General features: G+C 48.4%; 2 protein-coding genes across 3 annotated transcripts; one reads left to right on the top strand and one right to left on the bottom strand.

The window, feature by feature from the left end:
* Positions 1-20,528: 20,528 nt before the first annotated feature.
* LOC119953374 (WAP, Kazal, immunoglobulin, Kunitz and NTR domain-containing protein 1-like) lies at positions 20,529-34,927 on the top strand. The gene is made up of 2 exons (XM_038777569.1): positions 20,529-20,768; positions 32,393-34,927. The coding sequence occupies exons 1-2, from the start codon at positions 20,553-20,555 to the stop codon at positions 33,881-33,883; spliced, it is 1,707 nt and encodes a 568-aa protein (XP_038633497.1). The 5' UTR covers positions 20,529-20,552; the 3' UTR covers positions 33,884-34,927.
* A 17,785-nt stretch (positions 34,928-52,712) lies between these two features.
* LOC119953375 (sphingosine 1-phosphate receptor 3-like) lies at positions 52,713-62,826 on the bottom strand. 2 transcript variants are annotated; one of them, XM_038777570.1, is made up of 2 exons: positions 62,608-62,826; positions 52,713-55,616 (listed from the first exon to the last, which is right to left on the bottom strand). In XM_038777570.1, exon 2 carries the CDS (start codon positions 55,428-55,430, stop codon positions 54,309-54,311), a length of 1,122 nt encoding a protein of 373 aa, XP_038633498.1. In that variant the 5' UTR covers positions 55,431-55,616; positions 62,608-62,826; the 3' UTR covers positions 52,713-54,308. The 2 variants fall into 2 exon arrangements, with proteins under 2 accessions (XP_038633498.1, XP_038633499.1); XM_038777571.1 differs by having other exon boundaries at positions 62,595-62,809.
* Positions 62,827-71,907: the final 9,081 nt, after the last annotated feature.

The raw sequence follows: 71,907 nt of genomic DNA, 5'->3' as shown, positions 1-71,907 counted from the left end.
GGTTTTGCGCTGCATGGATTTCAGAGAAAAGATCAGACTTCCTCAGGAATCAAATTTGATTTGATGTCGTCGACCTTCAGAAAGTTTCCGGGTGAGTAGAATTACACAATTAGAGTGCTCAATCTCTCCTTGTAGACTGAAATTAGATCTGAGGATCTCAATGTACATTCCCCAGTTAGCAAGGAAACTCTGTGGGCAGATGAGCCACGATAACAGCTTTTTAACAAGGCCCCGTAAGCACAGTGGCACTGGAGTAACAGTGTGCATCATGAGTTAAAGCCCTCTCCCAGCTGCTGTGAGATTAAATTCAATAAATCTAGTCATTTATGGACTGGCACCAGAGGGTGGGCAATAATCATGAAAGCTTCCAGATTGTCATTAGAAACCCAGCAGAATTATTGTAATGGCCTACAAGGAAATTAACCTGCCATTCTTTTGTTTTCTAAACTTAGAGTACCCAATTCATTTTTTCCCATTAAGGGGCAATTTAGCGTGGCCTATCCATCCATCCATCCAGGGGCTGGTTTAGCTCACAGGGGCTGGTTTAGCTCACCAGGCTAAATCGCTGGCTTTTAAAGCAGATCAAGCAGGCCAGCAGCACGGTTCGATTCCCGTACCAGCCTCCCCGGACAGGCGCCGGAATGTGGCGACTAGGGGCTTTTCACAGTAACTTAATTGAAGCCTACTCGTGACAACAAGCGATTTTCATTTTTCATCTACCCTGCATATCTTTGGGCTGTGGGGGCAAAACCCACGCAAACACGGGGAGAATGTGCAGACTCCACACGGACAGTGACCCAGAGCCGGGATCGAACTTGGGGCCCCAGTGCCGTGAGGCAACAATGTTAACCATTGTGCCACAGTGCTGCCCCTAACCTCCCATTCTTACCCAATCTGGACCAAACATGACTCTAGTCCCACACAATGTGATTGACCATTCACTATGTGAATGTACTTCTTCCATCGGGCAGGAGATATAAAATTCTGAGAACACGCACTAACAGGTCCAAAAGCAGCTTCTTCCCCGCTGTTACCAGACTCTTGAATGACCCTCATGGATTGAACTGATCTCTCCACACATCTTCTCTACTGAGTAGTGCTCCATTCCTATGCTTCACCCGTTGCCTGTGGCTATGAATCTACATTGTGTATTTATGTATGTCCTATGTTTTTTCATGGATGGAATGATCTGTCTGGACTGCACGCCAAACAATACTTTTCACTCTGCCTCGGTACATGTGACAATAAAATAAAACATCCAAACAAGCAAATCTCTTCATGGCCTCCAAAATAAACTACTCGAAAACCGTAGAACAATTCCACTGGGAAAGCTACTCGAATCCTCTTAATGGTCTTTGTCTCTGTTTTTTTTCTCACTTCTGACCCATAATCATATCACCATTAAGACCTCTATTTCCACCTCTGACTTCACCCCTACCTCAGCTCCTGTGCTGCTGAAACCCCCACCCACACCTTTATGACCTCTCTGCTTGTCCATTCCAATGCACTCCTGCCTGATCTCCCACATTCTACCCTCCAGAAATTTGAGGCGCGATTTAAATAAATGGGAACAAAGTCGTTCAGTGAGGATGTGGAGGCTTTAGAGAGGGTGCAGAAGAGATTTACCAGGATGTTGCCTGGTGTGGAGGACATTAGCTATGAAAACAAAACTTGGTTTGTTCTCACTGGAACGACAGAGGTTGAGAGGTGACCTGATAGAGGTCTAGAAAATTATGAGGGGCATAGACAGTGGGTAGTCAGAGGCTTTTCCTCAGGGTAGAGGGGTCAATTACTAGGGGGCATAGGTTTAAGGTGCGAGGGGCAAGGTTTAGAGGAGATGTACGAGGTACACAGAGGGTAGTGGGTGCCTGGAACCCGCTGCCGGAGGAGGTGGTGGAAGCAGGGACGATAGTGACGTTTAAGGGGCATCTTGACAAATACATGAATAGGATGGGAATAGAGGGATACGGACCCAGGAAGTGTAGAAGATTTTAGTTTCGACGGGCAGCATGGTCGGCGCAGGCTTGGAGGGCCGAAGGGCCTGTTCCTGTGCTGTACTTTTCTTTGTTCTTCTTCTTTGTTCTTTGAGCACATTTAGCCGAGTGTTTCTCAGCACTACAGCCCTCAGCAGGGATTGGGTGGTCACGGCTGCACATAGCCCCGTTTTCTACACTGAGGAGAGCTTTGCTGGCCGGAACCCCCCAGTATAGCAAGAGATTGGGACATCATTTTTAAATGACGCCTGAATCTCCGGAGCCCTCGACCCTACCCCCCCCCCCCCGCCCCGCACCATCCCAACACCCGCACAGAGCACCCTCAGCCCAATCGCCAGCACACAGACTATTCCAGCTTTGCACCTTGGCAGTGCCAACCTGGCAGTGTCCCTGCCAGCTGACAGTGTCACCTAGGCACCTTGGCAGTGACAGCTGGTACACAGGGGGCACTGTCAGGGTGTCAGACTGGCACAGTGCCCAGCTGGCATCAACAGTGCCAGGATACCACCCTGTCCAAAAGGCAAGCACCTGGGGTCTTCCGATCTCCTGGGGGACCCCCATGAGTGCTGTTCCATCTGGTGCCCGTTTGTGGAGGCCAGCACTGAATGGCGCTCGCCCGAGGTCTCCAAGGTGAAGGAAATTGATTCCACGCCTTGGGTAACTCGGGAATCTGCACATTAATGTGAGACCAGCTCTCTCGCTTTAATATGCAGAATTGCCTAAAAGTGCAGATCTTGGGAACGGAGTCTGCCACCTTCGATCGCCCACGCTGCGCCATGGTGAGCTGCTTTTTGGGCACAGCGTGATGGTTGGATCGTGCCCCATGTATCATCAAAAAACTCTGTTGACAGTACCTTGATCAGCAACAAATCCCGTCCCTCCATCGAGCCTGTGCTTTACGACCGACGTGCACTCCCAGTTAAACAACATCTGAATTTTAGAATTCTCAACCTTCTTTCCAAATCCCTCCAGGACCTCACCCCTTCCCATTTCTGTAATTTCCCTCAGCCCCACAATATTCTGCACTCCTCTAATTCTGGTCTCGTGAGAATCCCTGATTTCAATCCTTTCACCATTGGTGGCTGTACATTCACCTGCCTGGGTCCTGGAAATCCCACCCTAAAACTCTCCACCTGGCCTGCTTTCTTTCCATCTTTGAGACTCCTGAAAACCTACCTCTTTGGCCCAGCTTTTGGTCACTTACTCTATTTGTGTGGCTTGGTGTCATATTTTCTCTGAAAGCACTCCTGTGAAGTGTTTCGGGACACTTTGGCCGGATCTTTCCAGCCTCCTCTCTCCCCCGCAGGTTCCCCCACGGTTGGGCCGACGAGCCATTGAAATCTCCACTGATATCGGACAAGAAGGGCTGCAAACATTCAGTCTTTGTAACATTTAAGTTGCTACGTCAATACAAGTCATTGTTGTTGCATTTCTAGCTCCTGTCCCTTAGACTTCAAAAGGGTCCCAGAGGAACTACACAAGAGGCGTAACCTGACAAAAATTGACACTGAGTCAAAGCAGGAAGCATCAGGACATCTGGCAACACTTTAGTCAAAACTGAAGGTTTTAAGGAGTGTACCAAAGGACGAGAGAGACAGAAGTGGCAAGACAGAGCGGTTTAAGGAGGGGATTGTACAGCTTAGGTCCCAAAAGCTTGGCCACTAATAGTGGAGGATGCTCCAAAAGCCAGAGTTGGTGATCAAGCACAGATCCTGCAGGGTTACAGAGCTAAAGGAGGTCACAGAGCTGGGAAGAAGTGAAGCCATGAAGGGGTTATAAACAAGGACATGCAAAATTCAGAACAGAGGGATTTTCAGACCGAGAGTCAATGTAAATCAGTAATCACAGGGGTGAAGAAGCAATACAGGTAGCAGAGATCAGTTGAGATTAAGTTTGGAAAGGGTAAAATATTGGAGCTGGTCAGGAGTACAGCGATATATGGTTATAAATAATTTGTGTCCATTTGTAATGACGCTACAGTGTCCATTATATCTTTCCTGTACAGTAATTTAATCACATTGCAAATTCGGGAAGGTTTTTGAAAATGAATTTAGTACCCAATTATTTTTTCCCCCATTTAAGGGGCAATTTAGTCTAACAATCCATCTAACCTGCACATCTTTGGGTTGTGGGGGTGAAACCCACACAGACACGGGGAGAATGTGCAAGCTCCACACAGACAGTGACCCAGGGCTGGGTTCGGACCCAGGTCCTCAGCGCCGTAGGCATCAGTGCTAACCACTGCGCCACCGTGCCACCCGCAGATTAGGGAGGGTTGCTGCAATTTTCAATGGCACCAAAAGCAAGGCTTAACAAAATCCTGTTTCGATTTTTACTCCAAAATGCCTGCGTTCGCCCTGTTCCTTGGGCACGTGTTGAGAGGGCTATGCTGAGCCGAAAGCAGTTCATAGGAAGGTCAAACACTACATCAGGAAAGATCAAAGGATGGGAAGTACAGCTTCATGTTTGCGTCCTCAAGCAGTTCCCTGAAGCTTTAGAAGGAAGGAATCACGGCAAATGAGCACCGATTGCTTTTTGATGTTGCCTGCGCTGACAGAAGGTATTTGCTGGCCTCATGTGATATGTACATGAATCTCTGCCACCTCGCATCCAATTTATTCCCATTGATTTGGAAAGAAGATTCTTTAAAACGCTTTTGGTTTTTGAACATTAATCCAAAAGCATTCGCATTCCGGGTTCACGAAATTTGAATTACACGTGCTGCGAGATCTTGCACAAAGTAAGAAAAATCAGGTCAAGTAATTTCTTTACTGTTTAAACAGCTCTCCCTGTGAGCTCTGGGAACCATTTTCAAAACGGCCAACATCAAGTAGCTCAGCTGAGGGACCACTGTGGCTAATTGGGGGATCTGAGTGCCTCTCTGAGTGACAATGACAAATGAGCATTAGCAGCCTCTCACCAAAGGTTTTATGGTGCATAATGAATATAAACGAGATTATGCACACACACACACAAAAACACAACCAGAATTTAAAATCTCGAATTGCAAAGAATGCAAAATGTTAAGATATTTGCAGTTAGTCAATGGGATGTTTTTTGTACCTTGAGTTACAGTTTGGTTTTCTGTTCCTGTGATGAGGATAAATGCGCATACGAACATATGAATAGGAGCAGGAGTGAGGGTGACACGGTGGTGCAGTGTTGCCTCACGGCGCTGAGGACCCGGGTTCGATCCCGGATCCAGGTCACTGTCCATTTGGAGTTTGCACATTCTCCCCGTGTCTGCTGTGCATTCATATCTTTCCTTAAATAAGGAGACGAATACTCTACACGATACTCCAGATGTGGACTCACCAATTCCCAGTACAACTGAAGCAAAACTTCCCTACTTTAATAATCAGTTCTCCTCACAATAAACAATACAATTCTATTAGCTTTCCTAATTACTTGCTGAACCTGTATACTCGCCTTTTGTGATTCATGCACTAGGACACCCAGATCCCTCTGCACCTCATTTATTAACAGGTAACAAACTTATTTTTTTATCCTTCCTGACAAAAAGGACAATTGCACATTTTCCCACATTATACTCCATTTGGGGCAGCACGGTGGCGCAGTGGGTTAGCCCTGCTGCCTCACGGCACTGAGGTCCCAGGTTCAATCCCAGCTCTGGGTCACTGTCCGTGTGGAGTTTGTACATTCTCCCCGTGTTTGCGTGGGTTTCACCCCCACAACCCAAAGATATGCAGGCTAGGTGGATTGGCCAGGCTAAATTGCCCCTTAATTGGAAAAAATGAATTGGATACTCTAAATTTATTTTTAAAAAAGAAAAATTATACTCCATTTGCCAGACCTTTGGTTGAGAGATGTTGGTGAGGTGGAGTTGGAAACATCTGGCTTTATATCGTTTTCCTGAAGGATGTATGTTGGGTTCATGTGTTCACGTGCATAATGCAGATAAACCATTTTTTTCTGGACTTGGGTGAAAGAAAATATTGTCCAGTGTTGCAGAAGAACTCCGTGTTCCCCTTCATATAATGTCGTGAGATCGTCAACATTCACATGTGCAGCTAGACACAGCCTTGTTCCAACGTCCCATACACACTGCAGCACTCTCTCAAGACTGCACTGAACCTTTGTTCAGTTTCTGCAGTGGGGCCTTGAACTCATCAACACTTCCACTCAGAGGTAGGAATCTTGCCACTCAGAAAAATAATCGTCATCCCATGCAACTCTCTGAAAGTTTAAATTCTCCAGTGAGACAATCATCGGCAGAGAGCTAAAGTCCCAACAAAGTGCTGTTACCTTCGACCCTCCAAATATCACTTCCCCCATCGCACCACTGTGAATTTTTCCACACCAGTTATCCCTTATTGCCTTTGAGGGAATCTAATAGTTTGGTACTGAATTGTGGATAGTTTTTTTTTAAACTGCAGTCTCACTTCAATCCAGCTCTTGGGCTGCTTAAACTCATTTTGCTACAGACTCTCTCTCAGCCACCCAGAGGACACTTTCATCTTATCAGTCTGCAAAAGATTTGAACCCAAGTCCCAGAGGTGAAAGTGCAATGTTCTAAGCCACTGCCTCCTCTCTGTAAAATCAATCTCACCATTAATTTGCACTAGATTGATAGCAGTGTATCATGAGGTCCAGTGAACTCCTTTGAAGTTTGAGGGGATGTCTCCTGGATCCTAGTGCCATCAAGGTTAGCACTTTGCTCCAAGCTATCTCCGAGCATTGTCGTTTCAAGTGTGACTCTGAGGGTGGGAGGTGGGGGGTTTTTCCAATCTCTCGCGCCAGTGGAATTTTCTGGTCTCGCCAAAGGTGAATCCCCGCCACTTGATTCCTGGTGGTAGGGTTGGGGGGGGTGAGGTGTGGATTCAATGGGCAATCCCATTGGCAGCGATGGGACCAGACAGTCCCGTGGATCGCATCCTGCCATCGAGAAACAGCTGTGGGGAGGAAGGGCGGTAAATCCCCCCACTTATGGATTATGGAGTTGTCTGTAATGTTTCGTAAAGAAAGATCATCAGATGCCCCTATGATCTTATTTTTTATAAATATAAATTTAGTGTACACAATTAATTTTTTCCAATTAAGGGGCAATTTAGCGTGGCCAATCCACCTACCCTGTACATCTTTGGGTTGTGCGGGCAAAACCCACACAAACATGGGGAGAATGTGCAAACTCCAGACAGATAGTGACCCAGAGCTAGGATCGAACCTGGGACCTCGGCGCCATGAGGCAGCAATGATAACCACTGCACCACCGTGCTGCTCGCCCCTAAGATCTTGTTGGATTTGGAAAGCACCTGGGCTAACACTGAGCCATACTCAGCCTCCACCCTTGATGGGCTGGCTGGAGCTTCACTCGCCTGGCTCATTATGTATCCAGTATACCCAGAGAATCATCCTTCTCTTCCTGTTGGCACACAGTTACTTCTAGAGTCGGCAGGGATCTAACCATGGCCTCCTCCTGGTTCTCATCTGTATGCTACCCCTTGGAGATATCATCCACAAACATGTTAGTTTTAACATATACTCTGATGACACTGAGTTCTACCTCACTGCCACCATTCTCTCAGCTCCTGTACTATCTCTAGATTGACAGGCTTCTTGTCCAATGTCCAGTATTCGATGAGCAGAAATCTTCTCCAACTAAATATTGGGAAGACCAAACCCATTGGGTGGAATTTAATGCCCCTCCACCAAGAATGGGCTGGGAGGCAGGGGGAACCACATAATGGAGTGGAAAGACTCAGGCTGAAGAACCCATCACCTTCCTGACTTCCCCTAATTCAGTCTTGGACAAAAGGGGGCGGCACAGTGGCGCAGTGGTTAGCACTGCTGCCTCACGGTGCTGAGGACCCGGGTTTGATCCTGGCCCTGGGTCACTGCCCGTGTGGAGTTTGCACATTCTCCCCTTGTTTGCATGGGTTTCGCCCCCATAACCCAAAAACGATGTGCAGGGTAGGTGGGTTGACCATGCTAAATTGCCCCTTAATTGAAAAAATTAATTGGGTACACAAAATTTATGAAAAAAAAAGAATAGTTAGAATTAAACATGATTATAAGACCATAAGATATAGGAGCAGTAAGGACAGCATGGTGGCGCAGTGGGTTAGCACTACAGCCTCATGGTGCCAAGGTTCCAGGTTCGATACCAGCTCTGGGTCACTGTCCGTGTGGAGTTTGCTTAATTGGGAAAAAAAATGAATTGGATATTCTAAGTTTATATATTTTTTTTTAAGTTATAGGAGCAGAAGTAGGCCAATCGGCCCATCTAGTCTGTTCTGCCATTCAATCATGGCTCATATGTTTCTCATCCCCATTCTCCTGCCTTCTTCCCATAACCCCTGATCCCCCTATTAATCAAGAACCTATTATGCACTGTTTCCGAGCAAACTCATTGGAACTGTAAAGCCATCAATAATAGTATAATTGTTCTTGTCACAAGTAGGCTTACATTAACACTGCAATGAAGTTACTGTGAAAATCCCCGAGTCACCATATTGCGACGCCTGTTCGGGTACATGGAGAGAGAATTCAGAATGTCCAAATTACCTAACAGCACGTCTTTCGGGACTTGTGGAAGGAAACCGGAGCACCCGGAGGAAACCCACACAGGCACGGGGAGAACGTGCAGACTCCACACAGACAGTGACCCAAGCTGGGAATCGAACCTGGGACCTTGGCACTGTGAAGCATCAGTGCTAACCACTGTGCTACCGTCAAAAAATTGTCACGCTGTCAAGGAACTTTCCAGCTGTCCAGGGAGTGTCAAAACTATCCAGGAAATATCCAAGGATGCTCAGTGAATTGGCATGGAGAGGGCAAGGAAAAAGGGTTGTGTATGGAGGGCATGGGTTTGCATGAGTTGGCATAGAGGATATGATAGGCCATGGAAGTTGGGGAGAGGGGCATGGGTTGATATAGTGGCATGGGGCGCCATTGGGTGGTGGGTGGGATACATGGATTGGCACAGATTGGCATGGATGGAGTATAGGGAGTGTGAGGGGAGGTGATGGGTGAGTGCTGGAAGGATGTTTTGTTTATTCAAGCACAGTGCCAGAATATAGCAGCAGGCCTTGCACCCAGCCCACCTCTGCACCCGACAGCCTCTGCACTCGTTCTGGGGTTAGTCACACCGATCCCTATTTAATCCCCTCCTCAGGACTGAAAATCCGTGCTGAGGTTTATGAAATCTCCCCACTCGATGCACCCAAGCTAAGGATGAAAATCTGAGTCAGGGTAATCCAAACTCTGCTGCCTGTATCCTAACTCACGTCAAGACCTGGCCATGTGCTCACTGATCTACATTGACTGCCAGCCAAGCAACGCCTTGATGTTAAAATTCTCATCCTTGTCTTGAAATCTCTTATCTCGTGCTCTCAGTAATCTCCTCCAGATCCTCCAATTCTAGCCTCTTGCACATCCTCAAATTTAATCAGTCCACCAGTGCTAGCTGTGTGCCTTCAGCTGCTAAGGCCCAAGATGCTCAACTTCTCTCCCTAAACCTCTCAGACTCTCCTTCCTGCTTTAGCCTTAAAATGTACCTCTTTAACTAACTCTTTGGGCATCTGCTGAAATATCTCTGTATGTGGCAGGGTGTCTAACTTTGTGTGATAACGTACCGTGTGAAGTGCCTGGGGATGCTTCAGTACATTAAAGGTGCGATATAAATCTGAGTTGTACAATCTCTAAGAGAGGCCTCGTACAGTAGTGGGCAACCTGTAGCCTGGGGACCACATGCGGCCCATCAGGGTTCTGAATGTGGCCCACAAGACATTTTGTTGACCCTTACCACATTCCGCTGGTTTCCATCCGCGTGGCTTTTCCGGTTTGACTGAATTGATACACATGTAAAGCAAGGACACGTGAAATGGTAAGGTGTGGTAAAGTTGCAGTAGTCCCAGATGACCCTAGGCTGCTTTCCCCTTTGAGGGGGAGAGCTGACTGGTGGTGGTTTAACCTGAGGGTCACCACACCTCAGTCGAGAGGCATTTTGAGAAGGCATTGACTGTGAGAGCTGTGTGCTCCCACTGCATCCAATCAAAGTGTAAATACGTATTTTGTTTTACCATTTGAAGCTGATGACACTTCTATGAATATAAGAAGGATTAAGCATTGTCTCTCACTTGCTATCAAATATTCGGCGTGTATTAAACATGTTCAGTCTTATTTGAAGATCATGGTTAGTCAACAAGCCTGATTTCAACCATATGGCCCATGGACCATGAATACTGTGTCAGTACTGTATTGGGTGAGAAGGGAATTGGACATTGTGGTGAGGCTACAGGTTAAAGCCTGCTGGCACTCGCTGTCCAGGACGTGGATTCTCTTTTCAAGTAAGAAGTCTTACAACACCAGGTTAAAGTCTCACAGGTTTGTTTCAAATACTAGCTTTCGGAGCACGGCTCCTTCCTCAGGTGAATGAAGAGGTATGAAGGGGTATGACATACCTCCAACGGCATCTCCACATCATCTCTTTTCAAGGGGGGAGGATCACTGGCCAAGCAGGCTTGTGCCTACTGCCCGATCCAGCTAAACATAACCTTGTGTGAACTATCATAGAATTTACAGTGCAGAAGGAGGCCATTCTGTCCATCGAGCCTGCACCGGCTCTTGGAAAGAGCACCCTGCCCAAGCCTACACCCCCACCGTATCCCCATAACCCAGTAACCCCACCCAACACAGGGCAATTTTGGACACTAAGGGCAATTTAGCATGGCCAATCCACCTAACCTGCACATCTTCGGACTGTGGGAGGAAACTGGAGCACCCGGAGGAAACCTACGCACACATGGGGAGAACGTGCAGACTCCGCACAGACAGTGACCCAAGCTGGGAATCGAATCTGGGACCCTGGAGCTGTGAAGCAATTGTGCTAACCATTGTGCTACCGTGCTGCCCATAAAGCTTAAAAGCGCTGAATTGCTGTTCTGACATGTTCTATGAATAAGTCATGCAAGCTATAATAGAAAGGTCAGACTCTGCTTTGATCTAGTACAGCACCTAAATGCTCTTTTCAAGGGATCTTTTTTTTGTGATTACAAACACATTTTCGGACTCCTCGCTGCCTTGGAATTGGAAAGATTGGAATTGGAAACAAGGGGCTGTTTAGCACAGGGCTAAATCGCTGGCTTTGAAAGCAGGCCAGCAGCACGGTTCGGTTCCCGTAACAGCCTCCCCGAACAGGCGCCGGAATGTGGCGACTAGGGGCTTTTCACAGTAACTTCATTTGAAGCCTACTCGTGCCAATAAGCGATTTCCATTTTTCATTTCATTTCAAGATCCAATACAGATCAGGAAAATGGCAGGTTTAATCCACAGCCTGTTTTAAGCCAGTCAGTCACAATGGGGCAGGAATAGGAAGGCTATCACTGGCCTCAGTACCTTTGAAGATGAGAATTAGCCGAGGATCCTGCGCCTCACGCCTGATTGGAAGAGCATACACACGGGTATCAGGTAAAGATAGGATCAGCATCGGATGTAAACTCCTTCTCAATCAGCTTCATGCGTTCATTGACAAGGCAGGCACACAAATAATGGTAATTTGGATAAGGTTAAAGAAAGCATGATCCCGGCTGCATCCTTTAAGTGCCCCAATGAGGAAGTCAGCACCTACGGGGAGAGGGGAGGAAATTGGAGGAGGGGAGACTTTACAACACATTACAACACATCATCAGGATTCTTTACATTGTGGGTGGCTCAGTCAGAATTAACAAAAGAAAGAGCCTGGGATGACCTTTTTTACTAGATACTGAGGCAATAAAATTTTATGCCCAGCGCTGGCCTGTGAAAAAGCATTGGCATTAATTAACAATTGCAGGATTAAAAAGCTCCCTGTTTGCCTGGAATACTCTGAATCAAGAAGTGTCGTATAGCTTTGATGACTGAGCTATGACGCACGTCATCGGAATCCTGCAACAGTTTACTCTTGGGCCAAGTAGGAGATGGATTTTGGAAGCTGTGAAAGGGCGGCAACAGTAGCAGAAGGAGCCGGGTTCAATTCCAGACCCGGGTTCAATTCCGGACTCGGGTTCAATTCCGGACTCGGGTTCAATTCCGGACTCGGGTTCAATTCCGGACTCGGGTACTGTCTGTGTGGAGTTTGCATATTCTCCCCATGTCTGCGTGGGTTTTCTTCATTACCTGATTACCTCCAAAGATATGCAGGTTAGGTGGATTGGCTATGCTAAATTGCCCTCAGTGTCCATAGATGTGCAGGTTAGGTGGGATTAGGGGGATAGCGTGGGGAGTGGGTTTAGGTAGGGTGCTCCTTCAGAGCGTCGGTGCAGACCCAATGGGCTGAATGGCCTCTTTCTGTAGGTTTCTATGTGCCAGCTCGAAGAATTCAATCACCTCGAAGCAGGTACCACAGCAATGTGTGGTAGCCCACGTATAGCTGCCAGTTAAAGTTTACCAGGGCAAAGGAGCCTTTCCGAGGAAATATTGTTAGCAAGACTGAGGTCACACGGGTTATCTGTGGCTGGGCAGAAATGTGATTGTGTGCTAATTTTAATGGACTTCTCTCTGTAATTAACTTGTCTTCCCCAACATTCACAATCTAGACTCACATATGAAGAGTGTACCACAGTCCTGGGAGAGAAACGTTATCATAGAATTTACAATGCAGAAGGAGGCTATTAGGCCCATCGAGTCTGCACTGGCCCTTGGAAAGATCACCCCATTTCAGCCTACGGCCCCACCCCATCCCCATAACTCAGTAACCCCACCCAACCTTTTGGACATTAAGGGGCAACTTAGCATGGCCAATCCACCTAACCTTTTTTCTTTCTAAATTTAGAGTACCCAATTCATTTTTTCCAATTAAGGGGCAATTCAGCGTGGCCAATCCACCTAACCTGCACATCGTTGGGTTGTGGGGGCAAGACCCACGGAAATACGGGGAGAATGTGCAAACTCCACACGGACAGTGACTGAAAGCCGGGATCGAACCTGGGGCGCTGGCACCGTAAGGCAACAGGGCTAACCCACTGCGCCACCGTGCTGCCCCCAATCCACCTTACCTGCACATCTTTGGACTGTGGGAGGAAACCGGAGCACCCGGAGGAAACCCACGCAGGCACGGGGAGAAAGTGCAGACTCCTCACAGTCACCCGAGGCCGGAATTGAACCCAGGTCCCTGGAGCTGTGAGGCAGCAGTGCTAACCACTGTGTCACCATGCCGTTATTGAGACAGGACTGGCAAAAAAAAAAGTTTTGGAAAAAAAAATGAGTGTTCCAACAGGAATACTGTCCAGTACTTTAGCCACTCCAAATGTGGTCAATCGTCAATCCAGAAGTGGCTGATTCAATTTCTAATTAGTAACTAGCTGCTACATTGGAGAGGTCATTGGATATCTGAGCCCAGAGTTTCCCATCTCCAGATCCTCGGAGACCAGACGTACAAGCCAAGATGTGTGTCAGGACCAAATGAATGTCCTGACGTGCTGACTCTGTGGGAATTGCCTGGGAGGTTTGATTTTCCAACAGGCAAATCCCCTGTTCCCTGGGACCCTCTGAAAATGTTTCCAACTCTGAGTTAAAGTTGGAGACTTCAGACAGATCTGGCTTACTTACCCAAATAGTTAACCAGGAAATATTAGACCAAAAACTCTGAGTCTAATGCCTGAGTAACTATACAACTGACCCCCCCCGATCACCCACACTGAACCCCTGAGACTCCCCCGTTGAACATCCAACTAACCTCCCTGACCTCCTTTACTACACCCCCTGACCCGCCCAATATTCCCTGACTCCCCCGACTCAACATCCCCCCCCAACCCACCTACTCATCCACTTGCCCCAACCTACCTGCCAACCTTCCCTCTCAGCCACATGCCACCTTACCCGCTTGCCCACATACTCACCCACCTAGCCACCATTCGCCCACTCACACAGCCACTAACTGGACATTTAATCTTACTTTCCAACAGCTGGTGCCGTAAAAAGGGAGCATGTCCTCTGCACTGATTCTCTTTGCTGCCCTCTCCATGGATTTCTGCACCGAGGGAGTTCTTTGGTGTTGTGGATCAAAAGTCTGTTTAATTACATGAGTTGCTATCATTTCACAGGATTTGATGAAATACTGTTGGACCTCCCAAAGCCTTGGAGTGTAGCAGGTTGAATGTAGCCAGTGACATGGGCAACAGACAAAAGCATAAAAACTGGATCCAAATGTAAAGTCTAAAAGACTTGGTCATGGTGACAATCTGAGGTAAGCTTTTCCTGGTTGTTGTGTGTTTTATAATGATATAAAGCCATTAATCACTCACAAGGGATTGTGCAACCTGCTGTGGGCTCATTTATTAAAAACAGGCACATGTGAACATATATTCATGGACAGAAAGCTTGAAAGTATTAGCAGCAGGGCCGTGCGTTTGGTGTTCTGCATCAGGCCAAAGTGAAACAGAGACTGGATCAGACAACATAGTTCCCTTCTGTTGATGTCATACTGCTATCCCTTAAAGACATATTGTTTTAAAAATTAATTTAGAGTACCCAATTGTCTTTTCCAATTAAGGGGCAATTTAGCGTGGCCATTCCACCTAACCTGCACATCTTTGGGTTGTGGGGGTGAAACCCACGCAAACATGGGGAGAATGTGCAAACTCCACACGGACAGTTGCCCAGGGCTGGGATTCGAACCCAGGTCCTCAGCGGCGTAGGCAGCAGTGCTAACCACTGCGCCACCGTGCCGCCCTATTAAAGACATATTATAACACCGGTCAGATACTAAATTTATAAATGGTCATTGTTCACAGACCTGTGCCGAGAAAGACGTTTTTGATAGGAAAGTGCCTTTTTGAGCAAATGCTGACATTCAACGTTCTCAGACGATGGCACACTGTGTGGGGACAGGGTGCCAGACAGTTTCGATAATCCTGGAAGGTCTTTTTCATAGAGATTCTGGAATCCAAGAAATATATGTTATATTTTAAAAGATTTTTGAAAAATCAAGGAGGTCACAAAACCTGTAATTCGGGAATAGAAACTGGAAAAGGTTGATAATTCGCAACTGAGCCATCAAAGTCTGAAGAGTAGCGATAGTTACTTTTTAAAAAAATTTAGAGTACCCAATTAATTTTTTCCAATTAAGGGGCAATTTACCCCGCACATCTTTGGGTGTGGGGGTGAAATCCACGCAGACACGGGAAGAATGTGCAAACTCCACACAGACAGTGACCCAGAGCCAGGATCGAACCTGGGACCTTGGCGCCGTGAGGCCGCAGTGTTAACCCACTGTGCCCAGACAGCACTGCCCTCTGTGCTGCCCTAACATGAGCAGAGTAACTTTCAGAGCCAGATCGCAATAAATTTTAAATAACTCCATTCTGGGCAGCATGGTGGCTGGGAAAAGCATAATTTAACTCTATAACTTTATTAGTTTTAGGTTTTAATTCCTTATTACTTATCTTCTTTTTCTTAAATAAATTTAGAGTACCCAATTCATACCCTGCACATCTTTGGGTTGTGGGGGTGAAACCCACACAAACACTTGGAGAATGTGCAAACTCCACACGGACAGTGACCCAGAGCTGGGATCGAACCTGGGACCTCGGCGCCGTGAGGCAGCGGTGCTAACCACTACGCTTTCCTTATTAGATAGATAGATAGATAGAACAGTACAGCACAGAACAGGCCCTTCGGCCCTCAATGTTGTGCCGAGCCATGATTACCCTACTCAAACCCACGTATCCACCCTATACCCGTAACCCAACAACCCCCCCTTAACCTTACTTTTTCTAGGACACTACGGGCAATTTAGCATGGCCAATCCATCTAACCTGCACATCTTTGGACTGTGGGAGGAAACCGGAGCACCCGGAGGAAACCACGCACACAGGGGGAGGACGTGCAGACTCCACACAGACAGTGACCCAGCCGGGAATCGAACCTGGGACCCTGGAGCTGTGAAGCATTTATGCTAACCACCATGCTACCCTGCTGCCCTATTACTTATGACCCTGAAAAGGACAGACTGTTTTTGTTTGGCATGGGACAAAGCAAGGTTTCCTCACGGACTTATTTAGGAAAGGCACTGAAAGTAAGCAACTTAAACAATAAGGCGTGAATATTTCCCAATTTACTTTTTTTTGTAAAGGTACATTTTAGTCGATCAACAAGAAACCGAAAGCTACCGGCCAGAATCAGTCGTGATCAAAAAGCAGGCGTGAAGGAGTTAAAGAGCAGAATCCACTTGAACTTTGATTTCTTTTTAAATACGGCCCGAGAGAAGGGTATCTGGCCTTCAGCATCTATCAAGCAGAATAATCTATTTAAAATCTTTCACACCTGATAGCTTTGGAGAGCCCTCCTGCTGCAGAAACCTGGCCCACTAGAGATAAGACATTAATGTGGTCCAGGAGTTTAACCCAGGCATCACAATCTGTCACAATCAGCAGCCCCTGTTCACAGCACAGCTTCGAGTCAACCAGATGTGAAATACTTTGGCCTGATTGCTACAGCTGATCAATACTGCAAACTACGCCTTGATACATCCATGTTACAAAGCATTCATTCAAGAAGGTAAGAACTTGAATTTGCACCCTGCCTTATCAAATCCCTTGGAAACATTCCAAATCGTCAGACATGCAGCGAATTGCTTATTTTCTTGCATTGCAATCAGTGTTGTTCAGCAAGGCAGGCAGCTTTTGCACAGCAATGTTCCCTAAACAGCTAGGAGATGATTGATTAATCATCAGTTTTGATGGTGGTGGGGATTTGAGAGGATGGTTGACAGGACACTAAAACGACTTCCCTCTCCCGCGCACCCCACCAACCCCCCTCCCCACCCCCCACAACTGTTCTCTGAATAGTACCATGTGCGCCATCTAGTCGATGTGATGTGCCTGCTGTGTGGGTGAGGAGAGTTTGCATGCTTTCTGTTTTGTTCTGCTGGTTTGCTTCACATTTCTAGCTTACAACGTTGATCGGCAGGAGTGCGAATAAGGGAGCCAAATTTGGAAGTCTCTCCCATGTCAGCACCCAGCCTCTCCATTGGCTAGTCCTCAGCTGTGCCTCCCTGTGGCGACGCATGGAAACTGTGGCCCTCGCTGCCCCAGGCTTAAGCTTCAGGACAACTCGGAGGAGGTTTGGACCCCCAGACATGCAGTGTGCAGTCCCATTGGGATGTGGACTCACCCTGGTGCTCAATAACCAAACTCTCAGCTGAGGGTGAATAGCTACACTGCCTTGGGGATATCTCAGGAGAGTTGAAGACTAAGGGACTAAGCGCTGGCTTAAAATATGGAGTGGAGCCCAAATTGATCTGAATATGTCATATTTCCAGTAACTCCTGAAATTAAATTGGTGTCAAACGTAGTTTTTAACATTCTTTTGGACTCAATCAGGAAGGTCAAGAGGGTCCCTGATTTTTGCGCAGCCCAGTGTCAGCATAAATTTTGTTCAGGGTTGGGTCCTTGAGAGGACATGCCAGGTTTGAAGCAGAGCACTCACATAAGATGGTAGAAAGGTTACAAGTGATAAGCCTAACTCAACAGGTGCAGAGAACAGGGCAGTATGGGCTGTCTCCAATGATGGGAGGGACCATCAGGCAGCAATAGTAAGCCACCACTATCTCAAATCAGGAAGCTCCCCATAGCCTATCTGCTTCAAACTGCTGGGAGCCGCTTTAGCTCACTCGGTTAGACAGCTGGTTCGTGTCGCAGAGCAAGGCCAGCAGCCTAGGTTCAATTCCCATGCTTGCTGAGGTTACTCGTGAAGACTCTCAACCTTGCCCCTGTGCCTGAGTTGTGGTGACCCTCAGGTTAAACCACCACCAGTCAGTTCTCCCCCTCAAAGGGGAAAGCAGCCTCTGGTCACCTGGGACTATGGCAACTTTATGTTTACCTTACCTGCTTCAATGGGTGCTTGGAGTTCAGAGTGTCTGCTCAACAAGAGCATCGATTCCATCGCATCAGGTAAACAAACAAAAAGAAGGTGCCAATTTTTCAATTGACAATCTGGAACGTAAGGACTACGTGTGGCCGTATATACGGGACTGACATATAACCTCCAGCTGGTCAATCATGTGGCTGAGTGACCAATATAGAATTTGATGGCCCCATCATTGACAGATAAGAGACCAGGAAGTGTAAAAGATTGCTTTTTCATCTTGCAGGGGAAGAGTTCAGAGGAAACGGTGCAAGGAACTCACTGCTCTCAATGGTAGAACCCCACTCAAGCCCCACAAATGGTTCAGAACATCCTTCTACCTCTCAACTCAAACAGGGTCAGTTAACCTCATGAATATATATGTGCCAACGCTGTGCTCCATTACAGAGGTGAAACACCAGTTCTATGAAGAGCATAGTCCCTACTATGATGGTCCCTCCCATCACCAGTTGGCTTAGGCTTATCAGTTGTTAAAAAATTTTTTTTTAGAGTACCCAGTTAATTTTTTCCAATCCCTAAATCAGAACATTTTACATACTGGGAGACTTGACTGTAAGACTAGGTGAGGACCATGAGGCATGGTCTGAGAAGACAAATGAAAATGGACAAAGACTACCTGAGCTTTGCTGCTATCAAGAGCTTTGTGTAGCTGCCACTTCCTTTCAAACAAATGATGCCACAGGATGTCCTGGGGACATCCAATGTCAGGGCATTGGCACCAGCTGGATCTGATCATCGCCAGCTGTGGCTCTCTGAACACACTCAGCTACCACTGCGCTCTCTGTGATACAGCTCACTCCCTGATGTGCACTACAGTGAGTTTTTTTCATTTAAAGCAGAAATGTCGCCCTCATAGCAATGTCAGCCACACTCGCTACACAGATAAAAACTAACATTTTCTTCTTTTAAAAATAAATTTAGTGTACCCAATTCATTTTTTCCAATTAAGGGCCAATTTAGTGTGGCCAATCCAGCTACCCTGCACATCTTTGGGTTGTGGGGGCGAAACCCCATGCAGACATGGGTGGGCGGGATTCACCCCCCCCCCCCCCCCCCACGCCGGGTGGGAGAATCGCCGGGGCGCCGTGCGAATCGCGCCATGCTGCCCCGGCCCCCGCACGCAATTCTCCCAACTCCCCCCCTCCCCCGAGCCCCCCCCCCCCCCCCCCCCCCCCCCTTGCTGGGCCTACCTCCTCCCGCAGCCGGCCCCAGAACACCGGCCATGACAAATTGCCCTTAGTGTCCAAAATAAAGTTTAGAAGAAGATAATGTAGGAGGTGGAAATAGGCCATTTTAATGATGGAGGTTAGAACCCAAGTTGCAGCTTAATGTCAAACAGGAGCAGCAGGCTGCAACTTTCGTCGTGGGTCAGTGCAACTTGGTAACTCTAGGGTGGAAAATTCAACACATTTCTCAGCAACTTTAATGCAACAAAGAGAGCAATAGGCCTTCGGCTGCCTGAAGGCTTAATATGGACAGCTATCCGTTCCTGAGGAGTGATGGAGTTGTGAGAAAATTCTGGGATGGGCTAACGAATGTGTTAAAAGAGGTAAAAGAGGGCAAGAAAGTGAAAAGGGGGGTCCAAGAGAAAGGATTGCAAGCAAGGATAAAGGGAAGGGCAGTATTCTCAGGGCAAATGGAGGGGGGGGGGGGGGGGAGAATCATATCTGATAGACAAATGCAGCATGGTCGGTATCCAACTTGTCCTAAATGCACAACCCACCCACTAAGAGGTGACATTTCATCTGAACAATTCAGCCATAACTGCACAATTGGAGAGTGCTTAATACCGTAACATACATTAAGTGTGACCAGCCCCGCAACAATTTGATCAAAGGCAAGATCATTGTGAATATTTGGGCAGGAGGCCTTATTAACCCTTCCACAAGTCTCCCTTCAAATCTCCTTGCGGGGACCCTGGAACTAACAGTCCCAAAACCCTCAAAACATTTGCAGAAATTTGTCCAGTCCTAGGCTCATCAGCAGGAGTGACTGTTTATGGGGGGGGGGGGGGGGGGGGGGGGTTGGGGTCTGCTTAATCACTTGCACGTTTGTGTCACTCTCTCACCGGGAGAGACAGAAAAGAAGAGGAAAATATTTTCTTCTCCCACACTCTCAACTTCAGACAGTGTTGTGTCTGCGAGGAAAATCCTTTCCTCAGTCTGATCCCCTGAAAAGGCCTCCGTTGGAACACCTCTTGTCAAGGAGCGCATTCTTTTAAAGCTTTGCTGCAGAATTAAAACAGCCACACCTTTGCATTTAAGTTCCAGACTGGCTGTTATGTGCACACACAGACCCCCCCTCTCTCCTGGTCTGTCTGGCTACAAGGCTGGGGCTCCCCAGTTTTGTTTTCCCAGTTGCATTGGCAGATGGGACTGTTGTCTGGGTGGGGGGGGGGGGGGGGGGGAGAGAGAGAAAGTTTTTTGAAGTTGAAACAGCCTCCCGCTTGTATACAAGTGAATGGAGCCTGCTCAGATTACACACCGTCTGTACAGCCCACCAATGAAATGAATGACCCTTAAAAAAAAACCCTGCCTCATAGTTGACTTTCAATTCTCTTCGAAAATCATATTTTTTTAAAAAAAGAATGTGGTTATTAAGTTTTCTGGGAAGTGGGGGGGGGGGGGGGGGAGGATATTTTTTTTTTCTTAAACTGGATTTAAAAGCAAATTGGCGAGGCCAAAAACAACAGACATGTTCCTGCACGGCAGAGGTGGGCGGGTGACTGAGAGGACGCTGCGAATTCAGCCCAGGACACTGGTCATCTTGCTGGGGCTGCTGAGGGTGACCGCCGGCGCCAGCCTCCACCGGGGGAAGCTCCCTTACCCCGGCGCCTGCCCCAACCAGCTCAACCCCAACCTGTGGGTGGATGCACAGAGCACCTGCGAGAGAGAGTGCAGCGTGGACGAGGTTAGAGAGAATGAATGATCAGAATAACAATGAGCGCAGGCGATTTCGCCCTGACCACTGTATCTGCTCTCATCAAAGTGGCGATTAATGATCGGAAGGGGAGGACTGGGGGGGGGGGGGGGGGGGAATGAATGTAAATTTCTTGTTCATTGTCGAGCTGAGAATCACTGCAAATTCTATTGGGGAAATCACTTTTGACTATCTCCATGTTGCCCTGTGAAAGTGACAAGGGTGCAGTTTCCAGCCGCACCGTCACTGAGCACATGGGTTCCTCCTTTGTTAAGTGTCCTCCTCTTATCTCCCAACGGGAATCTAATATAACTCATCTCCCATTTGCTGGGGCTTGCTTTTTTAGGGTCTCCAAAGTCACTTTTTTTCATTCAAAACAAAAAGAAAGTTAAGGAGACCACACGTGGATTTCCGACCTTTTGCTTTTTGGTGAATCCGAACATAACTTTTCTCCCACCGCCTAACTTCTCATTTTTCTTTTTAATGGGGGCGGGGGGGGGGGGGGGGCGAATGTTAGTTGCTCCCTGCAAATAAACCAAACTGGGAAGTGGAAATCCCAGTCGGATATAGACATCTGCGGAGTTTAAACTCCGCACTGATGTCCCTTTGATGTTCCAGAGCCACCCTGCTGCTGTAGACAATGAAATTCCACCCCCCCCCACATAGAATTTTATAGAATTTACAGTGCAGAAGGAGGCCATTCGGCCCATCGAGTCTACACCTGCTCTTGGAAAGAGCACCCTACCCAAGCCCACACCTCCACCCTTTCCCCGAAACCCCACACCACCTTTATGGACACTAATGGGCAATTTATCATGGCCAATCCACCTAACCTGCACATCTTTGGACTGTGGGAGGAAACCAGAGCACCCGGAGGAAACCCACGCACACACGGGGAGAACGTGCAGACTCCGCACATACAGTGACCCAAGCTGGGAATTGAACCTAGGATCCTGTAAGCTGTGAAGCAACTGTGCTAACCACTGTGCTATCGTGTTGCCCTGGTGGAGGGATTTGCCCCACCCCTCCTCCTTGCCCGAAGTTGCTCTTTACTTATAATAATCTTTATTAGTGTCACAAGTAGGCTTGCATTAACACTGCAATGAAGTTACTGTGAAAATCCCCTCGTCGCCACATTCCGGCGCCTGTTCGGGTACACGGAGAGAGGATTAAGAACGTTCGATTCATCTAACAGCACATCTTTTGGGATTTATGGGAGGAAACCGGAGCATCCGGACGAAACCCACGCCGACACGGGGAGAATGTGCAGACTCCGCACAGACAGTGACCCGAACCGGGTATCGAACCTGGGTCCCTAGCGCTGTGAAGCAGCCGTGCTAACCACTGTGCTACCGTGTCGCTTTGTGTCAGGTTATGGATGATGCTCCACAACAACAACTTAGATTTATATAACACCTTTAAGGCCACTAAACGTCCCAGGGCCCTTCATTGGAGCTTTATCAAACTAGGCGTGACACCCAACTACATGAGACAGTAGGTCAGGTGGCCAAAAGGGGCAGCATCCTGGCGCAGTGCTTAGCACTGCTGCCTCACAGCGCCGAGGTCTCAGGTTCGATCCCAGCTCTGAGTCACTGTCCGTGTAGAGTTTGCACATTCTCCCCGTGTTAGTGTGGGTTTCACCCCCACAACCCAAAGATGTGCAGGGTAGGTGGATTGGCCACACTAAGTTGCCCCTTAAATTGCCCCTTAAATTGGAAAAAATGAATTGGGCACTCTAAATTTAAGAAATAAAAAAGATTCTGAGGAGTGTCTTAATGAGGAAAGTGAGTTAGGAGTGAGAAGGAGGTGTAGGGAGGATGTTCCAGAGTTTCAGGTCCCGGGCAACTGAAGGGACATTCACCAAAGACAATTCAAATACACAAAAGGCCAGCATTAGAGGTAGCAAATATCTGGGAAGGAGATTACAGAGATAGGGAGGGTGAGGCCATGGAGGGATTTGAAAACAAGGATGAGTGTTTTTTAAGTCAAGAGGTTGCCTTGGCTGGGAGCCAATGTAGAACAGCAGAGGGTGATGGAGGAACGGCCTTGCTGCTTATTAAGACGTGGGCAGCAGAGTTTTAGATCACTTCTTGTTTACTGAGTGTAGAATGTGGGGGAGGGACCAGAATTGTCAAGTCGATCGTTTACAAAGACATGAGGGTTTCAGTGGCAGGTGAACCGAGGCATTGAACAACGTGGGGCAATGTTAGAGAGGTGGGAAAGACAGTTGCAGTGATGGTACGAACATGAAGTCGGAAGCTCATCTCAAGGTTATGTGTGACACTGAGGTTTCTGACAGACTGGTTTAAATCCAGTCTGTTACCAGGGCAAGGGACAAAGTCACTAGTTAAGGTACAGATGGATGTTTGGAGTAGGGACCGAAAACAATGGCTGCAGTTTTATGAATATTTATAGGTTTCATCGTATCCCAAAAGTGCAGAAGGTGGCCATTCAGCCCATCAAGTCTTCTCCAACGCTCCGGAAAGAGTACTCTATCTTGGTCCATTCTTCCACCCTATCCCCTCAATGCCACCTAATCTGCACTAAGGGGCAATTTAACAGGGTGAATCCACCGAAGCTGCACAACTTTGGACGATGGGAGGAAACGAGAGCACCCGGAGGAAACCCACACAGACAAGGGGAGAACTTGCAAACTCCACACAGTCGTCCAAAGCTGGTATCAAGCCTGGGTCCCTGGTGATATGAGGCAGCATTGCTAACCACTGTGCCACCCCTGAAGACATTGCTTCTCATCCAATGTTGGATGTTGGATAATCAGTTTAGAAGTTTAGCAGTTGGCTGAATTGAGAAAGGTAGTGGAGGAAAGGGCCTTGAGGTTTTGGGGGCAGCTCTCTTGACACCAGCGTTGCAAACATGAGAGAATGGTAAATCTCTTAGTGCCCACACATTCCAACTCAAGGCCTGGCAGTAAGTTTGGCTGAATCTTTCTCCTTCCTTTCTAAACTCTGTTATGACTGGTTGAGGACATGTGCCAGGACTCACTCAGTCTTTCCGACTCCTCGATTGATTGTAACAGGGTTTTCTGAAGTCTAGAAAGATTAAGGTATTAATTCAATGTCTGTACTTAACCATTTATGTGCTGATTGCAAATAACACAATCCAACAGTTTATCTTGAGTTTAAGCACAAAGGGGTTAATTTCTTATTGAGATTTAAAAACCCACCCAGGAGAGAAGTAAAATAATGTTTTAAAAGGTAAACACACGGCCCGATTATCACAACACATAGACTCACACACATGCAAAATTATAAGTTATACAGCAGAAGAGGTTAACTTTCTGGCAATTAACATTCAATGATAAAATACGAAAAAGTAGAGAGTTCACAGCTTGACTCCTTATGGGCAGCACGGTGGCATAGTGATTAGCACAGTTGCTTCACAGCTCTAGGGTCCCAGGTTCGATTCCTGGCTTGGGTCACTGTCTGTGTGGAGTCTGCATGTTCCCAACGTGTGTGCGTGGGTTTCCTCCCGTTGCTCAGGTTTCCTCCCACAATCCAAGATTAGGTGGTTTGGCCATGATAAACTGCCCTTAGTGTCCTAAAAGGTTAGGTGGGATAAAGGGGATAGGGTGAAGGCGTAGGGCTTAAGTAGGGTGCTCTTTCCCAGGGCCGGTGTAGACTCGATGGGCTGAATGGCCTCCTTCTGCACTATAAATTCTGTGATCTAAGATCTATTGTTCGTGTTTGAGGCGTTTTTTTCAGTTTTTTTCCCCTGGAAATGCTTTGTAATTTTGAAGTCTCCTTCAGAACTTCTCTGTCTGTTGTCCCCAGTATGACATAAGCAGGCAGAGTTCTTTTCAATTGAAATTCTCTATTTCTATAATACATTCCCAAATATAACAGAGCTAGGACGCCAAACTTTAAAAAAAATTTAGAGTACCCAATTCATTTTTTCCAGGGGCAATTTAGCATGGCCAATCCACCTTACCCGGCACATCTTTGGGTTGTGGGGGCAAAACCCACGCAAACACAGGGAGAAAGTGCAAACTCCACACGGACAATGACCCAGAGCCAGGATTGAACCTGGGACCTCGGCGCCGTGAGGCAGCAGGGCTAACCCACTGTGCCACTGTACTGCCTCAGTACTCCGAACTTGAGAACAGCAGGTAGAGCAAAGATGTTACTGGTCCATTTGTCAACTTTTCTCTTCTGTTACTGCTTCAAAAGCCAACAAACAAGTTTAGTCACAACTTTCCACAAGGGTTATTTCGGGTCATATGAAACTGTTACTAAAGGAGGGTGATTGATGTCAACAGAAGAGCTTTGCTCTCTCATTGTCACAGCTACCAGTGCTATCAAAACAGATATGGCTCCTTAGCGTGTTTCGTTAGCCCTTCAGTGTTCTGGATAGGTTCTGTAGTCGGAAACTCTAGTGGCCCGTTGTCCTTCAATCTTGTAGAGAGTTTAGTCAATAGCAGGTTCAAGGTCCATTGGGGGAACTGTCTATAGCGATGTCCACGGGCAAATCCACTCCAAAGTTTTCAGGTATGCTCAACTTATGGGTCAGATGGCTTCAGTGTCTTTGCGTGGCAAATGTTCTTTCAAAGAAGTTCAATATGTATGTGACCAGCCAATTAAATTAAAGATTAATATTCCATTTGCACCTGTCAAATCACCATGACAACTCCAATGGGCATAAGCCCAACCTGTTCAACCTTTCTTCATGATATAACCCCCCCCCCCCCCCCCCCCCCCCAATCCCAGGAATCAGTCAAGTGCACTTTCTCTGAACGGCTACCAATGCTATTTTCCCACTTTGTACGCCATCTCTCAGGTTTTGCCCACTCACTTCACCTGTGCATCTCTTTGATGATTATGTCCTTTTCTTTTCAATTTAGAATACCCAATTCATTTTTTTCCAATTAAGGGCCAATTTAGCTTGGCCAATCCACCTACCCTGCACATCTTTGGATTATGGGGACGAAATCCACGCAAAAACGGGGAGACCGTGCAAACTCCATACAGATAGTAACCCAGAGCCGGGATCGAACCTGAGCACAAAGGGGCTTGGGAGTCTTGATCACAATTCTCTTAAGGTTAACGTACAGGTTCAGTCGGCACTTAGGAAGGCAAATGCAATGTTAGCATTCATGTCAAGAGGGCTAGAATACAAGACCAGGGATGTACTTCTGAGGCTGTATAAGGCTCTGGTCAGATCCCATTTGGAGTATTATGAGCAGTTTTGGGCCCCATATCTAAGGAAGGATGTGCTGGCCTTGGAAAGGGTTCAGAGGAGGTTCACAAGAATTATCCCTGGAATTAAGAACTTGTATGAGGAACGGTTGAGGACTCTGGGTCTGTACTCGTTGGAGTTTAGAAGGATAAGAGGGAATCTTATTGAAACTTACAGGATACTGCGAGGCCTGGATAGAGTGGATGTGGACAGGATGTTTCCACTTGTGGGAAAAACTAGAACCAGAGGACACCATTTCAGACTAAAGGGACGATCCTTTAAAACAGAGATGAGGAGGAATTTCTTCAGTCAGAGGGTGGTGAATCCGTGGAACTCTTTGCCGCAGAAGGCTGTGGAGGCCAAATCACTGAATGTCTTTAAGACAGAGATAGATAGGTTCTTGATTAATAAGGGGATCAGGGGTTATGGGGAGAAGGCAGGAGAATGGGGATGAGAAAATATAAGCCATGATTGAATGGCAGAGCAGACTTGATGGGCCGAGTGGCCTAATTCTGCTCCTATGTCTTATGGTCTTATAGACCTCGGCGCTGTGAGGTAGCAGTGCTAACCACTGCACCACCATGCTGCCCTCGATTATGTCCTCTTGCCATCCTACTTTTTTTTCGTCATCTGCAAATTTAGCTGCCCTTCATCCAAGTCATTGATAAAGACTAAATAGTTGAGGCCCCAGCACTGACCCCTGTGACATTCCACCAGTCACATGCAGCCAACCCCAAAATTACCCATTTAACCCTACTCTTTACTTTCTGTTAGCTAATCAATTCTCTATCCATTACTGCCCACACTATAAACTTTTATTTTCTGTAGTAACCTTTGCTTTTAAAAAACAAAATAGGTGCAGCACAGTGGTGCAGTGGTTAGCTCTGCTGCCTCACGGCGCTGAGGTCCCAGGTTCGATCCCGGCTCGGGTCACTGTCTGAGTGGAGTTTGTACATTCTCCCCGTGTTTGCGAGGGTTTCACTCCCACAACCTAAAGATGTGCAGGGTAGGTGGATTGGCCATGTTAAATTGCCCCTTAATTGGAAAAAATGAACTGGGTACTCTTTAAAAAGAAAATTGAAGAGTACCCAATTTTTAAAGGGCAATTTAGCGTGGCCAATTCACGTACCTTGCACATCTTTGGGTTGCGGGGGTGAGACCCATGCTGACATGGGGAGAATGTTCAAACTCCACGCAGACAGTGACCCAGGGCTGGGATCGAACCCGGGTCCTCAGTGCCGTGAGGCAGCAGTGCCAACCACTGCGCTACCGTGCTGGTAGTAACCATATCATGACACCATATCTAATGCCTTAAGTACACCATATCTACATGTTCCCATTTATCCACATTGCTTGTTACTTCCTCAAATGACTCTCTGGTAAGTTAATCAAACACTGTTTCCCTTTCACAAAACCGTGTTGCTTCTGTCTGATTGTATTATGATTTTCAGAATGTCCTGCTACAACTTCCTTAATAATAGATTCTAGCATTTAACATAGAACATACAGTGCAGAAGCCCTACTTCCACACTATCCCCGTAACCCAATATCGCCTCCTAACCTTTTTGGTCACTGAGGTCAATTTATCATGGCCAATCCACCTAACCTGCACGTCTTTCGACTGGGAGGAAACTAGAGCACCCGGAGGAAACCCACGCAGACACGGGAAGAACGTGCAGACTCCGCACAGAAAGTGACCCAAGCCGGGAATCGAACCTGGGACTCTGGCTCCGTGAAGTCACAGTGCTATCCACTTGTGCTACGGTGCTGCCCTAAATTTCCGTTATGATTGATGTTGTGCAAACTGGTCCATTGTTCCTGCTTTCTGTCTCCCGCCTTTCTTGAATAGAGGTGTTACATTGGCTATTTTCCAATCTCTATGGCCGTTCCAAAATCTAGAGAATTTTGGAAGTCAAAATTCTTCTGCTCTTTAACCCACCTGGGTCAAAAGTGATTTGTAGCACCTCACTTGCTGCCCTGCCCCATGTCAGCTACCTCAAGTCTGCCTGAAGCCTTCAAGTTAGGAATGGTTTGGATGAATTGCATTAACGCACCAAGGTTTGGCCAAGTATGAGGGGGTATTTCTCAGCCCATGCTGTTTTGCTACAATTGGTTTGACACACTCATAATGAATCGCTGCCTGCAATATTTATTAATTTAAAAAAAAATTTAGAGTACCCAATTCATTCTTTTTCCAATGAAGGGGCAATTTAGCGTGGCCAATCCACCTAGCCTGCACTGTGTACTAGGTAGCATTGTGGATAGCACAATAGCTTCACAGCTCCAGGGTCCCAGGTTCGATTCCGGCTTGGGTTACTGTCTGTGCGGAGTCTGCACATCCTCCCCGTGTGTGCGTGGGTTTCCTCCGGGTGCTCCGGTTTCCTCCCACAATCCAAAGATGTGCTGGTTAGGTGGATTGGCCATGATAAATTGCCCTTAGTGTCCAAAATTGCCCTTGGTGTTGGGTGGGGTTATTGGGATAGGGGGAGGTGTTGACCTTGGGTAGGGTGCTCTTTCCAAGAGCTGGTGCAGACTCGATGGGCCGAATGGCCTCCTTCTGTACTGTACATTCTATGAAATTCTATGATCTTTTGGGTTGTGGGGATGAAACCCATGCAAACACGGGGAAAATGTGCAAACTCCACACGGACAGTGACCCAGAGCCAGGATCGAACCTGGGACCTCGGCGGCGTGAGGCAGCAGGGCTAACCCACTGCACCACTGTGCTGTCCTTGCCTGTAATATCTAATGCCCCATAACTACATCCATTCTTGCCGCATTTGCCCAATGTCTAGTTTCACCTAGTTTCCTGCCAACTAGTGTACAACAGAAGGTTAAAATGACTGTATAATGCCTGTTTTGATTATTCATATGCAAAGTAGCTGGATTTCTTTCAGGGAATAGCATTTTGGGATACGTTATATGAGTTAATTTGAGGCAATGTCACGTGGTAAATGTGGCATGGTTGGGAAGAACGGGTGACTTTCGCTGGTGAGCAGTCAGAGTTTTGCTATCCTATGCCTGACCTTTGTTGTACACACTAATTGCTATAATTGTTGTAAAGACTAATTGCTATGATTTGTTAACAGCTTCATTATCATTGCATGATGTGATTATCAGGATGGTGGAAGGCACACTGGATAGATTCCGGTGCTTAGGCAATCAGGATTGAGGAATGTTCTGAACACAAACATTCCTAATCCGTTTCCAAGTAGGAAAATTCAAGTTTCAAGCTACCTAGCCGTTATTATTCATATTAGACTGAGCTCGTCAATTTTTAATGTGTTTTATATTGGTGCTATAAAAAGGCAGTCAACAAATAGAAAATACACAGTGTAGTAGTTCTCAGTGAGGTTACGCATATGAACATATATATTTCAAAATCACTCAAAAATAACAATAAAACGAGGGCAGCTCGGTGGCACAGTGGCATTGCTGTCCACTGCGCTGAGGACCCAGGTTTGAATCCCGGCCCTGGGTCACTGTCCGTGTGGAGTTTGCACATTCTCCCCGTGTTTCGTCCCCACAACCCAAAAGATGTGCAGAGTAGGTGGATTGGCCACACTAAGCTCCCCCTTAATTGGAAAAAAAAAATAATTGGGTACTCTAAGTTTATAAAAAAATAAATAAAACAACAGAAAAAGTCAGTGAAAGTGGCAGGATAGGTTTAAAAAGCAGTTAATAAAACATGGACCCTTCCGTCAATGGGTGCAGTTTCTCCCTGTTGACTCTGTCCGGATAAATTTCCTAAATCTTCCCTGTCCTGGGCATAACAGCCCAAGTTTCTCCAATCTGTTCGTGCAAAATAAGTCCCTCATCCCTGAGACCATTCTTGTAAATTTTAATGTAACCTTTCTGATGCCTTTACGTCCTTCCTCAAATGGGGTGCTTCAAATTGGACACAATACTCCATGTGAGGCTGAACCAGTGCTTGGGGTTTTACAGCCCCAATGCCACGTGGGTGCGGCCAGAAAACGCGACGAGCCGTTCAAAAATCATTGATATCGGCGGGACGGAAAAGTCCTGCCGGTGGTACGTGCCGTAAAATTCCGTCCAGTGTTTCATAAGCATTCATTGTAACATCCTGGCTTCGATACTCCAATACATCCGAGGATCACGCATGTTTTATCAGCTGCTTCCTCAAACTGCCCTACCACCATAAGTGATTATCGCATGTATACCCCAGGTTCCCCTGTGCCTGCACCCCCTTTAGAATTGTACCTGATATTTTCTATCACTTCTCCATGTCCTTCCTCCCAAAATGTATCACTTCACACTTCCCCGCATTGAACTTCACCTGCCTCGGGTCTGCCCATTCCACTTGCTTGTCTGTGCCATCTTGAAGTTTGGCATTATCCACTCAACAGTTCACAATACTTCCAATATTTTTGCGGTGCACAGATTTTGGAATTGTGGCTGTGCATGTAAGTCTAGGTCATTGCTGTAGATCAGGAAAAGCAGTGGTCCTAATACTGACCACCGTCCCTTTTATTCCAGGGGCTCTAACTTTGCTGACAGGTGTTAAGGTACCTGGGACCAGATCCCGATTTATGTCAGGAAACCGGACAAGATCTCTTACAATTTTGTGAACTTTGAGGAAAAGATACTTGGCTCCATTGACAACTAGGGATCTTTTATGTTAAAATAAATGTTATTAATAACGCAGGATTAACCCCATTCACATCCAAGAAAAAAAAAGCTTTTCATTTAACAGTTAATTAGTTTCTAAAAAATCAGTTTAAAAAAAAAAGAAAGTTCTTGAGCCGACTTTCTCATCTACCTCTTATTTTCAGTGAAGCAAACTCAATACTCACAGCTCAAATGCAACTTGTTAATAAAGTTAACACTCATCTAACTCATTTTCAGTGAAGCAAACTCAATATTCACAGCTCAAATGCAACTTGTTAATAAAGTTAACACTCAGTGGCTTACAGATTTATGCACAGAGTCCTTGGGAGAGAAGCTTTCAGAAGTCAGTCTGAGAAACACAGCTCCTTTCCTCAGAAACCATAACAGAACCTCGAAAAATGAAACTAAAAAAACAACAGACACAGGGCAGGGCTGAAAACGAAACTCAGAACCAGACCCAGACCCTCCCATGAGTGGCAACACAGCCTGCCGATCTGTTAACCCCTTAATCATAGCTTAAGAAGACATTTAATCTAGATACCTTAACTCATTTAAAATACAGACACGTAATACAATATATATAAAAGTTCCTGCATTCGTCACACACGTCTATTTTGTGGCATTTTATTAAATGCATTTTGGAAGTCCAGGTACATCACATCAACTGCAGTAACATCAACCCACTTTGTTACTCCATCATAAGATAAGATAAGCATGATTTTTCCTCAGTATATCCTTGCTGACATTCCTTAATTAATCCACAATTGTCCAAGGGATTGTTAATTATATCCTGGATTATTGTCTCCAAAATGTTTTCCCAGTACCGGATTCACGGATTGCAATTGCTGAGCTTATCCCTCTGCCTTTTTCAGCCCAAGGGCTGCAATATTTGCAATTCTCCCATTCTCCGGCAGCACACGTGTATCTAAGGGAATTGGAAGATTATAGTCAGACCCTCTGCAATTTTCACACTTGCTTACCTTCCTATCTCAGGGATGCATTTGATCTCGTTTGAGTGACTTACACACTTTTAAGTACAGCCAACCTTTCAAATATGTCCCCTTTATCAAATTTGAGCCCATCCAGTGTCTCAATGATTTTGGCAGCATCTTCTTCCTTGGTAAAGGAAGATGCAAAGGGTACTTATTTGGTATCTCAGCTTATCCCGTGCCTCCATGCATAAAATTCAGTTTTGGTCCATAAAATAACACACGTAATACACATGTAACAATTGTGCACTCAAGTTGACTCATTCCTTTACTCTGAATATTATACCCCATCGCACTGGGTACAGATTCACTGGAAAGTTCACTTCATATGGCATGGTAGCACAGTGGTTAGCACTGTTGCATCACAGTGCCAGGGTCCCAAGTTCGATCCCCGGCTTGGATCATTGTCTGTGTGGAGTCTGCAGGTTCTCCCCGTGTCTGCGTGGGTTTCCTCCGTGTGCTCCCGTTTCCTTCCATAAGTCCCGGGAAATGTGCTTGTCAGGTGAATTGGACATTCTGAATTCTCCCTCAGTGTACCCGAACAGGCGCCGGAGTGAGGCGACTAGGGGATTTTCACAGTAACTTCATTGCAGTGAACAATGTAAGCCTACTTGTGACACTAAAAAAAATTATTAAATGGCATTTGCAGAATTGATTAAACAATTGTAGCAGCATGTGGTGCCATTGTGTTGTTCTGCTGGATGGTCTCAGTGCATTATGAAAAATGAACATTAAGGTTCTATCCAGGGTGAGTATTCGGTCCGTTGCTGTTGAAGTAACTGTTGTGTCCATTGCTGATTTCAGAATTGTCAGAATTTTGAGAAGTGTTGCACAAACGTGTGCGGCCTGAAGAGCTGTGTGGCAGCAAGGTTTGCAGACGGCAGCTTAGCGGCCTTGGACATTCCCAAAGAGGCGACGTGTGAGAGGATCGTGTGCACTCAGCAAGGTTCAGAGTGTGATATCTGGGATGGGCAGCCTATCTGTAAGTGCAAGGACAGGTGTGAGAAGGAACCCAATTTCACCTGCGCCTCGGATGGTTTGACCTACTACAATAAATGTTACATGGACGCGGAGGCGTGCATCCGGGGCATCAGCCTGACCGTGGTGACCTGCAGGTACCACATCACCTGGCCCAACACCAGCCCCCAGCCCTTAGAAACCACAGTGAACCCAACATCAACAACCTCCTTGGAAGATTCCATCCCTCCAGCTCTTTACACCAACCCATTCCACCAGTCTGTCTACATTGGAGGCACCGTGAGCTTTCACTGTGATGTCAGCGGGCGTCCCAGGCCGGACATCACCTGGGAGAAGCAGAGCGACTACAGGGAAAATATCATCATGAGACCTGACCAAATGTACGCCAATGTGGTGGTCACCAATATCGGCCAGCTAGTTATTTACAACACCCAGCAGGAGGATGCCGGGATCTATACGTGCACTGCAAGGAATGCTGCTGGCCTCCTGAGAGCAGACTTCCCGTTATCAGTCATCAGACGAGAGCATTCAGGAGAGAGCGCTCCCAGGAAAATCCAGCCTTTCCCATCTGGAGAGTGCTTTAAAGATCCAGACAAGAGGGAATGTGGCCGCCAACACGTTAGATGGTTCTATGACCACAAGAAGGGCAGGTGCTCAACTTTCATGTTTGGAGGGTGTGACGGGAGCAGGAACCAGTTTGAAACATATGAAGAGTGCAGATTGGCTTGTATCAATGAGTCGGTCAATATCTGCACCTTTCCTGCTGTGCAGGGTCCCTGCAAGATGTGGGAGGCTCGCTGGGCCTACAACTCGCTGATGAAGCAGTGTCATGCTTTTGTTTACGGTGGCTGTGAGGGCAACAAGAACAATTTTGAGAGCAAGGAGGTTTGTGAGGAAACCTGCCCCTTTCCCAAGAGCCAACAGTGCAAAGTGTGCAAGCCCCGTCACAAGATAGTCCCCAGCTTCTGCAGAAGTGACTATGCCATCGTGGGGAGGGTGACGGAGGTTGTTGAGGAACAAGACTCTGGAGTTGCCAGGTTTACACTGGACGAGGTGCTGAAGGACGAGAAAATGGGACTCACCTTCTTTGACTTCAAACACCTGGAGGTGATAATGATCAACATGGACTGGAACTGCCCCTGTCCAAATATCAACCTGACAGATGGACCCCTCCTGATAATGGGTGATGTCCATGATGGAATGGCAGTACTGGATGCTGAGAGCTATGTGCGGACTGTAAGTGACAAACGCATTAAAAAAATGTACGAAATAATTGAAAAAAAGACTTGTGACCTGTTACATCGCTTTCAGGATTAACCCACAGATATAGTGCAATGTCCGAGTTACCGATTACTGTATCTTGTCATATCTAGATTCAAATGTAAGACTTTGGGTAAATGTTTTAGTATTTTTATTTATTCTTCATGCTGTTCGTGGTTATTTTATTTCTGTTTCTGATTCAGTCGCACATGCGATGATTGGAGAATTTACTGGCTCAGACTTAAGGATAACAGCTGGTTCTCAAAGGCTTTACACATGGGAGGTTGGAAAAGACCAATCTATCCTTTGATGCCAGGCTGCGTGCTGGCGACCCCTCGCCCTGTTGCACTTGCTCTCTCTGTGGCAGTACATCAGCGTTGCTTGCCAGAAGCCCAGATGGCACGGTTAAGGCCTGCCATGTTGAGACATGGCACGTTTTTCACAAATCACGATGCCAAGTGCGATGTTGATGGGAATTATGCCAATTTGGAAATTTGACTTGATTTTGCTGTGCACGCCTGTTTGACAGGTTCAAATCTGGGCAGGTTGTCACCATCTACTGGCCCACTTCGCTACAGCCCAGCCAAGGAACAGGCAACGGGGCCATTCCTAAAATTGTTTCTGCTCATAACTCTCGGTTGCACCTGGATCTGACCTGTTGCTTTTTGCCACCGTTTCTGGTGACGTTATCACTGGAGTTCGATGTGGCCTAACGTCAGCAGATGTCAACATTTGGCAATCAGGATGAACGTGCAGTGGCTTTGATTTCCTCTTCCAGGAGGAGTGCATCCAAAGCTGAGAGCCTCAGTCGCTGCCTTGGCTGGAAGCAGCTAATTTAACACACAACGTTGACCAAACGTCACATCTTCGAGCTTCCAGGCAGCAACATGACAACAGGTTACCATCGCTTCTTGTGTTTCCAAGGACTCAGAAATTGTTGCCTTTTCTTGGGTCAACCACCGTCTTTATACACAGTTGCAAATTTAATCAGAATTAATTTTTTACAACAGACATTAAGCGTTTTGTTTTCTATATCTGAGGAGGCAAATCAATATTAACCCCTGACATCCTGTAGTGGAGCTTGTGTTGAAGAAAAGAAAAGAACTTAAAACTTAAGTTCTGTGTCTCTGCCTTATGTTGAATTAGATGTAAATTTATGTTTAGTCGATGGAAGCATTCTTGCCTTCCAATTACAAGGTTGTGGGTTCAAGTCCCACTCTAGAAACTTGGTGGCGAAATTGAAGCTCGCACTCTAGTGCGTCACTGAGGGAGGACTGCACTGTTCGAGGTGTTGTCTTTCTGCAGCAACCCTCTGAAAGGGTATCCTACCTGGCCCGCTCCCCCTGCCCTAACCCCATAACCCCACGAAACCTGCACATCTTTGGACAGACACTAAGGGGAAATTTAGCATGACCAATCCACCTAACATCTTTGGACTGTGGGAGGAAACCGGAGCACCCGGAGGAATCACACGCAGACACGGGGAGAAAGTGTGAACTCCACACAGAAAGATGTTAAACTGATGCCTACTTCCCCTTTCAAGGGGACATCAATGATCTTGTGGCAATATTGTGTCGTCCAAAGATGTGCAGGTTAGGTGGATTGGCCATGCTAAATTGCCCTTCGTGTCCAAAATTGCCCTTAGTTTTGGGTGGGGTTACTGGGTTATGGGGATATGGTGGAGGTGTGGGCTTGGGTAGGGTGCTCTTTCCAAGAGCCGGTGCAGACGCGATGGGCCAAATGGCCTCCTTCTGCACTGTAGATTCTATGAAAACCAGCAGCATTTCCTCTGGCATCCTGACCAACACTCATCTCTCAAACAACATCACTAAAACCAATCTTTTAGTCACGATCTTTGCCTTTTGTGGGAGTTTGCTGCATGCAAATTGGCTTTCCTACGTTATAAAAGTGATGACACGACAAAAGTATGCAAATGGCTGTAAAGTGCTTTAGGACGTCCCAAAGTTGTTTTTTTTTCTTTCTTTATTCTTTCATGGGATGTGGACTGGGTCAGCATTTGCTGCCCATCCCTGATTGCCCTTCAACTGAGTAGCTAGCTGGGCCATTTCAGAGCCAGTCACAATGCTGTGGGTTTGGGGTCATATGGGGGCAGCTCTGGGACACAGTGGTTAGCACTGCTGCCTCACAGCGCCAAAAGGGGCCCGGGTTCAATTACGGTCTTGGGTGGTTGTCTGTGTGGAGTTTGCACTTTCTCCCCGTGTCTGCGTGGCTTTCCTCTGGGTGCTCCAGGTTTCCCCCCACGGTCCAACAAGGTTGCAGGTTAGGTGGATTGACCATGCTAAATTGGCACTGTTCAAAGATGTGCAAGTTAGGTGGGGTTATGTGGTGGGGGAGTGGGCCCAGGTAGGGTGCTCTTTCAGGGGGTTGGTACAGACTCAATGCCCTCCCCCCTCCCCCGGGGAGGTACATTTATGCAAGTTCTTTCTTCTTTAATCAGAGTACAAAGCACCTCTGGGCATAAATGGTCCATTTGGACATTGGGACGATGCACAAAGTGTACTGGGAGCTTCTTGATGGATATTATGCCTAATTGCAACAGTTGGAGAGAAGTGCCACATGTGGACTTAAAGTCGTGAGGAGACTCACTGAGTTGCTTTTCTCACTGTAGGAAAAAAACATGAGAGAGGATATGGTAAAGGGATTTAAAACATTGACAGGAATATATAACATAGATCCAAACCAACAGTTTTACTGAACAAGCTGGAAAGAGTTGAGGATGAAATTGGAAAGCTTGAGGCAAAACTAAGGGTGAGAAAAATGTCTTTCTCCCACAGAGCAGTAGATTTGTGGATTCAACTCCCAGCCAAAGTAATTACTGCTACCTTCTGAAGAAAGTGATGCTTGAGATCAACTGTAATGGGGATAATTATACACATAGATGATTAAATACCTCATGGAACACTGCAGCTATACTCCTGTTAGAGCATGAAGCTTCTGCGCAATGTGATTGGTCACGGTTGAGCACTGCCGATTGTGATGTGGAAATGAATTTATATTGGCATAGTTTAAATTCAAAAAATACTGAGACCAAAAAACAACATCCCAGAACTGGCACCCAGTGTTGGCATGGTTACATTGGGCTCCATTCCTGAGGGAGTTACCATCTTTCAGATGGGGCCCTATCTTCCCTCGCAGGTGGACGTAAGAGATTCCACAAATTTCAGAAACCAGGATCTTGGGGCTAATATTTATCCTTTTGCCCACATCGCTGAAAACAACTGATTATCTGGCCACTATCGCATTGCTGCTTATGGGAGCTTGCTGTGCACAAATAGGCCCCCACATTTCCTGCACTGCAACAGAGACTAGACTTCCAAACTCTTTCATTGGCTTTAAAGCATTTTGGGATGTCCGGAGGTTGTGAAAAGCGACATGTACAAATGCTCCTGGCATCAAGCTCGCTGACTCCTGGAAGTTTGGGAAGCTGAAGCCTCTGCCTGAAGCCTATGCAATGTAAACAACGGGGGGGGGGGGGGGGGGGGGGGGGGGGGTTGGTTAATGGATACTGCCCTTCCCTGCCCAATCTGAATTGAAACCAATATATGCAGCTGGTCTGATTGTCAGACGGGTACTGCCAACTAATGAAGATCTGTTCCAGGAGTGAAGCCTTCTTGGCCACGAATTATTCAGCACTTTTGAGAGGTTCTTTTAGAGCTCTTTTAGACAATCACCGGGGGTTCACCTCAGCTTTCACCTCAGAAAGAAATATCACTGGCATTAACTCCCCCACCCTCCCCCACAATGTCTGGTCTCCACCCCCCCCCCCCCCCCCCCCCCCCCCGTGCCTACAAGGTCCCCCTCACTGCCCACTGCAACCCCACCACACATAACTGGAATGCAACCCCCCCTCTCCCCCCACCACCACCACCTCGGGCTCCCACGAGGGCCCATCCTTGACATTGCTCCCCGGCCCCCTTTTGTGGGCGTGAACTTCGTGACGTCCCCGGCGGGGAAGGTGTCCAGCTCTGGATGCTGCACTTTAGGAAAGGCATTGAAGAGAGTGCAGAAAAGATTCACAAGAACGGTTCCTGGGATGAGCAACTTCAGCTATAGAATCATAGAACCACTACAGTGCAGAAGGAGGCTCGTATTTCCTGGCTCTCTCCGGATGCATTTTCCACCAGCGTCGTTCTCTCTGACAGTGAACGCGGGCTGGAAATCCCCCTCCCCCCAACCCCCTACCCAATGCCTCAATCACAGTCTGGAGCACCATTTCCCTCCCCAGATAGTGTACGATGCCTGCGGATCCTCTACCGAGCCTGGCCTGGCATTCAGTGAAGCTGCAGCACTTTGACCTCGCCTTGTTTCTGTGTCCCGGGAAGGTTTTGACCAATAACCTATCAACAATGACTTATATTTAGGTAGTGCTTTTAATATAATTTTTAAAAGTCCTGGGCAGCAGGGTGGCGCAGTGATTAGCACTACTGCTTCATGGCGCTGAGGTCCCAGGTTCGATCCCGGCTCCAGTCACTGTCCGTGTGAAACCGACACAGACACGGGGAGAATGTGCAAACACCACATGGACAGTGACCCGGGGCTGGGATTCGAATCCGGGTCCTCAGTTTTCCTTTTTGTTTTATCCCAATTTTGTCTGTTTCGACACACACATTACTCATATAATCTTTAAAGTGTTCAGGTCTTCACTTCTAAATGATGTCCCAGTGCTAACCACTGTGCCGCCATGCTGGCCTCTAGAGCACCCTACATAAGCCCACCCTATCTCCGTAACCCTGTCACCCCAGCTAACTTTTGTTTTTGACACTAAGGGCAATTTATCATGGTCAATCCACTAACCTGCTCATTTTTGGACTAATTGAATTAAATTACTAACTGAATTAGCACAGTAAGGCGGACTCGATAATCTAAACCCTGAGTCAAGACAGGCCCACAGGACTCCTGGGAGGGGCTAGACCTGCGATTGGGAGCTCCCCTTCTTCCTGCTGACCATCAGAAAACCCCAGGCTAATGTTGATTTGGAAATTCTCATGAATAGTGACACACTAGTCAGACACCCAGTTAATCAAAAGATAAAGACCTACAATGTTGTTTCTGATTGGACCTCCCACCTCTCTTTGAGATTGAAGTCATCTGGTGTAATTAAAGCACAGGAACTGAGACAACACTGTCCAAATGCCATCAAACAAATACCCCTTTTCAGAGGGGCACATCTATTGAGGAGCTATCAACGATAAAACAATGCTGATTGAACTTAAATACAAATAGTTGCTTGGTGGTACAGCACCTGGATATTGCTGAACAAAGAGACATGTTGTTGAAATGTTTCACCTTGAGCCCATCAGGTCAAATGCAATAATGCCAAATTTCAAACAAGTTATCTACATTTCTCTATGGCTGTGCCTGAGCCAATCAGCTGTCAACATTCCAACCTACCAGCACCCTTTCCTTTATAGTATAAATTGGGATGGCTTGAAATTTGGCATTTTTGTGTTGGGCCTGATGCGTGTAAGGTGAAAAGCTTCAGCAATATAGCTCTGATCCTTTCGGCAATATTAAATACTAACGTAATTCCGGGTGTCCGCTATGCCTTCCAGTCGGAGCGCCTCAAACATGCTGGCAGGCTCTGCGGGGTTACTTAGGTGTGAACAAGACTTCATTGAAACAGATGGCCGCAGATCAGAGACGTGGCGCTGGAGTGGAGCCAGAAGCTGAGGAAAATGCATCAATCATGGAAGCCTCGGACAATAAACAGCAAAATGAAAAACGGTTTTGTGTTTTCCTTTTGCAAAAACCTCCAATATATTGTGCTAGCCGAGCATTACGTTGCTGTCCTCAGGTATGTCTTCCGAGCTCACGTCCTCAGTACCTACCTCAATCAGCCAGCTGATTCTATGGGAACACCGCCACATATATCTCTCTCCTAGCCCCCCCCCCCCCCCCCCCCCCCAAGCCTCAGGCCGCCCTGACTCGCAGATGGATCACTGTTTCCTTCACTGTCACTGGGTCAAAAACCTAGAACTCCCTCCACATGGACTGCACTGGTTCAAAGGGGCAGCTCCCCACCACTTTCTCAAGGGCAATTGAAGGTCCTATCTGCCTGTGCAGATGGATGTAAATATCCTATGGAACTATTTTGAAGACAAAGAGGAGAGTGGGTCCTGACCAATCTGTATCCCTCCACCAACATCACAAAAAGAGATTGTCTGACCATTATCACACTGCTGTTTGGGAGTTTCCTGTAAGCTGTCATGTCTCCTGCATTACAGCAATGACTACATTTGAAAAGTACTTCACTAGCTGTAAAACACTTTGAGGCAGTCAGAGGTCATGAAAAGCAAGTATTGGGCGGCATGGTGGCACAGTGGTTAGCACTGCTGCCTACGGTGCTGAGGACCCGGGTTCGATCCCGGCCCCGGGTCACTGTCTGTGTGGAGTTTGCACATTCTCTCCGTGTCTGCGTGGGTTTCACCCCCGCAACCCAAAGATGAGCAGGTTGGGTGGATCGGCCATGCTAAATTGCCCCTTATTTGGAAACAAATAATTATGTACTCTAAAGTTTAAAAAAAATTAAAAGCAAGTATTTATTTTATTCATCATATAAATGTGAGTATTTATTTTCCGGGATCGTTCAATGCCATCCCCGCCAGAATACAAGGCCGTGACTTCCTCTGTAAGACAGCACCGCACACCCTCAATACTGCACTGATGGGTCAGTCTGGATTACAGGCTTGTGTCTCGGGAGTGGGCCTATGAACCCAAAATCTCCTGATATATTGATGAGAGCTACATTGAATTATGGCTGTCACACCAACAATAAGTACTTACATGATTAACTTTAACTGAGAATGATGTCCAAATAGAGGAGGAAGATACTTGCCAGGCCAAAGAAGCAGCAATTACAAGGGTTGACCAAAAGGTGTGGCAATGTTTGAGAAAGGCCAGGAAAACAAGCAGTTTCAGGAGAAAAATGAAGAGATTAGGATTGAGATGACTGAAAGCACAACTTTCATTAACAACAACAACTTTTATTTATATTGCAGCTTTAATTTAATAAAATGTCCCAAAGCGCTTCACAGGAAGTGCTATAAAGCAAAATTAGATGGCAAGTCACTGTTATGATCTTAGTTGATTTTATAACTGGATGGGAAGATCCCAGAACGGAACACAGGCTTAAATAATGGCCGGACAGAGTCACAGAACTACTATTTAGTTTTAACAAGAAAAACATTTATTAAAAATAAAAGATTGGATTACGTTACAGTGTTCCTTTACTCCCCGCTTGACTTAACAAATACATGATAACAAATACAGGTTTTAAGATTAAGATGGATTACAAACTATAGCTTAAACTACAATGGTCTCAGTAATACAACGTCCCTTTAAACACGGAAGACGGCTGTGGCCAAATACACTCTCCATCCTGAACGTCAAGAGAATGTCTGTAGTTTGCTCCTCAGAATCGCCCCAGCTGATTGTCACATGCGCGTTTCCAAGCTCCCCTCCTAAGAAATACTCTTTAACATCTTCTTTCACAATAATGCTTTCCATTAGTGGTTTGTGTTCCGAAATCCAGTCCAGGCAATTCTATAGACTCTTTTAACCAAAACTTCCGCTCCACTTTTAACGACAAATCCAGTATCCAGGTTTTACTATTCCCCCTTTAGGATTTCTTTGTCTTGATTGTTGTAGAAACTGTTCACAATTGCTTTAACTATCAATTCCCATCTATTAAGATGGCATCAAACTTTTGGTTTACCGCTGCAGTCTGATTTCCCACTTTAAATCTGGTTCCTGCAAATGTTTCTCTAACTCAGAACACTGTTTATTTTTTCCCTTGAATTACAATACCTTGGTCTCTGTTCTCTTAACCTCAGTCTTCTTCAGACATTTTCTATGTCCCAATTCTCTGGTTATCTGGACTGTATCTGGTTCTTTGGGAATCCTGCCTCTTTCCAGCTCCTTTGCCCTCTCCAGTCTTTCTTCCGCAGATTTGAGAGATGTTCACTCTCCAGTGTCCTGACTCCAACTGCCAACAAATTCAAAGAACAAAGAACAATACAGCAGAGGAACAGGCCCTTCGGCCCTCCAAAAAATTCAGCTAAACTAAAAACAGAAAATCTTCCAACATTAAAAGGTCCCCAGTTGCTTAGCAACCACGGCTACTCCTATTTACTCTTCACACCGTAGCCCTCTCTAATCACAATTGAATCATAGTTGGAACTTAACCAACCCCACACATTCAAACACCTTAGTGCAGCATGAATCTAACTATAGGTTTACAGGTTTTACCCTTCCTTCAACAAAGGCATTCAATTAAACCACTTAAAATGACACCTTAAGGGGAGCACGGTGGCGCAGTGGTTAGCACTGCTGCCTCACGGCGCCGAGGTCCAGGTTCGAATCCCGGCTCTGGGTCACTGTCCGTGTGGAGTTTGCACATTCTCCCCGTGTTTGCGTGGGTTTCACCCCCACAACCCAAAGATGTGCAGCGTAGGTGGATTGGCCGCGCTAAATTGTCCCTTAATTGTAAAACACGAATTGGGTACTCTAAAATTTTTTTTTAAAATGACACCTTGGGCGAAATTCTTCCCTACCCGGCGGGGCGGGGGTCCCAGCGTAGCGGAGTGGCGCCAACCACTCAGGCGTCAGGCCTCCCCAAAGATGCGGAATACTCCGCACCTTTAGTGGCTAGGCCTGCGCCGGAGTGGCTCCCGCTCCGCCGACTGGCGGCAAAACTGGCGCCAATGGCCTTTGGCGCCAAGGCGCCCGGCATCGGGGCTGGCCACTGACGTCACCACCGGCGCATGCGCGGTGGAGGGGGTCTCTTCCGACTCCGCCATGGTGGAGGCCGTGGCGGCGGCGAAAGAAAAAGAGTGCACCCACGGCACTGGCCCGCCCGCCGATCGGTGGGCCCCGATCACGGGCCAGGCCACCGTGAGGGCACCCCCTGGGGTCCGATCGCCCCGTGCCCCCCCCCCCCCCCCAGGACCCCGGGGGCCCGCTCGCGCCGCCACTCCCGCCGGCACGGAGGTTGTTTAAACCACGTCGGCGGGATTGGCCTGACAGCGGCGTGACTTCGGCCCATCGCGGGCTGTAGAATCGCTGCGGGGGGCCCGCCGATTGGCGGGGCGCGATTCCTGCTCCCGCCGATTCCCGGGTGGCAGAGAATTCCGGCCACGGCGGGGGCGGGATTTACGCCGGCCCCAGGCGATTCCCCGACCCTGCGGGGGGTCGGAGAATTCCGCCCCTTATTTCTAATGTTTACCAATACAAATATAAATCCCTTAAAATTACCTTTGTTTTCCTAACACTACATAAGGCATTATTGAGGTAGCTGGTCAAAAGCTTGGCCAAAGAGGCGGGAATTAAGAATTGGCTGGAAGGACGAAAGGCAGTACAGTAATGCTTAAGACACCAGAATTATATGTGCACAGGTACCTTCGGGGTCTGTGAAGCTGGATGAAGAGGTCAGGTCATGGAGGGACTTGTAAACAAGAATGAGAATTTTAAAATTAAGGCATTGCTTGATCAGGAGCTAAAGCAGGTCAGTGAACACAGTGTAAAGGGACTTGGCGTGATTAGGACATGTTTATGAAGGGTGGGGCAAAGAGGTTGGTGAGCACATAGGTAAACAGAAAATTGGGTGAATTATAGGACTAGAGGAGATCGCAGAGATAAAAGGGTGCACAGTCATAATATGAATGGACAATTATACATGGTGTACAAGTGTTCCTGGTCATATTTTAACTTATTCATTTTGCGACGAATTGGGATTGACATCAATACAGTTGTTTTTTAAAAGATAGAAATACTTAATTACATGAGATAACAACTTTCATTTCTGAGCTACTAATTATCTGCAAATACAATCTTCTATGCACCACTGATTACAAATTAATAACTCTTAAACTATACTTCCATCTTGTGACTGTAGCTGGAAAAACATGACTTTTACTTATAAACATTGGATGAATGTCACTCAGTAATTCACACTGTCGTTACTATTGTACTATTGTAAGCGCAGTAGCGTTATCCGACCACTAGGCGGAGTAGCTCTGGGAATGCTCAGGAGTTTGTACAGGGCTCGACCCTTGGCTCCGCCCATGACTCCTCCCCCTAGACTGCTGTATAAATAACCATGTCCAGAGCCAGCCTGAGTTCATTGAGAGTTCAACGGGTAACAGGCTGGCTCTGAAGTAAGTAGATTAAAATGATTAAAATCATATCTGAAAGCACGTGCCTCGTGAATTGATGGTTCCATCAATTTAATCTACTTAAGAACAGTCAGGATCAATCATGGAATCAGCCCTCAAGCCTGGACGCCTAGAACTCGACCCACAGGATGCAGAGGCAAAATAAATCTTCTCCCACTGGCTGCGGTGCTTTAACGCCTACCTGGCAGAAGCGAGCTCAGCCGAAACTACAGAGGAACAGAAGTTAATTCTACTGCACGTGAGGGTGAGCCACAGAATCTCTACGCAACTAAACTCGGCCGGTTCATATACTGCAGCGCTAGCGATACTCGATAAGATGTATGTAAGGCCCATTAACGAAGTTGACGCATGCCATGTGTTCACGACTCGCCGCCAGTGGCCTACAGAATCACTCGCCGAATTTCTAAGAGAGCTCAATAATTTATCAAATGACTGTAACTATCAAGCGGTTACCACGGCTGAACACAGAGAACTTGCTGTATGCGACGTTTTTGTAGCGGGCCTCAGGTCTAATTATGTGCGCCAAAGACTGCTGGAAAAGGGGGCCCAAGACTTAGAAACAACTGCGGAAATTGCTACCACGATGGAGGTCTCTTTCCGCAGCCTCACCTCGTTCCCCGCGGACCCCGCGACCCAATCATGGGCCCCCGACCAGCGACTCCCCCAGGCCTGTGCCACATGGCCGCTCAGCCACTATGCTGCTCCAGCCAGCCACTATGCTGCCCCAGCCAGCCACTATGCTGCCCCATCCTGCCATTTCTGTGGCCAGAATCAGCATCCGCGGCAGCACTGCCCGGCCCGCAACGCGACCTGCAGCAGCTGCGGGCGGAAAGGCCACTACGCAAGAGTGTGTCTCGCAAAAAGGGCCCCAGCTTCCAACTCCCCAGCGGCACGAAGTAATCGCTCCCCACACTCACAGGCCCGTGGGGCCCGAAAAGCTGCGGCCTATGCCCCGACTCCGCCCCCTCCAGCCACATGCGATCCATGGGGGCCGCCATCTTGGAAAACCCCCACCACGCGGCCGGCCACGTGCGACTCATGGGGGCCGCCATCTTGGACGCCATCTTCCTCGTCGCCCGCCACGTGCGATCCACGGGCCCGACCTGCATCTCCATGCTCGGACAACTCATCAGAAGAGTACGACTATGAACTCAGAGGGCAGTCATCACGGGGCCACTCCAGCACAGCTGATCGAGCCGCCGACTACCCGCAACTCAGCGCAGTCACTCTGGACCAATCGCGCCCGAAGCATCTGCGAAATTCGATGGCAGAGGTACAAATCAACGGTGGAGGATCGAACTCTCCACCTATAATTACGATATTAAGTATCGACCCGGGAAGCTCAACGAGCCAACGGATGCCCTATCCCGCGGGACATGCGGCAGCATGCAGATTGACCGTCTGAAAGTCATCCACAATGACCTCTGTCACCCGGGGGTCACCCGGCTCGCCCACTACATCAGAGCCCGAAACCTGCCTTTCTCCAACGAGGAGGTAAAAGCGGTCACCAGGGACTGCCCGATCTGTGCGGAGTGCAAACCGCACTTCTATAGACCAGACAGGGCCCACCTGGTCAAAGCCTTAGGCCCTTTCAACGCCTTGCGATCGATTTCAAAGAGCCACTCCCCTCAACTAACAAGAACGTTTACTTCTAAACGTTATAGATGAGATCTCCCGTTTCCCATTTGCTATCCCGTGCCCCGACATGTCCTCCCACACAGTCATTAGGGCCCTGCATAGTGTCTTCACCCTGTTTGGTTTCCCCAGCTACGTACACAGCGACCGGGGTTTGTCCTTCATGAGCGACGAGCTGCGTCAGTACCTGCTCGACAAGGGCATTGCCTTGAGCAGGACTACCAGCTACAACCCCAGGGGGAACGGGCAGGTGGAGAGGGAGAACGCGACGGTCTGGAAGACCGTCCTACTGACCCTCTGGTCTAGAAAGCTCCAAGTCTCCCAGTGGCAGGAAGTCCTCCCAGACGCGCTCCACGCTATTAGGTCCCTCTTATGCATAGTGACCAATCAGACCCCTCACGAGAGGCTCTTCATTTTTTCCAGGGGCAACACCACGGGGGTCTCACTTCCGGCATGGCTGAGGACACCGGGCCCAGTACTCCTGAGGAAACACGTCAGGGCACACAAAACCGACCCCCTTGTTGAGAAGGTGCGCCTGCTCCTCTCCAACCCCCAGTCCGCCTTTGTCGAGTTCCCTGACGGCCGCCAGGACACAGTATCCCTCCGGGATCTGGCACCCGCCGGATCCAGCGCCCCCTCTACCCCCACAGAGGGACCCCTCACCCTACACCCCATGCTGCCGCCCCCTCGCGCTCCCGAGCCCACGAGCTCGCTCCACCAGTTCCGTGCGCCGGACAGCCCCCACGCCCCCAGTCCCCGGTCGAACCAGACGAGTATGAAGCTCGGACACAACCCTCCCTGGAGTCCGCCATTGTACCCCAGCACACAACACCCATCCAGCCATCGCAAGAGGCTGCAACCTCAGTGCTCCGCAGATCACAGCAGACAGTTCGACCGCAGGACAGACTTACTTTGTAGACCACCACCCCCGCCGGACTTGATTTTTTTGCAGGGGGTGAATGTGATGAATGTCACTCAGTAATTCACACTGTATTTACTATTGTACTATTGTAAGCGCAGTAGCGTTATCCGACCACTAGGGGGAGTAGCTCTGAGAATGCTCAGGAGTTTGTACAGGGCTCCACCCTTGGCTCCGCTCACGACTCCTCCCCCTAGACTGCTGTATAAATAACCGTGTCCAGAGCCAGCCTGAGTTCATCGAGAGTTCAACGGGTAACAGGCTGGCTCTGAAGTAAGTAGATTAAAACCACTGTTCATATCTGAAAGCACGTGTCTCGTGAATTGATGGTTCCATCAAAACATAGGGTTGCATCTGGGATAGACTGTGTTACAAGATGCTCATTGCCAGAGCTAAATCTGTTAGGAATCTGTAGCGCTGCTGCCTCACGGCGCTGAAGACCCGGGTTCGATCCCGGTCCCGGGTCACTGTCCGTGTGGAGTTTACACATTCTCCCCGTGTCTGCGTGGGTCTCACCCCCACAACCCAAAAAGATGTGCTGTGTAGGTGTATTGGCCACGCTGTAGTGCCCCTTAATTGGAAAAAAAATGGATACTGTTCAATTTAATTTTTAAAAATTAAAATTTTTAATCTATTAAGAATCCTTCTGTCTATTGGGTTTGGATAAAACGGCTGAACAGAAATGACTAACCACTGGATTCATGTCACATGTATACAACTCAGTTCAACGTTGGCTGTGGTGCAGGTAACGCCTTTGTTTCTGAATCAGAAAGGTTGTTGTCCAAGCCCCACTCTGGAGATTGGAGCACCAGATTTAGGTTGAAGCTCAGGCACAGCTCTGAGGGAGGGTGCTGAGCTATCGGCGATGCCATTTCTTCAGATTAGAGCACAGTAAGAAGTCTTACAACACCAGGTTAAAGTCCAACAGGTTTTGTTTCGAATTTGGTTAACCTGGTGTTGTAAGACTTCTTACTGTGCTCACCCTAGTCCAACGCCGGCATCTGCACATTCCGATATGAGGCTCTCTCAGCTGGGTGCAAAAGACCGCTTGGCATTACTTCAATCATGGTATCCTGGCCAATCTCTATCCTTCGGCCAAAAGCAGATAGAACAGATTACCTGGTCATTATCACATTGATGTTTGCGGGATGTTGCTGTACAAAAACCTATCCGCCATCTTTCCTACGTTACAAGATTGCCTCCACTTCAGTAGTGCTTCATTGACTTTGAAAGGTGCTATATAAATGCAGGCCATCCATTTTAAGATCTTTTAAGATGCCCCTTACTCAGCCACTGCATGTCTGCCCTCGGGAACATTCTGCTCTGTTCCATCTGCTCTGCCACCTCGCGCTTTACCTTCAGAATATTCCTCCGCAGGCTCCTCTTTGGCCTCCCTCCTTCCCCAATGGGGAGGCAGTGGAGATGTTGTATTGCCGTTGGAATCCCACCCATAGTTGTCACAGTTGTCGTATTTCCGTCACTTTCCTTTCTGTCTCTTGTCACATTTGTGCTTGATTCAGCTTAAAGTCAGAGTGTTTTCAGTTTTCTCCCTTCCATTCTCCCCGGAAGGGTTAACTCACATCAGGACATGTTTCACCAGTTGTCAGCTGCACTTCTGTACATCGTAAACATGTGAGGGAACACGGTGAGGGTCAGCATTAAATCTCCAGCAGTCCCGAGAACGTTAAATAAAGGTTTATTTGGAAAGCAGAAGTAAAGGCCGTAACACAGTATAATTCCCAGCTGGGACAACTGGGGCGGGATTCTCCAATCCCGCGGCAGAGTGTCCACGCCGTCGTAAATGCCGCCGCATTTTACGACGGCGTGAACAGGCCGCTCCCACAACTAATTCTGACCCCTACAGGGGGCGCTGGAGCGGTTTGCGCCACTCCAGCTGCAGATCCCGATGCAAACTGTGTGCCGCGGGATCCGCGCATGCGCAGTTGTGCCGGTGCCAACAAGGACATGCACAGGGGCACCGGTGCCAACGCACGCATGCACAGTGGCCTCCTTCAACGTGCGGCCCCGACGTAACATGGCGCATGACTACAGGGGCCGGCGCGTAGGAAAGGAGGCCCCCGGCCACAGAGTATGGCCCGCCAATTGGTGGGCCCCGATCGCAGCCAGGCCATATCGGAGACCCGGACCCCCCCCCCCCCCCCCCGCACCCCCCCCCCCCCCCCCACCCCCCCCAGGCCGCCACCCGAGCCTCAGACGCCGAGCTCCCGCCGACCCAGAGCAGGTTAGAACGGCGCCGGCGGGACTCGGCTCTTACTGCCGCTCGGTTCATCCGGGCTGGATAATCGGCGGGCCGGCCGCGTAGAGCAGCCTGCAACCACGCCGGCGCCAATGGTGTTGATTCTCAGCTCTGCGGAGAATCGCGTGCCAGCATCAGGGCGGCATGGCCCGTTCGCGGGGATTGTCCGGACCGACCCAGGGCTGGGAGAATCCCGCCCCTGATCTTGCCAGTCCCAATCCAGGCCGGCTTTTAAGCATCAGATTCACAAGCCCCGGCTGCTCGGCCTCCGCGCCTCAGTGGGGGAACTCATATTCCACAAGCCCCACAGGGAGATCAACTGTGTCACCCCCTGGGTCTTGTGGGGGTTATACACTGAGCAGGCTATTTGACACTGGGAAGAATCACAGCAAATCAATTTTTATAAATATTTTTTATTGGGTTTTTGAACAAGGTGTATTTACCGTTATGTACACAGGATAAGAAACACACATATATACACATATATAGACGAGAAGGGCACACCCAAACATACCAAAGAAAAGAAGATAGTACATAGTAAAAAAAAATACAATAAAAAATAAAATAGAATAACTGGTAGGGTATTGTGCACCAGCTCAACAGCAGCAACTCTGTACACCTGGCAAAATTATTTACAACACATAAGTAGGTGACTATTTGCGGGGGTGGGGGGGAGGGGGGAAGGGGGGGTGGGGAGAAGGGGGTGGGTGGGGATTGGGGAGGCAAATATACATTCGGGAGCCGGAGAGATAATTACAGTGGGTGATACTCGGCTGTGTTTGGTGTTGTTGTTGCTTGCTTCTCCTGAACGGATCTCGCTGCCGTCTCGCGTTCGCCTCCACTTCTGCTGTTCCTCCCGTCTTCCATCTTTATTCTCCTCGTTCCCTGCTCCTGGAGATGCCATGCTCGTTTTTGTATCCCGCGCCTTCCTTCCGGCTCTCATTTCCCTGCCTCCCCCACCTCCCTGGTTCTCCTCTCTTGTTCCCTATCTCTTCCCTCTCTCTCCCCCCCTCCCCCCCACCCCTCCCCCACTCCCTCCCACCCCTCTCCCCCCCCAGCGGTTCACCTTTCTTTACTCAGGTTTAGCTGTCTCCCCCCACCCTCCCGGTCTGTCTGTCTTTATTCAACCCTGCCCATCCTCTACCTCCACCTGGTTGGCCACGATTCCCGGCTGGGCCACTGTCTGTGTGGAGTCTGCACGTTCTCCCCGTGTGTGCGTGGGTTTCCTCCGGGTGCTCCGGTTTCCTCCCACAGTCCAAAGATGTACAGGTTAGGTCGATTAGCAATGCTAAATTGCCCTTAGTGACCAAAAAAAAGGTTAGGAGGGGTTATTGGATTATGGGGATAGGGCGGAAGTGAGGGCTTAAGTGGGTCGGTGCAGACTCGATGGGCTGAATGGCCTCCTTCTGCACTGTATGTTCTATGTTCCAAAACCTGGCACCGGGCTGGCAGCACTGGCACTGGCTCCTGCTCTTGGCTGCAGAGAACTGTGTCAATCCCCGTGACGATACTACCCCCAACTACCCCCTTGAATGTCTCCCTTACCATAGTGCCATGGTCAGTTTGCCCATCCATCCTGCAGCCTCTGCTTTCATCCCACAAGGTGCAGGAACCTTGAACCTGTTGGACAATTAAAAGGGTTGAGCCTCATCCACTTCCACCTTCTCGATCCCCTCACCTGCCTCACTTGCAGTTACACTATCCTGTCTCTCACCACTGTACACTTCGGTATGTGACTGTCTCCTGGAGCATAGTGTCCATGTAGCTTGCCCGTACCTGCTGCATCGCAGCTCAGCCTCCAGCTTAAAGACTCAGAGCTGAAGTCCCTCAAGCTGCTGACACTACAGGCGTATTTGCTCCAGATCCCATTGGTGTCCAGGAACTCCCACACTCTGCAGTCCCAGCACATTATCTGCCCTGCTCATTATATTTTAATTAAATTATTTCCTTAATTAGATTATAATTAATAAACCATATTACTCTCAATGAGTTTTATTACTGCTGGTAAACCTTACGACTGCTAATAAAACCTTAACATTACTGCTAAATCACCCATGTTTTGAAAGATAATGATCCAAATACTCACCAACCAATCGCTTACTGACTTCCCGCTTCCCTCAGAACACCAAATTCCCTTACTCGCCAAATTCCCAAACTTCCACTCTGCGACCTGCTGCACTCAGTGATGAGTGGGCTTGCTTCCGAATTTGAGAAATCTCAAATCCTTCCAGTTTAACCCTTGGAATTCAGCTATTACTCTGACAGATTCACACTGAAATAATTCCAGAGGCTGTTGGATGGGGTGTTGTGGCAACAACGGCTTATTACTTCAGGGCAGATGAATAAAATTAGGCTAAACACTCGTCTTCATCTGCAGTTACCTTCCAACTATACCAGCAACAAAAACCCTGAAAAGTACATATTCTGATTGCAGGCCATATTTTATTAATCAAAGTGCTTTTCTTCTCCCGTGTTCATCGACATACAGTAATACCTGCACATACAGTACATGGGCTGTCCATTTAATACGGCCACTTTCACGATACAGATTACCAGCTATTCACTATGGATTTTTAAAGAACATATATACAATTCAAAATGTACATTTGCTGATGAAAGCATGAAAGGTTCATTTCTTCATGGCTCAACTAAAATATATAATCACAATATTTAATAAATAGTGCACAATAATCCAGGCTCGTTGATGGATTACACATATAAACATTTACATTGGTCTTCTGTAGTTCGGCTATCAGATCTCGAGCTCACAAGTCTGCCGTTAGGTAATTGTTTTTAGACCAGAAGTCAGCCTGTGACAGGCTCTTCAATGACGATGGGACCTCAGATGTGATGGTATTCCGCAAGCTCATTTGTCTCCTGTGTTCGAGTATCCAAACTGCAGAGAATTGAGTAAAGAGAGACAGATGGGTGGAGGATATAAGGGAGAGCTAGCCTGAGCAGCAGAGGGTTTAGGAGAGATCTATGTTTAGGAGAGCTGGCCAATGTCAAAGAGGTAGGTTTTGAGCCCATTTTAAAGGCAAGGAGGGACACGAACAAGAGAGAGAGGGCGTTCCGGAGCGAAACACAAGACTGTCAAGCGAGGAATGCCAAGAAATGGGGTAGCACAAAGTGTGAGGACTGAAGCAGAATTTCACCAGCAGCCCATTTAACGCTCTCACCTAAACTTTCAAAACTTTGCCTCATCCTTACCAACTTTTGCAGATGCACCATGGAAAACATCCTATCTGGCTGCGTCACAGCCTGGTATGGCAACTGCTCAGCCCAGGACAGTAAGGAACTTCAGAGAGTCGTGAACACCGCCCAGTCCATCACACAAACCTGCCTCCCATCCATTGACTCCATCTACATCTCCCGCTGCCGGGGGAAAGCGGGCAGCATAATCAAGGATCCCCTCCACCCGGCTTACTCACTCTTCCAACTTCTTCCATCGGGCAGGAGATACAGAAGTCTGAGAACACGCACGAACAGACTCAAAAACAGCTTCTTCCCCACTGTCACTAGACTCCTAAAAGACCCTCTTATGGACTGACCTCATTAACACTACACCCTGTATGCTTCATCCAATGCCAGTGCTTATGTAGTTACATTGTATATCTTGTGTTGCCCTATTATGTATTTTCTTTTATTCCATTTTCTTCCCATGTACTTAATGATCTGTTGAGCTGCTCGCAGAAAAATACTTTTCACTGTACCTCGGTACACGTGACAATAAACAAATCCAATCCAATCATCCAATTCTCTCTTTTTAAAAAAAAATTCAGCGTACCCAATTCATTTTTTCCAATTAAGGGGCAATTTAGCGTGTTCAATCCACCTAGCCTGCACATCTTTGGGTTGTGGGGGTGAAAACCACGCAAACATGGGGAGAATATGCAAACTCCACACGGACAGTGACCCAGGGCCAGGACAGAAACTGGGTCCTCGGCACTGTGAGGCAGCAGTGTTAACCATTGCACCACCGTGCTGCCCTTCCAATTTTCTCTCTTGCACTAATTGTTATTGTTTTTTTTAAATTTTAGTGTACTCAATTCATTTTTTTTTCCAATTAAGGGGCAATTTAGCATGTTCAATCCATGTACCCTGCACATCTTTGGGTTGTGGGGGCGAAACCTACGCAAACACGGGGAGAATGTGCAAACTCCACACGGACAGTGACCCAGAGCCGGGATCGAACCTGGGACTTCGGAGCCGTGAGGCAGCAGGGCTAACCCACTGCGCCGTGCTGCCCCTAATTTTTATTGTTAACTTCAACAAAACCTCCCCAGTGATTTACTCAAATCTCAAAATGGTAAACTGGGAATAAATTTGCAGATGTGCACCAGAGAAGGGCTATGAAAAAAATGAAAAATGCCAGATTATCATAAGAACACACTTTGCTTGACAATGTCCGACAGGAACAGTCATTCACCATTCCCACCCGGTCGAGCCCATCGATGACTCAAATCCCAACCGGTGATTCTTTGTTCCCTTAGGGTAACTAGGGGTGGGCAATAAAAGCTGGCTTGTCAGTGTTACCCAGTTGGACAAACCCAAAAGCATAATAAATAAGAAAACACCTTAGCCATTTGGCCCCTCAAATTGACTCACCATTCAACCGGATTATGGCTGATCCCTACCTCAACTCCACCTTTCCAAATATCCCCAAACCCTTTAATTCCAGTAGTGTCCAAAAGTCTATCCATCTATTTTGAATATACTCGATTGACCATCCACAGCTCTGCAGGGCAGAGAATTCCAAAGATTCATAAATCTTTTGGTGGAGAAATGTTTCCCCAGCTTAGTCCGAAATGGTCGATCCCTCATCTGAGGACACACGAGGAGCAATCAGGCAAACTTCAAATTGCTTTTATGGCTGGTGATCAACCTCATGAACCATATTAGGTAATTTGGACATTCTGAGTTCTACCTCTGTGTCCCCGAACAGGCGCCAGACTGGCGACTAGGGAATTTTCACAGTAACTTCATTGCAGTGTTAATTGGATTGGAGGAAAAGCTTTTTCATCCAGAAGGTGGTGGGAATCTGGAACTCGCTGGCTGAAAGGGTGGCAGAGGTGGGAACCCTCAACATTTAAGAAGCATTTCGACGAGCATTTGAAACGTCACAGCATACAAAGCTCCAGACCAAGTGCTGGAAATGCAATTAGGGGATTGATAGGCACTGCCGGCATGATTGGCCAAAGGGCCTCTTTCTTCGTTGCAAAACCCTATGACTCTATAGTAAACAGGTGATCAGGACTCTGTATTAGAGATGTGGTGAACTCTGGGCTGGATAAACCTGCTATAGTTGCATATTTATCTAGTGAAATTGATCAACATTGGTGTGATGTGTTGTACAAGGTAATGCTACTTCTTTATATATCAAAACAGTAACACTGATATCGATCATCACCAGTTCACAATCCTGATACAAGTAATGTTGCTTTCCTTTGATAATTCTGTGAAACACAACAAGGAAGTTCAAGATTTTCCTTTCTCCAGTGAAAAGTCACTTGACTTAACCAGACAGGCTGAAATGAGCATTGTTGGGGAGTCAACCTCCTCCTTAGGTTTGTTGAAGTTGCTCCCACTGGACTTGCTCCTACTGTTATCTACTGTGGGTGCTATCGGCAGGCTCCTGGCCACGTTCGAGCCCACCAGACAACCACAGAGCAACTTCAAAAAGGCCCCTCGCATCTCCCTGCTGGACAAGGTGTAAATGATGGGGTTCAGGGCTGAGTTCAGCACGGCCAGGGCAACGCACCAGTCCGCCTTGTAGAGGCTCTTGCATTGCTTGTGACTGCAAGCTACATCGAGCATCAGGAAGATAAAGAGCGGTGACCAGCAGGCTATGAAGACCCCCAGGACGATCATGACCGTGCGCAGGAGAGCCATGGCCCTCTCCGACTGGCTGCTCTTGGCGTTCTTCCGGGCTTCGACCTTGCGGCTGCTGGTGCTGACGAGACGGTAGATGCGGATGTACAGGATCACGACGGAAAACAAGATGATGGTTAGGATGGTGATGCAAAAGGCGACGTAGCTTTTGGCGAAGAGCGGCAGCATCGTGGAACATGACTGGAGCTCGTCAATGCAGCTCCATCCAATTTGAGGCAAGACTCCCAGGAGAATGGAGATCATCCAGCAGGCGCCCAAAAGCAAGAAGAGCCTGTACTGTTTCTTGGCGTCGTATGGTCTCATTTTCACCATGGTCATGTGCCTTTCGATGGCGATAGCCAATAAGCTGAAGGTTGACGCACACAAGGCCACAAACATACTGCCCTCTCTGATGAACCATTGGGTTGGTGTCAAGGTCAGAGTACGAGAACCGGACATAAGGATGTTAAATACGTAGGCCACACCAGCCAAGAGATCGGAAAGGGCAAGGTTCCCGATTAGGTAGTACATCCGCGTGTGAAACTTCTTGTTTTTCCAAATGGCCACAAGGACCATCACATTCTCAATGACTATTAATATACAAGCCAGTAGGAGTATTACAACCTTGGCGTTGTTTGGAACACCCACTGTCCTGTTTTGTAACCGTCCTGTGTAGTTATAATGCCTGATGATGATCTCATTGTCCTGATAACCAGTGGACAAAGCCATTCCTCCCACTGTGTTTGTAGGGGTGCCCCAGCGACACGTCCTTTGTGTCTACACTGTGTACTGAAGCATTTCAAACTGCAGAGGGCGCCGTCAACACATCTGGTCCAGTCCACTGTTACAGTCTGGGCATGACGGGCTGGCAATCCAACAGAGTTTCAGTTGCAGCCTTCGACGGGCACCTCTGACCTGAGGGAGAATATTTAAAATGGTATTTAGACAATCTTAGATTTCTGCAATGTCAGAAGTTCAAAATTTCAGGGATCAGAAACAAAAAGGTGAAATAGGCTGCTGGGAAATACAAGTTGAAAAGGGCCAAATGGTACGAAATATTATTATTATTAATATGGATCCCAAAGTCTGACCCCGATTCCCACAGGGAGAAATTAGTGACCACCTCCAGACCCACTGAGGGAGCAGGCAGTGGCCATGGCTGGACTCCTGCAGGAACTAAACACCACCCAATCCCAGCCCAGGGTTTCCACATCTGGTGGGTCAGGTTCCTGGAAGTTTCAGATGACCCGCAAAGCCCAACAGCAACCCCCCCCCCCCCCCCCCCCCCACCCCCGCAACAATGCAGCACTTCCCACCCACCCCATCTCCAAATAGTTAATCAATAACAAACAAAAGTTTTCAAGGCAAATAAAATGAATATAATTGTTTCAACATCTCACCGAATCTCACAACAAAAATGTTCAAGCGATCAATTGTTAACTTGTGAAGATAATCCATTGGAGTTGGTGATACTACTTAGCACGCAGTCCGCTACTCCCCCGCCAACAGATTGCTTGCTCGATAAAGAATAACAGCTAAATGTACACACAACGGCACCAGACTCTCAACATACTTATCTTCACAGCCGTACAACCTATAATATCCCACGTGCAACCTTTTGAGCATGTAGCTTAGTGATGTGCAAATCCACGGAAAACATTAAACGGATACAAAGTGCACATCTGTTCATAAACACTTGCATTTATATGGCGCCTTCTAAAACTTTAGCACGGTCTAAAGCTCTTTCCAGCCAATAAAAGCCTTTTAATGGGAAGTACAATTGCACACAACAGGCTCCGACAAATAACAATCTTTATTACTATCACGAGTAGGCTTACATTAACACTGCAATGAAGTTACTGTGAAAATCCCCTAGTCACCACATTCCGCCGCCTGTTCGGGTACACTGAGGGAGAATTCAGAATGTCCAATTCACCTAACAGCACGTCTTTTAGGACGTGTGGGAGAAAACCGGAGCACCCGGAGGGAACGCACGCAGACACGGGGAGAACGTGCAGACTCCCCACAGACAGTGACCCGAGCAGGGAATTGAACCCGGGACCCTGGCGCTGTGAAGCAACAGTGCTAACCTCTGTTCTACCATGCCACCCAATAGCAATGTGACACTGGCCAGATAATCTATTTCTCAGTGATGGTTGAGGGGTAAATATTGGCCGTAACTACAGGGAGACCTCCCATGCGAATCTTCAAAATGGTGCCATGGAGTCTTTTATGTCCATCAACAGGACACATGGTCATGGGGGGGGGGGGCTTTAACACCTTAACCAAAGGACCTGAACTCATCCAAAGTTGAGTCTTTCAGACGCCCCAGGCTTGTACACTGAGCCAAGTACCGCAGGGAAGAAGAACTGAAGGATTGCTCTGTTCAGCGGACATCATTTCAATCATTTGCCTGTCACCCGCAAGAGCATTTTGGAACACCATTGCCGGTAATGCAGAGCTTCTGGAAAGAGTAAAGATGGTTTTTTTCCTGCAGGTATAGATTCCTTGTCAGAACCAAGCTCAGGTCAAAGGGCTACATTTGAAGCGGTAACCCTGCGACCCTTTATGGCGGACACCGGCCTGCTGAATATTTTCCACATCCTCCAATTTTATTTCAGACTTGTTTTTGTCTCAACTGATGTTCGACAGCTGCTTTCCAACACTGATAATTTCCCAAATTATACCTTTCGACAAGTCAAGATATGCACTTTGCAAACAAATTACTGCACTTAAGGCAGGCATTAAATAATGCTCTCGGCCAAGTTAATCTTCAGTCAATATGATAACATTGGCGTCCAGGTGCAGTTAAGCAATCCTGTAAAATTCTAAAATACTGAAAGGATTTAATTGGTTTTCTCTGCTGTGCAGTTCATGTCACTGGAAGCAATGTGACTTCACACCAGCGTAAAACTTCATAACACCTAATGTAGTTCAACTGGCATAACACAAACCACCAGTGCTCATGTGCAATGTTTCAGAACCCCCAACATAGCTTAACTGGCATGCCACCTAAACTGCCAGTGACACATGTGTACTTTTTAAAATATAAATTTAGAGTACCCAATTAATTTTTTCCAATTAAGGGGCAATTTAGCATGGCCAATCCACCTAGCCTGCACATCTTTGGGTTGTGGGGGTGAAACCCACGCAAACACGGGGAGAATGTACAAACTCCACACGGACAGTGACCCAGAGCCGGGATCGAACCTGGGAACTCGGCGCCGTGAGGCAGCAGGGCTAACCCACTGCGCCACCGTGCTGCCCTCACATGTGTAATGTTTTTTTTTCTTTTTTTTATAAATTTAGATTACCCAATTATTTTTTCCATATAGGGGCAATTTAGCGTGGCCAATCCACCTACTCTGCACATTTTTGGGTTGTGGGGGCGAAACCCACGCAGACACGGGGAGAATGTGCAAACTCCACACGGACAGTGACCCAGAGCCGGGATCGAACCTGGGACCTCAGCGCCGTGAGGCAGTTGTGCTAACCACTAGGCCACCGTGCTGCCCTACATGTGTAACGTTGAAGAGGCTTTCACACAGCCACCCGATGATGACTGAACAGAAATAAAAACTGGAAAATTGCTGCCAGCATTCAGAAAGTCTTGCAGAATCTGTGGAGGGAGGAAACAGGGTTCGCTTTTCGAGTCCGCGCAGCTCAACCTTCAGACGTTGGACTCAAAATGTTGACTCTGTCTCCTTCTTTCCACAGATGCTACCTGACATGCTGAGCCTTTCCAGCATTTTCTGTTCCTGGTTCAGATTTTCAGCATTTGCTTTTAAGAAAGGATGCATCCAGAGGAGGTGTGAATGGCAGCATCCGGAATATGAACATCCAAAATCATAGTAAAGGAAATAGTGAGAGAAAAAACAGCAAAAAGGAAACATCATTTAAACCCTCCTGCTCTCCACCCTGCCACAGAGTTTCCTTTTTGTTCTTTTTACATCCCCCCCCCCCCCAACCACCCTCCCCACTTTCACTAGTCAAAACCTATTACATTTCTAACTTTACCCAATTCTCATGAAAGGTCATTGACCTGAAATGCTAGTGCTGTTCGGCTCCGCACAGGTACTGCCAGAGCTGCTGAGTATTTGTAGCGTTTCTGGTTCCATTTCAATTTTCCGGGCATCTGTAGCATTTTGCTTTCATAGTACTAAAGATTTACCAGAGACTCATTAGGTTGCTTAACTCTGCCGATTTGGCCAATGTTTAATTAAATCAATCAAGATGTGATACAAATGTGCACACCTAATTAATAATACAGCCACTATATTAGGGATGCTGTGGAGATGCTGGCGTTGGACTGGGGTGAGCACAGTAAGAAGTCTTACAACACCAGGTTAAAGTCCAACAGGTTTGTTTCAAACACTAGCTTTCGGAGCACTGCTCCTTCCTCAGGTGAATCTGAGGAATCATTCACCTGAGGAAGGAGCAGTGCTCCGAAAGCTAGTGTTTGAAACAAACCTGTTGGACTTTAACCTGGTGTTGTAAGACTTCTTACTATATTAGGGGGTTGATTTCCTGGTGCTCTTTGTGGGGGGGGGGGGGGGGGTTAAATTAACTTGGGAATTGGGGTCTAATACTAAATTGGAATCACAAGACTCACAGAATGTCGGTAGTGACCGATAGCAACCAAGTAGCAAAAAGTAAGTTATTGGGTGGGTTCAGAGTAAGGGGGAAGTAATAAAATAGAAATTAGGTTTACTGTGCATGTATGTTAATGTTCGGAGTGTGGTACATAAGGTAGGCGAGTTAGAGGCATGGATATCCAGTTGATGTTGTGACTGTTATGGAGACCTGGCTCAAAGAAGGGCAGGACAGGGCATTAACTATCCCTGGATACAAGGTGTTCAGGAAAAATAGGAGAGGAGCGAGGAATTAAAAAGGCTGTCTGCACTCAAAGGTGGATAAGAGACCAGGAACAGATGAAATGCATCCAAGGATGGATACTGAGGGAAGTGAGAGTGACAAATCCAGAGGCACTGGCCTTCATGTTTTAATCTTCCTCAGATTTTCAGAGGGCTGGAAAGGTTACCCCCTTGATCAGAAAAGGATGTAAAGATAAACCCAGCAACCACAGGCCCGTCAATTTACCTTTGGTGGTTGGGAAGCTTCTAGAAACGATAATTCAGGGCTAAATGTACAGTCACTTGGGAAAATGCAGGTGAATTAATAAAGAACAGCATGGATTTGTTAAGGGCAAATTATGTTCAAACTAACTGACTTAAGTTTGTTTGATGAGGTAACAGAGAGGGTTGATGAGTGTAACGCTGTTGATGTGGTGTATTTGGACTTCCAAAAGGCATTTGATTAAGGGTTGCACTGTCAACTTGCGGGAAATTAAAGTTTGTGGAATACAGGGGCCAGTATCAATATGGACACAATATTGGCTGATTGACAGGAGACCACGAATGCAGGCTGATGGTTGCTTTTCTGGCTGGAGGTAGATTCATAGAGTTCCCCAGGGATCAGTGTTAGGTCTCCCGCTCTTCCTTCTATCCACTAATGACCGTGGTCCTGGGGTACAGGGTACAACTTCAAAACTTGTGGATGATACGCACCTTGGAAGCGCTGTGAACCATGAGACGGCTGGTGTAGAACTTTGAAAGGACATAGACAGGTTAGTGGAAAGCGCAGAAGTCCAAAAGCATGGGCGTTATGTTAAACGCGTATTAAAAGCTGGTTCAACTTCAATTGGAGCGTTATGTCCAGTTGTGGGCACCACACTTTAGGAAGGATTATGAAGACTTTACAGAGGATGTGGAAAAGGTTCATGGGAATTGTCCAGGGATGAGAGGGATATCTGCTACTTAGATGGAGTGGACAAAGTTGGGATTTTTTTCCTTGAAAAGAACGTTGAGAGGAAATCTGATAAAAGTTCTCAAAATCATGAGGGTGTCTGTCCAGGGTAGAAACGGAGAGACTGCTCCCATTGATGGAAAGCGATAGAGAACCAGGGGGCACGGATTTAAGGTGACGCTCAAGAGACAGAACGGTGGTCGGAGGAAGAACGTTAGCGGTTGGGATCTAGCATGTGCTGCCTGATACATTGGTGGAGGCAGATTCAACCAAGGATTTCCAGAGGGAATTGGATCGTTATCTGACCAGGAATAACGTGCGGAGGTCACAGTGAGAAGGCAAGGGCCTATCACCCAGGTGATTTGCTCTATCAGAGGGCCAGTATAGGGTCGATGGGCCAAATGGTCTCCTCCTGCGCGGAAACCATTCTATGAAATGAAAAATGAAATGAAATGAAAATCGCTTATTGTCACAAGTAGGCTTCAAATGAAGTTACTGTGAAAAGCCCCTAGTTGCCACATTCCGGCACCTGTTCAGGGAGGCTGTTATGGGAATCGAACAGTGCTGCTGGCATGTTTGGTCTGCTTTCAAAGCCCTGTGCTAAACAGCCCCTATGATTCTATATTGCAATTGGATGTTTTTCTATTGCCTACATTGCAACAGTGACTACAATTATAAAGGACATAGGGAGTCAGTAACCAGGGGCATAGATTTAAGGTCCGGGGCAGGAGCTTTTTCACCCTGAAGGGGGGTTGGGGGAATCAGGAACTCGCTGCCTGAAAGGGTGGGAAAGGCGGGAACGCTCACAACATGTAAGAAGTATTTAGATGAGCACTTGCAGCGTGCAAGGCTACAGGTCGCGTGTTGGAAAATGGGATTAGGATAGGTGCTTGATGGCCGTCCTGGACACGATGGGCCGAACGGCCTCTTTCCGTGCTGTAAACTCTACGGGCTCGATTCTCCGTCGGCGGGATCCTCTGCTTCGCACTCACGCCCGCGGATTTCCCGACGCGGGGGTGCCCACAATGGGAAACCCCATTGGCCGGCTGCCAGGACCGAGGATCCCACCCACGAAAGGAGGTGCAGTGGGGGGGGGGGGGGGGGGGGAGAATCCCACCCAAGGACTTTACAGGGGGGGGGGGGGGGGGGAGGGACTGAGGGTAACCAATCCAGCAACGCTGTTGCTTTAAATTGTCACTTCCATCCGAAGGTGACTGGTGTGAAGGGGTTGGAGTCAGTGTCTGCAATGCGACCCTCCAGAGGCTGCACCCAGTCTGAGGTGTGGGAGCAGCAGCACATTCTGGGAAGAGGGAGAACGTGAGGCAGGAATTCCTGACACACCAGAGGGAGAATTTACGCAGTTTATCGGGGGGGGGGGGGGGGGGGGGGAACTCCCATTGGGGTTAAAGAAAAAAGAAGAGGGGGAAATGAACAAACCTCATTTGCAAAAGGCGGATTTGACTGCTTTCTCCAGCTTAACTGACACACACTCTGCTGTTAACTTGCGGGCTGGTTAATAGCCTACAACATGATTTAATCAGCATCTGAAAGCCACAAAAGTCGTGGCAAGAGTTTGAACCGCTTCACAGGGGAAGGGAACTCTGCTGCTGGCGCTGGGGAACTCTCTCTCTCCCCTTCCTGCATCCCACAAAGCTGTTCCTGGCTACAAATGGGAATTGGGTAGGAGCTGGACCCTCTCCCAGACTCAGGGCTCCCTCTCCGAATGCTGTTGTTTCAATCCCTCTCTCCTTACCTTCTCCCTCACTCTCATCTCCTTGTGGGTTACTTCATGGCTTGTTCTGGCTGCTCTTTTTCAACATGTCTATTTCTCTCTCTGTCCCTTACTGTGCTCCCTGTGTCAGTCCCTCACTCAATTTCTTTAACATTAACCCTTGCAACAGACCAGAATGATTCTACCAAGTGCACACAGACTAAACCATGCATGCAGGCACCGTAAGTTTGGGTCCGATTTCCAGAAACCCCGTGTGTTTGTTAGGCAGTAAAATGTGAGTGAAATCCACTCCGACAAGCAGAGAATGAATCTCAGGATGCCAGGGGCTAACTAACGCTGAGAAACAATTCACACACCTTCGATACTTACAGGAGCGACAGGCAGTTCCTTCCAAGTCTGGTCCTTCACAGTTTAGATTCACTGTCAGGGCAAACACACCCCCAGAGTTCAGTTTGCAGCCAGAGAGCTCGCCTTTCACATCGATGTCCCAGTGAAGCCAAGTTGTGAATTCACAGTGCTTGAGCTGGTTGTGTTCTGGTCTCTGCCGAACATGGCACACCCCTCTCTTGATCTGAGCATTTCCCCCCCAGACTGGGCGACCAGCCTCTCTTATTTTGTCTGGAGGGGGCGGGTCCTAAAGCTGCTCTCAATCCTGTAAAACCCCCCCCCAGCTCCACTCACCAACCTACTGTCCAATCACTGTGACCAAATCCTTCACTTATTGACTCCCGTCCAAAGAAGTGACTTTCTCCCAGAGTAATATTCAGCTCGTATCCTTCTCCCGTTTCAATGTTTCTCCCCTCTCCTGCTGAAAAAATATATTTTTTAAATTTAGAGTACCCAATTCATTTTATCCAATAAAATATGTGGCCTATGTGAAGATGAGGCGTGAAGTTTCAGTTGGGGCACTTGATAGTTACAAGGAAGCGAGGAAGGATCTAAAGAGAGAGCTGAGACGAGCAAGGAGGGGACATGAGAAGTCTTTGGCAGGTAGGATCAAGGAAAACCCAAAAGCTTTCTATAGGTATGTCAGGAATAAAAGAATGACTAGGGTAAGAGTAGGGCCAGTCAAGGACAGTGGTGGGAAGTTGTGTGTGGAGGCTGAGGAGATAAGCGAGATACTAAATGAATACTTTTCGTCAGTATTCACTCAAGAAAAAGATAATATTGTGGAGGAGAATGCTGAGACCCAGGCTATTAGAATAGATGGCATTGAGGTGCGTAGGGAAGACGTGTTGGCAATTCTGGACAAGGTGAAAATAGATAAGTCCCCGGGGCCGGATGGGATTTATCCTAGGATTCTCTGGGAAGCCAGGGAAGAGATTGCTGAGCCTTTGGCTTTGATTTTTAGGTCATCATTGGCTACAGGAATAGTGCCAGAGGACTGGAGGATAGCAAATGTGGTCCCTTTGTTCAAGAAGGGGAGTAGAGATAACCCCGGTAACTATAGGCCGGTGAGCCTAACGTCTGTGGTGGGTAAAGTCTTGGAGAGGATTATAAAAGATACGATTTATAATCATCTAGATAGGAATAATATGATTAGGGATAGTCAGCATGGTTTTGTGAAGGGTAGGTCATGCCTCACAAACCTTATCGAGTTCTTTGAGAAGGTGACTGAACAGGTAGACGAGGGTAGAGCAGTTGATGTGGTGTATATGGATTTCAGTAAAGCGTTTGATAAGGTTCCCCACGGTCGGCTATTGCAGAAAATACGGAGGCTGGGGATTGAGGGTGATTTAGAGATGTGGATCAGAAATTGGCTAGTTGAAAGAAGACAGAGAGTGGTAGTTGATGGGAAATGTTCAGAATGGAGTTCAGTTACGAGTGGCGTACCACAAGGATCTGTTCTGGGGCCGTTGCTGTTTGTCATTTTTATAAATGACCTAGAGGAGGGCGCAGAAGGATGGGTGAGTAAATTTGCAGACGACACTAAAGTCGGTGGAGTTGTAGACAGTGCGGAAGGATGTTGCAGGTTACAGAGGGACATAGATAAGCTGCAGAGCTGGGCTGAGAGGTGGCAAATGGAGTTTAATGTGGAAAAGTGTGAGGTGATTCACTTTGGAAAGAATAACAGGAATGCGGAATATTTGGCTAATGGTAAAATTCTTGGTAGTGTGGATGAGCAGAGGGATCTCGGTGTCCATGTACATAGATCCCTGAAAGTTGCCACCCAGGTTGATAGGGTTGTGAAGAAGGCCTATGGTGTGTTGGCCTTTATTGGTAGAGGGATTGAGTTCCGGAGCCATGAGGTCATGATGCAGCTGTACCAAACTCTGGTACGGCCGCATTTGGAGTATTGCGTACAGTTCTGGTCGCCTCATTATAGGAAGGACGTGGAAGCTTTGGAACGGGTGCAGAGGAGATTTACCAGGATGTTGCCTGGTATGGAGGGAAAATCTTATGAGGAAAGGCTGATGGACTTGAGGTTGTTTTCGTTAGAGAGAAGAAGGTTAAGAGGTGACTTAATAGAGGCATACAAAATGATTAGAGGGTTAGATAGGGTGGACAGCGAGAGCCTTCTCCCGCGGATGGAGGTGGCTAGCACGAGGGGACATAGCCTTAAATTGAGGGGTAATAGATATAGGACAGAGGTCAGAGGTGGGTTTTTTACGCAAAGAGTGGTGAGGCCGTGGAATGCCCTACCTGCAACAGTAGTGAACTCGCCAACATTGAGGGCATTTAAAAATTTATTGGATAAGCATATGGATGATAAGGGCATAGTGTAGGTTAGATGGCCTTTAGTTTTTTTTTCCATGTCGGTGCAACATTGAGGGCCGAAGGGCCTGTACTGCGCTGTATCGTTCTATGTTCTATGTTCTAAAGGGGCAATTTAACGTGGCCAATCCACCTAACCCGCACATCTTTGGGTTGTGGGGGCAAAACCCACGCAAACACTGGGAGAATGTGCAAACTCCACACGGACACCCAGAGCCAGGATTGAACCTGGGACCTCGGCGCCGTGTGGCAGCAGTGCTAACCCACTGCGCCACCGTGCTGCCCTCCTGCTGAAAATATAACAATTATAATAATCTTTATTATTGTCACAAGCTTACATTAACACTGCGATGAAGTTACTGTGAAAATACCTCGGGCCCTGTCGGCTGGCGGCTCTTAACTTTGGGTCACCACGTTCGTGGTTCCAGGTTCACTTGCGGAGCTGAGCGTCGAAATAAAAAGCAAATTACTGCGGGATGCTGGAATTGGAAACAGAAAATGCCGGACAATCTCAGCAGGTCTAACAGCCTCTGTGGAGACAGAACTGTCCGGCGCGATTCAGTGACCGCATTGCGCCCACCACGATCCGGGTGCGCCTGGTTTATAGCGGGAAAGGCCAAAATCGAGATTCCCGCCGGGCACGAACCAGTTTGCAATTCACCCGACCCCCTCCCGATGGCGACTTCCGGGTCTTGCCAAAAAAATGGGGAGAATATTGTTCACCCTCCTTTGCAGCGGCCTCTTGGGAAGTCACATGGGAGTGTTTAGTATTTATTTTCCAAGATGTAAAACTGACGCAATGGCTGTTGAGGGGATGTGTGAAGATGAGTAGTCATTCCCATTTTCCAACGTACAGCTCAAGGATACTGGAGCTCGGGGGGGGGGGGGGGGGGGCGTGGGGGGGGGGGGGGGGGGAGGGGAGGCGTGGGGGGGGGGGGGTAATTACTTGGCCAGGGGGCTGAAGTGTTCTCGATAGGGGGTCGCCTCTGGGCTGGGGGGGAAGGGGGAAGGGGCTTTGCATCTGAGAAGCTTTCAATCCATCTTTGTATATTGTGGAGACCTATAACAGGGGCAAACACAGCTGCAGCCTACCGAACACTTCCAGGACAGAGCCCTGCTCTGGCTTCGATCCTGAAATTCAGTTTCACTCCCTTTGACTGTGAGCAGCCTCTAGCTTCACAGCTGAAGGCTATTTCAAACGAGGAGTCAACCTTGTTAGTTGTGAGAGCAGAAGGGAGGGCGGAACTGGAAAGCTGAGCTCAGAGATCGGGCTGTCTTTTTGAAAGGGTGCCCCGATCTCTAAGTGACCATGTGGGTCCCCACACCACCTACACCCATGGGAAATGTCGCTCCCCACACACATGGGAACTACCGCACACCTCTCAAGTGAGGACACCCCGTTATGGGGGCCCCCCTCTTCAGGCATCCCCAAGCACCCCTTGTATCCAGGACCCCCACCATCACTCCCCCAACCTCTCGGAGGCCCCTGTTTACCTGCCCCACACACCCCCACCCTTTAAACCCTCTCTCCACCCTCCTTTCATGGGCATGACCCCCCTCGTCCCTGAACACTGGCACCCTGGAACCCAGGCAGTGCTCCAGCCAGCTTGGCAATGCCACCTGGGCACTTTGGCAGTGCCAAGGTGCCCACATTCCAGGGGGCCACTTTGCCCTGACTCTGATCACCCAGAGTCCCCGAATGGCCTGGGAGAGTCCCCAGGCCGTCCGCCTGGTCCACGTTCTTGTGGACCAGCACTGATCAGTGCCCGGCTGCAGCCACCCTGGGGAGGCCGGAGAATCGAGTGTATCCTGGATAAGTAGGCCTTAAGTAGGTTTCTCTTTGAGGTGCACCCCCAGTTGAGGGGTTCGCTCCTGGGTGACAGGTTATCCACTGCAGTCATGGCTGATGATGCCTATCTGAAGGCCACAGACTGACGCAGAGACCTGCTGCAATGGCTCCCATGCACCAACCAGGTCCATGATCGAGTGGTGCTTCAGCATCCTGAAGATGTGGTTCAGGTTCAGTATAGCACTGGGAGGACTGCCCACATTGTGGTGGCCTGCTGCGGCCTCCACAACATTGTGCAGCAGAGGGCCACGTACTGGAGGATGAGGATTGGGGAGGGTGAGGATGGGCAGGATATGGGTAGTTACAGGAGGCCGCATGTGTGCACCAGGGCCAATGCGCACGGGATGCTCTAATCACCTTCAGTTTCACCGACTTGGGGGGGGGGGGGAACACTTGTCAGGGGCACAGACATCACAACGCATTTCCACCCCCACCCCCCTTGGCAAACCCCCCCCCCCCCCACACCCTGTCTGCAGCCCCACTGTACAGCGGGTCTGACCTATGGGGTGGAGATGATGACAATCCGCTCCGTGATGAACTCTGGTGCTCCACATCGTCTGACAACATCTGACTCCTGCCCAGAATAGCACTTTCCACTGTCCAGCTGTATGATCCCTGCAAGCGAGCTGGCCATTCCATCACACGGTCCCATTGAATCCCTAGGGGTGGTAGAGAGGGGGGGAGTGGAAACCGGAGTGGTGAGCACTGGCTGAACCTCGGTCCCTGGGCCAAGCCCACTCCCAACATCCGCCCATTTCCCAACCCTCCCACCCCCGCTCCCCCCCTTCACAGCCAGCCCAGACTAGCCCATCCCTCACACCCTTCTGACAGAGCATTGTGCACTGATGTTTATTGTGATCAAATATATATATAGGTTTGTGCCCTAGCCCCTATCGCTAAGCTGTGCCCTTCACCCATGCCGACTTAACTGGTGTCTACTTTTCTGGCCTTACGGGCCCTTACGCTACGCCTAGGTGGATCCTCAGAGAGTACAGCGGGAGTTAAGGCGGCCTGCTGTGATTCCTGCCCTGTGACCTGGGTCCCCGTTGGCAGGCGTCTTCTGGGGCAACCGGACCAGCTGTGACCCAGGTGGCGTGGTGCCCATGTGATACGCCAGATACAGGAGGGGGAATCCAAGGTGCTGCGGTGCTCCAACACCTCCCCTACGGGAATCATCGGCATGGGCCCCATCATTCCCCTACCAGCCTCCCCGAACAGGCGCCGGAATGTGGCGACTAGGGGCTTTTCACAGTAACTTCATTTGAAGCCTACTTGTGACAATAAGCGATTTTCATTTTCATTTTTCACCTCCTCCTCCTTGGCTGCCCGCCAGCCCCTGGCTACTCTATGGGACAGGGGTGTGAGCGGACCTATCCCCTGAGGAAATGAAATGAAAAATGAAATGAAAATCGCTTATTGTCACAAGTAGGCTTCAAATGAAGTTACTGTGAAAAGCCCCTAGTCGCCACATTCCGGCGCCTGTTCGGGGAGGCTGGTACGGGAATTGAACCGTGCTGCTGGCCTGCCTGGGTCTGCTTTCAAAGCCAGCAATTTAGCCCTGTGCTAAACCAGCCTCTGATAGTCCCCGCCACCTCTCACTGCCAGTCCTGGAGACCCGTTCTGGTCTCACTGCCAGTCCTGGAGGCCCGCTCTGGTCTCACTGCCAGTCCTGGAGGCCCGTTCTGGTCTCACTGCCAGTCCTGGAGGCCCGCTCTGGTCTCACTGCCAGTCCTGGAGACCCGTTCTGGTCTCACTGCCAGTCCTGGAAACCCGCTCTGGTCTCACTGCCAGTCCTGGAGGCCCGCTCTGGTCTCACTGCCAGTCCTGGAGGAACGCTCTGGTCTCACTGCCAGTCCTGGAGACCCGTTCTGGTCTCACTGCCAGTCCTGGAGACCCACTCTGGTCTCACTGCCAGTCCTGGAGACCCGTTCTGGTCTCACTGCCAGTCCTGGAGGCCTGCTCTGGTCTCACTGCCAGTCCTGGAGACCCGTTCTGGTCTCACTGCCAGTCCTGGAGACCCGCTCTGGTCTCAACCAGGGTCTGCACGCTCGTAGCCATGGAGCCTCCATCTGGGACTGTGCCACATCACACTGAGACTGTACCACCACCTTCTGGGTCTGTGCCACTTCAGTCAGTGGCTGCACCATCTCCCTCTGGGACCGGGCTACCTCCCTTTGCGTCTAGTCCACGTTGGCCAGTGCCTGGACAATGACGCCAACTCTCTCAGCTATGGCCTGCTGTGACTGGGCCACGCTCAGGAGTGCCGCTTCAATGTCCAGGTGGCTCTGGCACATGGCCGCCTGTCCTGGGCCTCGGCCACTGCTTGCAGAGATTGCCCAGGCCTTGGACATCCTGACCCTTAGCCGAAACCTTCGCCTGTAAGACCTCCACCGTGGACGCCACCCATGTGGTGGTGGCCTGAGTGGCATGCATGATCGGTACCACCTCCTGCTCCTGCACACGGTTGGACTCCTCCCACTGCACTGAGGTGTTGGATGCTCACTGACAACCCCTCATGTGGTCCCTGGCTCTACATCTCCACAATCGATGGAACTGCCCATTTCAGAAGCCTGAAACCCGTCTGGACAGGAGCTAGTCCCTGGCATCGGCCTGCCCTCTGACCATCTGCCTCCTCGGGAGTTCCTACCTCCACCTGCTGTAATGGAGCATGTGTGTGGTGCGCACCAGATAGTGCCCCAGGAGCCTCTTCGCTAAAGTGCCCAACCGATTGTGGAGACCACGGTGAAGGGAAGTCAGTGTCAACCCCGGACTCGAGCTCTGGGGTCTCTTGGGATGCCGATCGATGTCTCACATCAGTGTTGGTCTCGTTCCTGGGCGACACCTGGGGTTCTGCTGTGGCTGGGGTCGGGGGACACCAGAAGGGCCCACCCTAAAGGCTGCTGGTGGTGTTGTGGGGGGCATGTTAGGGGGGGGAGGAGGTGACACACGTGCCATGGGGACGGCAACTCAGTGGGGTCTGACTTCCCTGCTCAATGCCGACCTCCGCCGCAACATCTACCCTTTCTTTCTTTGGACCTGCCGACCACATCCAGTGCCCTCTGCTCTGCTGGAGGTCGCAGGTCGGGTGGTTTCCCCCTCTAGTCTTTTCCCGCTCCCAACGGTTATGCATGGCCTTCTCAGCTGGGGTGGGGGCGGGGGGGGGGGGGGGGGGGGGGGAGAGGGGGGGTAGTGCCCAGGTGGCAGGTAGCTGGTGGTTTCAGTGGCCAGTACACCTGGCCATGGCGGCCGGAATGGGTGTAGGCATGTGGTGCAGGGTAGGGGGTCCAGCCCCCCTCCGGGTTGGGGTAGGGTTATGGGTATGTGGGACGCGGGTTGATGCCAGGGGCACAGTGCTGCCTACTCACCCTGGCTGCCCCGAGGAGGTGGTGCAGCTTGTCCGGCACTGCTGACCGGTCTGGACGGTGTTGCCCACGGCGCTGACCACCTCTGCCACCTGCGTCCAAGCCTGGCAAATGGCAGCAGCTGCCAACCTCCTTCCCACCCATGTTACAGGGTCACCTGCCTCTCCTCCACAGCGTCCAACAGGGTCTCCAGTTCTGCACAGCTGAATCGTGGGGCCGCGCGTCTTGCTGACATCTTGTTGGCTGGGATTGCAGTGGGGAGTGCAGTGTGTATATGCGGCTGCAGCTTATCAGCCTACCGAGTACCAATCCTGGATCTGGCTAATCAGCACCGTTTCCCATTGGAATCGATTGTGTTGCTCATGGCCCCGGTGCTAGCCCCTTAACAGTTGTTGAATCGGTCCAGGTGCAGCGCCAGTTTTGCTGTCATAGAACTCTACGAATCCTGTCCTGGCCTCATGCAGAATCCAGCCACCAGGGTACTGCCAGAGAAGGAGCTCCAGCCTTTTGACCCAGTGACAAGGAAGGAATGATGATGTACATACATCCACATCAGGATGGTGTGTGGCTCGGAGGGAGACTTGCAGGTGGGTGTGTTCCCATGTCGCTGTTCCCCTTGTCCCTCCAGGTGTTATAGGTCATGGTTTTGGAAGGTACTCTTGTTGGAGCCGTGGACAGTGGTTAGCACTGTTGCTTCACAGCGCAAGGGTCCCGGGTTCAATTCCCGACTTGGGTCACTGTCTGTGGGGAGTCTGCACGTTCCTCCCGTGTCTGCGTGGGTTTCCTCCAGGTGCTCCGGTTTCCTCCCACAAGTCCCGAAAGATGTGCTTGTTAGGTGAATTGGACATTTTGAATTCTCCCTCTGTACCTGAACAGGCGCCGGAATGTGGCGACTCGGGGATTGTCACAGTAACTTCATTGCAGTTTACTTGGGACAATGAAGATTATTGTGATTGTAAATGGTACACACGGCTGCCGCTGTGTGCCAGTGGTGGAGGGAACGAATGTTTAAAGCGTGCTGCTTTCTCCTGGATGTTACCCAGCTTCTTGAGCGAGAAGCCCAAGCATGTGGAAGAAATTTGGAACAGTTTAAAGCTAATTTGCATTTGTTTCAACTTGCTGTCCAGACCTTGGTGTTTGGACTTCAATTTATTCACAGATTTATTCCCAGATCAACCCCACCTCAGCCCCCAAGCATAGGAAATTAACCAGAGCAAACCGGTTTGGAAGCAATCTTGAAGGAAATAAAGAAAAGTTTACATCTGTAGAGTGCATTTAATGACCTCAGGGTGTTCCAAACTAATGGCGCACTCCAGAGTGGGAAATGCAGCAGCCAATTTGCAGACAGCAAGCTCCCACGCACAGCACTGTGATAATGACCAGATAATGCCTTTAGCGATGCAAACTCCCTTGAGTTTCTTCAAAATAATGCCATGGGATCTCTTACGTCCGCCTGAAAGACCGGGTCCTTGGTTTAACATCTCACCTGAAAGAAAGAATATGTAGGTACAAACAGTAATTAATTACTTTGCATGGAAATGCTGGATTTGCCAGGGCAATGTGTTACACAAGGATTTAAGATTGACATTTGAAAGAGCTGCACAAAATTCTGACGGGTTTCAATTCGGTGAATAAAGAAAACGGGTTCCCATTAGTTTAAGACATAAAGACTAGGGAACATGGAATTAAGATTTTGGGTGTGAGTTACAGGGGAAGATGTGAGGAAGAATGCCTTTACTCAGC

This window comes from Scyliorhinus canicula, chromosome 18 (assembly GCF_902713615.1).
Source record: "Scyliorhinus canicula chromosome 18, sScyCan1.1, whole genome shotgun sequence".
NCBI lineage: Eukaryota > Metazoa > Chordata > Chondrichthyes > Carcharhiniformes > Scyliorhinidae > Scyliorhinus > Scyliorhinus canicula.
The sequence above is the reverse complement of the archived record's forward strand: the minus strand, read 5'-3'. Positions and strand labels throughout refer to the sequence as shown.

What these genes read in the sequence shown, in the direction of transcription:
- LOC119953374 (XM_038777569.1), top strand. Translation starts at nt 20,553, where the DNA reads ATGTTCCTGCACGGCAGAGGTGGGCGGGTGACTGAGAGGACGCTGCGA. An exon ending in GAGAGTGCAGCGTGGACGAG is followed by an intron (nt 20,769 to 32,392) that starts GTTAGAGAGAAT and finishes TGCTGATTTCAG; the next exon opens with AATTGTCAGAATTTTGAGAA.
- LOC119953375 (XM_038777570.1), bottom strand. Translation starts at nt 55,430, where the DNA reads ATGGCTTTGTCCACTGGTTATCAGGACAATGAGATCATCATCAGGCAT.